Source organism: Indicator indicator, chromosome 10 (genome assembly GCF_027791375.1).
Source record: "Indicator indicator isolate 239-I01 chromosome 10, UM_Iind_1.1, whole genome shotgun sequence".
NCBI classification, from domain to species: Eukaryota; Metazoa; Chordata; class Aves; order Piciformes; family Indicatoridae; genus Indicator; species Indicator indicator.
This window is the reverse complement of record NC_072019.1, coordinates 1,852,727-1,914,707: the sequence shown is the minus strand read 5'-3', so window position 1 is coordinate 1,914,707 and position 61,981 is coordinate 1,852,727. Positions and strand designations below refer to the sequence as shown.

General features: G+C 39.6%; 2 protein-coding genes across 3 annotated transcripts; one reads left to right on the top strand and one right to left on the bottom strand.

Moving 5' to 3' along the window:
• Positions 1-1,322: 1,322 nt before the first annotated feature.
• On the bottom strand, positions 1,323-7,991 carry RO60 (Ro60, Y RNA binding protein). The gene is made up of 8 exons (XM_054384204.1): positions 7,397-7,991; positions 6,663-6,883; positions 6,256-6,402; positions 4,818-4,955; positions 4,380-4,496; positions 3,535-3,648; positions 2,720-2,866; positions 1,323-1,475 (listed from the first exon to the last, which is right to left on the bottom strand). Exons 1-8 carry the CDS (start codon positions 7,974-7,976, stop codon positions 1,323-1,325), a joined length of 1,617 nt encoding a protein of 538 aa, XP_054240179.1. The 5' UTR covers positions 7,977-7,991.
• Positions 7,992-11,660: 3,669 nt separating this feature from the next.
• UCHL5 (ubiquitin C-terminal hydrolase L5) lies at positions 11,661-31,159 on the top strand. Of its 2 annotated transcripts, none has more exons than XM_054383938.1 (11): positions 11,661-11,742; positions 13,158-13,221; positions 15,482-15,587; positions 23,331-23,456; positions 23,539-23,600; positions 23,678-23,808; positions 25,431-25,494; positions 26,907-27,009; positions 27,464-27,574; positions 28,650-28,748; positions 30,691-31,159. In XM_054383938.1, the coding sequence occupies exons 1-11, from the start codon at positions 11,661-11,663 to the stop codon at positions 30,733-30,735; spliced, it is 993 nt and encodes a 330-aa protein (XP_054239913.1). In that variant the 3' UTR covers positions 30,736-31,159. The 2 variants fall into 2 exon arrangements, with proteins under 2 accessions (XP_054239913.1, XP_054239912.1); XM_054383937.1 differs by having other exon boundaries at positions 27,461-27,574.
• The last annotated feature ends 30,822 nt before the right edge of the window (positions 31,160-61,981 follow it).

Below are 61,981 nucleotides of genomic sequence, written 5' to 3'. Positions count from 1 at the left end.
CACACATAAAAACACACAGAATTAAATACATACACACAAGAATTGCTATCAACTCCTGTTCCAAAGTGATGATTCTCACTAGCTTTCTCCTTATTAGCTCAGTCGTACTGCCAGACTAGAAAAGAAATAGAAATTAAAGAAAAAAAAAAATCCAGTTTCAATCACTTCCTAAACAAGATTTGGAAAACATGAAGGAGGCAACTGTACATTTCATAAAAGTTTTTAAGAATTGGTCCCTATAAACTGGAGGTAGTTTGGAAAAAATGTTAGCTTGAATTAATTTACGAAATCAGAAGTAATGTTAATCTACAAAAAGCTTTTAAAAGTGAAATACTCTACTGTTAGGAAAATTGTTTCTGTATCACTCAATACATTCTTTTGAAGAAAACCTAGCTTTTTGTTTCTGGTTGTTAGCACTCAGCTTTCAAGATCAAGCCAAGACACATGCACCTGTCACAGTTCCTTACTGAAAGTGTACTGATGTTTCTTGAAGTTATAACACAGACTGAATGTGGCTTCCCAGACATTTCCAAGATGATCTTCTAGCAGTTTTTAGAATTCCTGTAAAGCAGATGAATTCTAAAATAGTGCTTCTGAAACTGCATTGTACAGAAACTGCCCCTCAGTTTATCTGAAGAGAATTACACCTTACTCCTGGAAAGCCTTGATGATCATCTAGATAGGAAAAAGATTATCATGAGCACTTCCACTTTCAGTTTTATCAGTATAAAATTCACTATTTTGCTATCATTTTATACTGCATCACAGTCACATGGTCTCAATATGTGCCAGAAAATAATTCTTTTGTGGATTTGAAGTGTAAAAAGGGAAATTGTTGAACATTAGTAATGTTTGTAAAATACAAAGGAAAAAGAAAAAGAAAAAGCCCAAAGAAAAATCTTTTAAAGTTGCTGTTTAACTTACATTATTAAAAATACCAAACTCACTTTTTTCCTGCCCCATCCTAAGAGTCATTTATAAATTTATTTTTGCAAACAAGCATTCCACAGCAACAGAGGGGGAGGGGAGAATTAAAAATCTCTCAGTATTTATAGTCTACTATAAATGAAATTAAATTATGTATTGTGTAACCCTGTAGCTACTTTTAGCAAACTTCCCACTGTTATTTTAACTTGTGTGCAACAGGAAAAAAGAGAAAAGAGATGTCTCATCTGCTTTTCTTGTTTTCCCTTCACAAAAACGTAACATTCTGATATGTATATAATGTGCCATATTCTCATAAAGTACATTTGGCTGGGAGTTCCCAGGGTGAAGTCTGTCGCCAGCAATGGACCCACTGGGAAGAGCAGATGCCTCGGAAATTAAATCAAATCCAAAGTGAAGTTTCGAATAACATCCAAAGCTCCTGCATCAAAGCCACATATATCCAACATGCCTCTGTCATCTGGATCTGCGATCGTAAAACCATTTGAAGTCATTCCACAAACAATCAGTTTAGCAGGAATACCCATTTTCTAGAGGAAAGACAAAAAAAAAAAAAAACTTAAATCAGAACACACATATACAGTAATTTGCAAGAGGGCAGAATCTTGCTATCTTGCTTCCACACACCACTGTCTGAACAGAAACCGGAATACACCGTAAGCAGAACTACAGACTGCCTACAAACTTTGTACTTGGGCTGCAGCAGATGTATTTAAATTAATGGAAATAATTACAGTGAGGTAAACAAGCACAGCTTTCCCACAACACTAAGATTTATAGATTATTTTAAAACCAAACAGTGCATTTGCTGTTCTGCAGTTCATTATGAGAGAAAACTTTTAACAATAATTATCAAATCAAATGTATTTTTGTCTAAGGCAAGGATTTCCAAATGTTGGTGGAACAACTACACCAACTGTAACCTGGACAATTCTGCTGAATGATCTGAATTTGCAGATTAGTCACCGGTAAAGTAAAGCAAAGCAAGGAACATGAAAGCCAGAGCACAGGAACTCTTTGTTTAAAGAACAAATTTAGGAATGGGACTTCATCTAAACAGTGGGCAAGTTGAAGATTTTTGGTACTAATTTTAACTGGGGGGACTCAAATATGAAGATCAATGTCCATCCATACAAGTTTGCCAGAAAGTGTGTAAAAAAACAGTTCCTTCCAAGCATGAAAGATCATTTGCTGATTAAAACGAAGAGTTTCTAACAGCAATGATCTTAGAAATAATATCTTTCTTCCTTCTTCTTACTACTTATTACTTCTGTGTTAAAATTATGAAGCTGCACTGCTTAGAATAGTCCCTTGGAAACATAATGAGCTTTCTCCACAAGATATCATTACCTCATCCTTTTCACACCTTTCCAACAGGCTTATCTTCACTACTTCATTTAAACCTTGTGGTATCTATCGCAGACATCAAAGTTAAAACTGAATTCTATGAGCTCGATTTCATTTTGTAAGAACTATAAAAAGCTTATTCAATCAATTATATAAAGAATGCAGAAATTCATACATTCCAAGTACCAAACCAATTTCTATTGATATTGCAATGCACTGAGCAGGGTAGGATAATTATAAGTCCTTTTAGCAATTCGGTGGTTTTAAATATGCACAATTAGTGCAATATGTGCACTAACTCTGCCTAACTACAGAATATATGGAATTTTAACAGTATCTAATCATTTTCTGAAAAAAGCCACACCGAGTTCACTCTCTAAAAGATATTTGTGTTGTATTTACCAATCATAGTCAGAAATGTATTTACCTCTCTGTACTCTCTAAGAGCTGCTGCAGGTTGAATATTTCCAGCAAAGGTCTCGTTATCAGTAAACACAATGAAGACATCAGCAGCTGTCTGAGTTTTCTGAGCCCATATCATAGGAAGGGAACAATCAGTGGTACCCATTGGAATCTTAAAAGGAAAATAAAGAAAAAGTAGATAGAATCATTTAGTCTGAAAAAGACCTCTAAGATCATTGAGTGTAGCCATTACCTAGCTCTGCCAAGTCTGGTGCTAAACCAGGTACCGCAGCACCACATCTCTGTCTTTTCAACACCCGCAGGGATAGGGATTCAACCACCTCACTTGGGAGCCTGTTCTAGTATTTGAGAACCCTTTCAGTGAAGAAGTTTCTTCTAACATCCAATCTAAACCTCCCCTGGTACATGGAGCACATTAATATAGAAATTAGGAAACCAGGGAAAAAAATTTTTCTAAGCTTCATGTTCTATCATACACAGAGGCTTCTTCGTTAAACAACAGTTTGCTTATTTCATTTCAGTTTTGTCCAGGGATGTTTTAATTTCTTTTTCTATTATTTTCAAACCAGTTCATTGTGACATAACACTGCCATTCTAAACTCTAGGGTTTAATATCTGGCAGTTGAAATAATGACATTTGATGGACCTTTTCTAAATAAAAAGGAGATTTAAAAAAATCCAGTGTTTTACAATACAGACTAAATACAGTACTAGAAGTGATTACAAAGAAAATATAATTGCTGAGACTACTGAAGTCTGACAGTAGCAACTGCTATTTCCTAAGTATATTTTTATTATTCTTTGGTTTTGTTTACATACTTCATACATTTTCACTAATATTTGAGGTAATGTCATATCAGCTGTCACAGGGCAAGGAACCATTTCATGTGAAAAGGCAACAATATGGGAATCCTTCTCAGTGCGTGCCACAACCTGAGGAAGACAAAAATAAATTAGTTGCACTATTCCTTATTTTTAATGTCTGATCAAGGCATTCCCTACCAAAACCACAACATGACATACCCTTTTGTATTTGTTGCCATGTCTCCTCATACACACTAGCACTCAATTCTAGAATTTAACTATTCTGTAATATTACTACAAATAAACATTGCAGAAATCAGAGCTAAAAAACTGCTTTTACTACTGTAACTAAAGACACACTCTTATTTCTTCTCTCCCCTCTGACATAAAACACTAAGCATTTCTAAACCAAAGGTCTGACTTTTCTGCAATATCGATAAACAAGAAGCTGTAAAATATCAAACTGAGGGTAACATGATTGTGATAAAGGCCACATTGGTAACTCAGATGCACGAAAGAATTATCCCAAAGTTTCTTAATCTCATCTATATTATTCTATGAATGCTTCTGAAAAAAAATTAACACGTGTTTTCAGCTAAGTGGGAAAGAAAAAAAAAAAAGGCAGCCTTGACCACTTTGATTTACAACAGAAATCAACTTCTTCAAATGGATCTTTTCCAATTTGGTTGCCGATAACTTTAGGCATCTGGTCTACCAGTGAGGCACAAGGTCACATTCTCTGTGCCCATAGATATTTCGTATTAAATCTCCTTCCCATTTCTAACCAGCTTTAGAGCACCTTTGTATCAGAAAAGCAGCTCAAGATGCTAGTAGTTGTAAATAAAAGCTTAATGCCTCACCATACACATTGCTGCCGCAACTGTGCTAGCACTGAGCACGCTGCCCAGAACCTTTTGTGTCATTGATGCACTGACATCAACTGCAATGAAGAAGCGTTTTCCCATTGGTTCAACTGTCTAAAGGGAAAAATAAATAAATAAATAAAATAGGTACACAAAGCTAATATATTAAATTCTTCTTCCTAGAATTAGAATCCCCTACAAGTGGGGATTTTTCTTTTTATTCTTTCCAGGCTAGTAGTAGGACAAGAATGTTGCTAAAAGCTGAAAATACCACAAAGTTTTGATATTTTTGTTTAATAAAATCCTAACTCCTGAGAGTTTTTAATAAATGTGCAATAGCATCACCCACCCAAACTTTTCTTGATCATTTTATAAGCTTTTGGAAGTTTTAAGTTTTCTTAAAAAGCTTTGTAACAAAATGAAGAACTATATTACCTTGAAAGTTTTGTAAAACGAAGCATCTAAAGCTTCTAAAATGTTTTCATCAGGACGCCACCAAAGTTTCCCTCTGCTTCCATGTCCAGCTTTATATGTTTCTAATGCAACCAAAATATGGAATGGATGTATTCTACCCTGCAGGTAGGGGAAATAAAAGAATGCCCTCATTGCCTTTTCCAGAATCCTCCAAGCAATTCCAAATGTTATCTTAGGCCACCACCAGAATTCTGGTGAAATTTCACAGCTCTTTGTTTTTCTATCAGAGGCTTACAGGAAGAGAAAGTTCCTGTCCTGATGACAGGAAAAGAAGTTGAGCTAGGAACAAAGCAAACTTTAAATCAGTTTTGTATCAAAGACAGTAAAACTGAGCAAAGAAACTACTTGCAGAACACAGCACTCATTTTCCTCTAAGACAGCAATGCAAACAGTTTCTTCTTTTTTTAATTTCCCTACCTAAACCACATCAGTGGCTGCCACATGCCAAGTTTTCTAAACCACATCTTTCCTTTACTGATTTGTCAACATTTTGTTATCTTTTTCCTCTAGGGGTGTTTCAGTGATTAGTAACTACAGAGCGGCAAACCCTAGCCAATCTGAATGCCTGTCTATTTTCTTTCTTCCATCAAGGTATCGTGCCATCCATCATCTTTGCTGTGCCTTCTCCAATACCTCAGATAAGTATCCACAATGTAAAGAAGAAATCAGGGAAAGGGAAGAGCAATGGGATGAGAAAGGAAGGACCTGCTGCTGTTTTTCTCAGTTCAGCTATGGTCTTGAACAAGTTAAGTGTCCTGATTTTAATCTTCCCAAACCCATAAAACTATTAGAAAGAAAACAAACAAACCAACCGACCCAAACCAAACACTCCCATTAAATTCCTGACATTTTTGTTCTGTCTTTGGGAAACCCTCTTTTGCCTCTCATTCTCTTACTTCCTTGATGGATAGCAAAGTTACCTGAAAGGAGAAAGTGTCCTTGTTCTGTCTTCCTCTCAGCTGTTAAACTAGTTTCCTCATTCACTTCCTAGAACCCTAAACAAGTGACTTCTATTCACTTTTTAAGCACACATTGCTGATTCTTAATTACAAGGCTAAGAAGCAATGGACAAAGTCCACATTCAAAACTTGTCACGGTGCTAACTTAAGAAAAGATCCTAGCTGCCAATATACTTAATTTGTAGAAAAGTTTCAGAAATGGGGGTGGAAGGGTATTGTAAAAAAAAAAAAAGAAAAAAGAAAAAAAAGAAAGAAAGAAATGTTAAGTTTTAAAATAAAGATGCAGGTATTCCACTGCTGATTTTGAAAACATTAGAACCACACAGTTCCCTCAAAGAACATCTTTTTATATTTTGTCAGGACGCTGCCTGTAGAAATTCAACGTAGGAAAAGATTAGAGAAGCCACAAAAGTTAGCATTGCTTCTGAAAAAGTTCTTACCTTTTTTAGCAGTTTCTCATTTCTCAGTCTTTCACATACTATTGCCACTTCTGAACCTCGTGGTTCAAGCACTGAATTTGCTGTCAGCTTTCCTAAATTTCTCAACAATACGGAAATGGACATGTCCTTCAGCAATGCCTTCCAAACCTATGATCAGAAAGAGAAGAGGGAAGGAAAAAAAAAAAAAAAAAAGAGAGAGATGAAATACCTGAACTGCAAGAACGGATATCTGTACATTAAATATGTGAATATAATTTGTACATTTACTTTTAAATAAAGATCCTAATTATTTTAGATTAGTAACTTGGGTAAGTAACTTGAAAAACAACACAAAGGCTATTTTTTAATGGAAATCTGACTCTGCAAAGTGTTACTCTAAAGAGAGTTCACAGTTAATGTTTACCTACCTCTTTAGATTTCAGATGGTTTGTCAGGAGATGCTCCCTAACCAGACCATATTCCTCTATTAAATGAGTAACTTCCAATTCATCTTTTGAACGTTTTACTTTCTCCACAGCCTCCAGATACTTCAAGAGTTTTTCAGTCTCAGGGGAAACTGCTTTGTCTTTATAAGCCTCTTGAACATCTTTCCACCCTTTGGTAACATATTTAGTGACTATAGCAATTCCTATTGAAAAGAAAAAAAAATTCCAAGCAGGATTACCCTCTTTATGCTGGCATTTATCATTCTAGCAAGCAAATGAGTTAGTAAGTTTCATTCTGACCTGCCAACCAGTATGAAAAAGGTTGACCACACACAACTTACAGCAGTAGGTTTAATTACTGTATTATTATTCCTTAGAAGTACAGAGCCCAACATATTTGAAACCAACAGATTTTCCCATATAACAGAAAAAGTGTTGTTTCATAATATGTAAGCAAATAGGTAAAAATTAAGGGAAATGTATTATTTTATCTTTTCTTCACATAAGGAAGAAAAAGATGGAACAAGCTGTTTACCTTGAAGATAAACAGGTCAATTTCTGATACAACCACTCAAGACTTTTAAGATGTAATTTACAGGATAAATCATCAGTAGGAAATCATCAATCTACAATGGTACTTGGGTTTTCAGACTAGTTCCACAGTAAATATAAAAGGTTTAAAGCACAGTATTTTCAGGTAAATAAAAATTTATTACCTTCACTGGCAGGTTTTAGGTGGGACAACCTCAGAAGATCTTTATGAGACCAACCACTTCTTTGTTTATATTTTGTAACTGCTAAAGCAACAGCCATGCCATTCTTTCCATTGTACCAATCTGCAACAGCTTTCCTCAGTGCACGGCCCCACATGCCACATTTCATGCCCTCCTTCAGATCTTTTTTAAATTGGATGAAAGTAAAGAGATGGGTTGGTATGCAACACACCTCAGGAACAGCTTTAAATGCCGCTTGTTTCGTTTTTGCATCAGAACACTGTGAGCAAACTGCAAGAGCGAAAAGCAGAGGCTCCTGTTTTGCAGCTCTGCCTTCTTGGCTAAATGTCTTTATTTCTTGAACAACTTCACAACCTCTACCCTCTTCAATCAGTCTTATTAAAGCTTCTGCATTTTCAAAGCCCAGCTTCTGCTCCTTGATGGAATAAGTACCACCTTCTGAACCAAAACACAAGAAACGCTGCAGTCGATTCATATCGGTGACATGCCACACATAATCAGTTTCAGAGTTGGGCACCTGCTTTTCATTCAGGAGCTGCACTTGGTTTTCCTCGTCCTCCATTGTTTATCCTTCCAAGAGTTCTGTTGAAAGAACAACAAAGCTTATTGGGAACTACTGTGAAAACCTGGTGACTCCACTCTCTTCTCACTTCTTGGCAAAGTAAACACAGCTTATCTATATACTTGCAATTTGTACCTCACAAATTTAATGAGTGTATTCTAAGTGTGCAATAACATGTATTGATTAGGGGGAAAGAAAGAAAAGAACAATCTCAGAGTTACATCAGTGACAAATTCACTTTCTCAATTAACTCCAATAAGTGGCACACAAAAAATCGTGTCTGTTGTAATGTCCTTTTGCAGCTTTCTTGGGAAAAGATCTTGGAGAACATCATAGTAAAATTCAAACTATATCATTTGAACTGAAATAAATGCAGAGTAAACTGAAAGCAGCAGAGTAAGAAAAAGAAAATTCATAATCTTCACTATCCCTAAACTATTAAGGCAACAAGAAATTCAATTTTCTCAGTTCTCAGCAAACAATAAAAAGATACTGAATAGCATCAAGAAGTCGAATTAAAAACAAACCCCAAGAAAGCCTACATAGAGATCTTAAAATACACACACGTTAAAATCCGAGCACGCACAAATAACATTTCAAAGACATCCAATTAACTGTTTTTAAGTATCACAGATAACCATTTTCAACATGCATGTTGGGATACTGAAGAGAAAAGCCATGGTGTTTCATTTATCAAGATAAGCTAGTACAAATAAATGTCACTCATGTAGACAGCTTATTTTCTCTTGGTTTAGGTAAGTAACACATTGACTTACAAACCAATTCCCTATTTCCTCTTCAATACAGAATTTTCCTTTCTCTGCAAGCAATTAGAAATGTGCCCTTCCTCCATTCTTGCCTATCTGTAGTGATGTGCTATCTGCACTCAATTAAATAATAAACAATCATCAGGGCTCCCATTATATTCTGTATGCTGATAAAAACCAAAAAATAGAAGCCATATACTGATACATGTTTTTAAAAAATGCGGGTTTCAGATAAAAAATAGCTAAGAAATATCTTCCATTGTATTACGCAGCATGTATTATGAGCACCACTGCTCAGCTATTTCTTAGTGCTTAAATATTCTAACCATGTTTCCTGCCAAACCAATTTAAACACACATCAGGGTTGAGCTGACTTTTTTCCACCTACATCTGAAGCATGCAAATATACTGAAAATAACAAGGGTGGAATTCACAATGCAGCATACCATATCATTACATTTTAATGTCTAAATACATTTTGTTTCAATACATCTCCATTAACCAGTTTCATTAAACAGGAGGCAATGTTTCACAACAAACATTAAAAAAAAAAAAATCCCCAAATCAGTCAGCATCCATTAGTTTATTTCTAAGAGGAAAAAAAAAAAAAAGCCCAACCAGAAAGGGTATTTAGAAAGATACTGCAAAACACCATTTACCTTGAAGCAAAAGTAAGGACAGGAAGCACAAAGGATCACACATGAGTAATGAGATCTCCCCATATATACAAAACCCTGCGAAAAATCGGATACCCCTCCATAATAAATATTACTACATTAAAATGAAACTAATGGGTAAACTCTTTTCAGTCGCCTACAGATTACCAACACTTAAACTGAACTTGAAAGACCATACGTTTGGTTAACAAAACATTTTTAATATAACCAGCAGAGTGAGATCATAAGAGACTCTGAATATTTTATAATTTTTTTCCTACGTTTTTCCATTTGCACAGGTTCCATCTGGTTTGTCCATTTTATTTTAATTCTCACTCAGAGAGTCTCACTTGTCCTGATGCTTGGTTTTGTAGTCACTAATTCAAATTAGCTACCATTCTCATCTCTACCCTGAAACCTTTACAAAGTTATTAATGCCTTCTGATAAGCAACCTAGGATACAAACCAGTCTTACCTCAAACAGCTAAATCTCAGGGATTTAGAAAGAGCTTCAAGCCAACAAAATCCTTTGGATCCTAATACAGATTGTAAATTCTTTAAAATAAATTTATACTTTAAAGATTACCCCTGAAATCTGCAGTAGCTGATGTAAACCACTAAATTCACTAGTAAGCAGCCACACTTGGAGAAGCACCTATTCAGTATCCAACTATTCAAATCATGTTGGCCACTTCTACTACTTTACATTTCAAGCTCTCAAATTTTCTATTCCCTCCCTCTAATCAGTGCCTCTCCTCTGCCCTGACCTGAAGCTTATTTTTTCCTTTAACAAATGTACAACGCAGATAACTTGCACCCTCACGGATGGATAAACGCAAATATGCACTATGACTCTACTATTCACCTGCTGAGCTGCAGCAGTGAACTCAAATTGAAAACACTTGTGGAAGATTTATCAATTAAATTCTGTCTCCAGAAGCAATTCCAATTTCTGAGCTACATGAATGCCAATAGCAGTAAGAAAAAGCTTTTGAAAGCCACTTTATAACAAAACTGCCAAACTAAAATTCATGGTTGCTATTACTAAAGAAAAAGTCAAAAAGATTTTTAAAAATACATTCCAAATATGATACAGGTTAATCCATATGTAAAACACGACTTTGGTGGTCTGAAGCAGCTTATACAGCACTGGGTTGACAAGTATCTTTATGTGGCCGTACCATAACGTGGCTTTTAAAAACTACCTCTTATCTGTAACTTTCACTATTTACGCCTCGTTTCCATAAGAAACAAAATGTCTTTAAAAGTCTATTTGTTTTCAAAAATCGACTGGAGAGAAAAGGCATCCTAGCTAACACAGAATAAAACTACGAGGAAAAAGCATCCAAAGTTGTCTCGAAAAGCTACGAGCCCGTTTCTATAAAGATGATAAACACGATGACGCGTCCATTAATCCCCTCACGGGTTTTCCAACGCCCAGGTGCCAAGCGGGAGGTGCCCATTTACAGTGACGGCCTCTCCAAATACCTTCTACATCCATGTCAATCCCACTGGAGAGTTCGCCCGCTCCCCATCGGGGCTGACACCGAGCGGGACCCACACCCGCGCCGCGGGCTACCTGGTCGAAGCCAGCCCGCTGCCCCGGCCCTCAGTGACCCTCCCGGGAGGCGCGACTTGCCTGCGAGGCCGCGGCCTGGGAGGGGCCGCAGGGCACGGCCTACCCGGCCCAGCACAGCCTCCGATGCCGAGTAATGGAGCAGCCCCAGGGAGCTGCGGCGGCCACCGGACTGCAGGGCAATAGGGAGGGGCGGGCCGGTGGGCGGTGGTGGAGCCGTCTCCGGGCGCGGGAGGCAAGCAGTGCAGCTCCCACTCAGACCGCCGAGGGCTCGATGTCTCCCGCAGTCCCGCCCCGCCCAGCCGGCGCCCTGACAGCATCCCCGGGACCCGGATGGGGCCGCGCCCACCGCACCCCAGTGCCCGGATGGAGCTACGCCGCGGAGCCAGAACCGCTCTCTGCATGGCACGGGGGCTTTCCTCCATCTGCCGCTTTTCTGTTCTGCAGGAGTAGAGCTACAGTGCAGAGGCAGTCCTTCTGCAGCCGGGACGGTGCTACCGCCGGGAGCGGGCAGCTGCCCCGGATACAATCCTTGCCGCAGTTTCCTGCTCCCGCCCCGCCTCACCATAGAGATGACAGGCACGGCGTGGGCCGCGGGGCCTGCCGGGAAGGGAGCGGCGTGCGGCGACCTCGCAGCTTAACCGGCCGGCGGCGGCGAACCTGAGAGGGTGTGCAGGCCGCCGCCATGTCGGGAGGGAGCAGCGCCGGCGAGTGGTGCCTTATGGAGAGCGACCCGGGTGTCTTCACGGAACTCATCAAGGGCTTCGGTGAGGGAGAAGCAGCGACGGAGCCGGGCCTGGGGTCGCGCCGCTGGGCGGGCAGTGGGACTCTGAGGCCGCATTCCCGCCGATGGTTGCGGTTCTTCCCGCGCTGGTGTAAGACAAGTCTGCCTGCCACGTGTGGTGGGGCGCCGACTGTTTCCTGGCGAAAGGCGTGGGGCCCTGACAGGCTGAGCCCGGCCGCGATTTTGCGACCGCACGGCTTGTGCAGGGAAAGGAACGTGGGGCATGGTAGAGGGGAGGCTCAAGCCGAGGTCCGATGCTCCCCGCCAGCTCTCCGGTGACCTCGGTGCCGCTATTCCGGGCTTGGGCCGTGCTCGCCGCACCTAGCGGGTCGCCGTACCTGGCGCTTTCACGGCAGCCTGCACCTATCCACGGAGGACAGCGGCCAACCCTTCGGCTGCGGGGAGCGGCGCGGCCCCTCTGTGGCCTAGGGGTTCTCAGTTTCAGGGCGGTGGTTGCCCAGTCTAGGGCGGGCTGCGTGGCGGAGCCCGTCCCGTCGCCCAGGGCACATGGACACTGGGGAGACGTTGGAGAGCTCGATAGGCACATGGCGCGTAGGGGAGAATAGCGGTGTTTGCAGAGAGTTAGATACTGTTTGGGTGGTGTGCCAGCTGACGAGGTTACACAGCTGAAAAGGAGACTTCGCGGGAGAGGCCTCTGACCACGCTGAGCTGTGATGTTTGGCAGATCTGCCAGGGTCTGCTTTGGCTTTGGAACATTAAATTTTATGTTGAATTGCGTTTAGTGTCTTTGGAAATACCATAATTGGGTGATTATGACGGCAGATAAGCCTGCACGGGATTTTGATAAAAGAAGCAAAGTGATTCTGTGTAAGGTTACGTTGATTTTTAGTTTCTATGGTCTTTTTCTCCTAAGCGAAGTCCAGGCATGTATCTATTACTGGGTTTCTATTTAACTAATAGATTAATCTTCCACATACTAAGTATTTGAACTTTTGGGGCTCTGTCTTGTTTGAGTGTATCGTTTGCAGTATTTTCTATCAACTACCTGGCATCTTTCTCTGGAATTGGATGTTTTAAGATGTTCTTAAATATCTGGATGTTCTGGAGATAGGCGTTCTGCTTTGGACTAGGTGGGAAGGTCTTCAAAACCAGCATTATTTTCAGCTGACATCAGGTGACCCAAGATACGTTAATCTCTTCTGCTTCTTTTTTAAATGCAGCCGTACAAAATAGAAATTGCCCAAATATTTTTTTTCTAACCTGTCTTGTTTGATTTTTTTTTAAAGAGAGGTTCATTAAAGCCTGTAAATAGACTTTGCCATAACCTGGACATACAAGTTGTAATTGCCACCACAGATCCTTCATATGTCTGTTTTCACTGGCTGCATCTGTTTTGAATGGAGTAGTTGAAGAAACCTATGTCTTTCCTTGTTTCAGGTTGTAGAGGAGCACAAGTTGAAGAAATATGGAGCTTAGAACCAGAGAACTTTGAAAAATTGAAGTAAGGCACTTTTATCATCTACATGGTTTTCATTTACACTTGTCTAAAGTGACTGAAAGAATATGTACTAAACTCAGGTGGTATTTTGGTGATGTTTTTTTCTTCAGTTTCCAAAGAATTTCCTTAGGATTTTGATTTAATTAAATACTTGGCAATTAAATTAGTTTTTATTAATGCCTCAGTACTTAATCTAGCTTTGCTGGTGTTGGAAAGAGATGTCAATAGCAGCTAGAATGTGAAAATACATCTCTACTTGTTTCATATTCACTTGCATTATATCAACATGAGGAGAAACCTCTCTACAGTGAGTATGATGGAGCACTGGAACAGGCTGCCTAGAGAGGTTGTGGAGTCGTCTCCTGTGGAGACTTTCAAAACCTGCCTAGATGCATTCCTGTGCAGACTGTCCTAGGTGATTCTGCTTTGGCAGGGAGGTTGGGCTTGATGATCTCTGGAGGTCCCTTCCAACCTCTAGCGTTCTATGATTTGACAAATTCCTTGACAAACTTCTGTTCCTTGCTTTATCTCTCTTCTTCATGTAACATGAGATTGCATCTGTTGCCTTCAATAGATGAATTTACTGTCCTTATATACTTTCGTAACTTGTTTTTCCTGCAGAACCACTTCCACACATATGCGAAGGCAGACAGTCTTGTCATAACTGACAGGGACTGATTCCGTATGGAGCAGTTCTGCCCTCATTAGGCAATATTCACTTACCATTTAGTCTGTGATGCATTGTGTTACCAGTGTTAATGTACAAGGTTTTAAGAGAAAAGTGTCATCTAAGCCAGTCCACATCCTACTGCTGTGCAGATATCCTACACTCATAATTAATCTTTCAGAAGATGTAGCAGTTAGCATGAAAGATGTAGCTTTAGAATCTTTCTGTGACTGAAGGTACTTGACCCCTGAATGGCAAAAATGTAACTTGGAGGGGTTTATTTGCTGCCTGCAACTACATGCTTCCTAGGATACTTCATCAGAACATTTACTTTGTTAACAAAACAGGTACAGCTTTGCTTGTTTGTACTGTATAATGTATATCTTTCCAGTCCTAAGTGATGGCCAGTTTCCTTCCTTCCCTCCCCTGCACATGTAGAATATTGTAACTTAAATACTAAGAGTTAAAGATAGGAGCTGGGGGTGTTTAGCCTGAAGAAGAGGAGGCTCAGGGCAGACCTTATTGCTGTCTACAACTGCCTGAAGGGAGGTTGCAGCCAGGTGGGGGTTGGTCTCTTCTCCCAGGCAACCAGCAACAGAACAAGAGGACACAGTCTCAAGCTATGCAGGGGGAAGTTTGGGCTGGAGGTTGGGAAGAAATGCTTCACAGAAAGAGAGATTGACCGTTGGAATGTTCTGCCCAGAGAGGTGGTGGAACACGTCCCTGGAGGTGTTTAAAATAAGCCTGGGTGAGGCACTCAGTGTCTCAGTTGATTAGAAGGTGTTGGGTGATAGGTTGGACTTGATCATCTCTGAGGTCTTTTCCAACCTGTTTGATTCTGTGATAATAACACATAGCATTTTTCAAATTCCCTCAGACTTCTCAGCTGGTGAGAAATGACTTGGGAAGCTTATTATGCCTTTTGTAGATAAACCTTTTGTGGTGATGCTCTTAAATACCAGTTGATATAATGAATAAGTTTGTGTTTTAATGTAGCTGTAGATTTTGTAAGAATTGTTTCCTTGACTGATAAACATTCGGTTTATGGGAGTGCTAAATACAGTGCAACATGCATTAAAAGCTGTTCACTATGCAAGACATGCTGTCTGAAAAAAACATGTCACAATTTTGGTATAAGAGAAAATTTTCTTCTCAGAGATAACTCAAAGCATGACAGTGCACTAGAGCTCATCTTTGAATATTTCATTTATGCATAAAAGGATTAGTAAAACTTCTGTTCCACACCTTGTATATGATTGACAAATGTTTTGGTAGTTATTTATCACTAATAAATTCAAATGGATGTTGTGTAACCATAATAGCTGCAATAACCAGGAAAACTGGTCCTGATTTATGGAAATTACTGATTGTCAATTCTTTAGCATATGCAGAAAGAAGCCTAGGACATGTTCTGCCGAACTAAAAGACCACAGCTGAAAATTTCAGTGCAAGTTTCCTATGTTTAGAGAGAAATAATCAACAAAATTACTCTACCAGCATACAGTTAAATTATAATAGAGATTTCTGGCTTTGATATTTTTCATCAGTAAAAGTGATATTTTTAATTTTTTGTTTTCTGTCAATTGTATTTTTCAGACCAGTACATGGGCTCATTTTCCTCTTCAAGTGGCAGCCCGGAGAGGAACCAGCAGGTTCTGTTGTTCAGGATTCCAGACTGGATACAATATTTTTTGCTAAACAGGTACGGCAAGTTCACTATTTTTCTTAGACATGTTATGAAACACAGCTTTTAATGCTGAAGAATAAACTTTTTATCGCTGTGTACACCCAAAAATAACATTTTGCAAGGTGAAGTAACAAATTCTGTGAAGGCACCAATAGTGTATTAAAAGATGTTTAACAAAGTAGATAAGATCAGACAAAAATATCACCAGGTATGGGAAGAATAAAGCTCTTATTTGTCAGCCCTCTTCTAAAAGAGTAAATAATTCTTCTATGCAATAAAGTGTTTTTAGGTAAATGTTCTCAGCAGAATGAACAATTGTTTGTTTGGGTTTTGGGGAGGTTTTTTTGAAACCACTTTCAACAAATTCTAGGAAGAAATACTTATTTTGCTTCAGTTTTCATTTCTGATGTTTCTCAAATGCTCTGCAACTAGGGCAATATAACTGTAGGATAATACTTTGAGAGTTTGCCGACTGTTTTGGCATGCAAGTTTAGAGTATTTAAATCAGACAGGTGAGTTTAAATTAGAAATTACAGGAAATACTGGTTTTTCTAATGTAATTAAATACTGAGTTGTGCTTCAGTTTCGTTAGCTCTGACAGCCTGCTGTGTATTGTTTGCAAGCAAGTGAAAGTACGCAGAGTGAAGGTAAGGGTAGTTAATAAAAGTTTTTAGCTTTTTTTTCAAGACTTGCTTCTCAAACAGTGATAAGTGTTAACAGTCCAAACAAGAAGTGTAGCCCTACATGTGTTAACTGCAGAGCATTCATATCAAAGGAGAAATTATTAGGCTTTCTGTGAAGACTGACACATAGACTGGCTTTGATTTATTTTTGTTGGTTGGGGGTTTTTGTTGTTTATTTAGGGGCACTTGTTTGGGTTTGGTTGGTTTTTGTTTTGTTTTTCTCTGTTTGGTTGGGTTTTGGTGGTTGTCTGTTTTCACAAATGCAAAAATGTTTTGCATCTCGGTTTGGGGATATAAAGAAATCTCCAAACACTTCTAGCTAAAAGTAAAGAAATACGGAATGCAACGGAAATATTAGGTGTAACTGTAGACCTGGCTACTCTGTCCACGTGCTTCTGTTGTGCAGGTATCATCTTTAAGGTGATTATAAGAGAAACTACTGTTTCATGCTGTTGTGGATTACTTTATTCGTTGATCTTTTAAAATACTATTTTCTTCACTCTTCCTTGCTGCAGCTCTTGAGTCCTGCCAAGCAGTGTCCACCAGTCTACAATATGGTTACCATCAGTAGTTTGCCAAATGTCTTTATAGGTTTAGGTTGTGATTTCTACCTAATCAACTGGACTGTTAGTGATGAGTAGGCTAGGGCTACAGAATAGCCTTACTGCAGAGAACCTCAGGGAATATCCTTGTTGTAACTCTCAAAAGAGTAGTTATATGGCAGGAGGAAATCATTCTGATACATATCTAGAGAGGTTCTTTTAAGATTAAGGCAGATTTACCCTCATTAAAGTGTTCCCTAAAGTGAGTAGATGAAATTTCCCCAGAATTGCTGTTCTTGTGGATGCTGGGAAGTTTCAAAGTATTTGTCTGCTTGTTCCACTGCTTTTGCTGTCGTTTGTTTTTTTTTTTTTTTTTTTCCCTCTCCACTTCCATTTTGAAGCATGAGACTGATGAGTTTAAGTTGGGATTGCAGAATGTACATCAGAAAATCTGGTTAGCATTAGATGTGCTAAGAAAACCAGAAAATTAGAGGCTAACATTGAAAAGTCTTTATTTTGTAGCTTCCTTTGAACTATTCATATTTTACTGTTTTCTTCAGCCTGAAACCTCTTTGTGAAGGTACAGGAACTTTATCATCTTCCCTCTCCTTTACCTGCTGCCTTTAAGGAGGGTGTGCTGGAGTGACTCTTATGAATTCACTCATTTCAGCACAGAAAACAATTCTTAGAAGTGTGAATTATTGAAAAATAGTAGTACCTAGTTATGCCACCTGATGGCATAGAATGTATGTTTCAAGAGGTTAGAATTAACATAGGTTTTTCATGTTTTAGTAGTGTCTGTTAGTCAAATGCAGTTGCTTAGCAAAATCAAAACCTTTCTTGTAGACACGTTATATATGCTTGTGTTTCATGTGAGTTTACTTTTGCCCAGACTCGGATATTGGGACTGAACAATTAGTGAAATAGTCACAAAGAAATTAAAACTAAAAGTCAACAGATAAATGGAACTGGTTTTGGTATTTTGGGAGGGATTTGTAATACTAGTTTAGTTGTGATGACTTCCATATTGAAGGAAGTTAGCCATGGTTGGAGATGCAGTTTGACATGCTATGTTTTGAGGACAAATAGTGTTTTCTTAAGCAAACAGCTGATCTGATGATGAGAGCAGGATGTCTTGGTCCTGCCAACCTGTTTCCTTTCAGCTTCACAGTTCTGTGCCTTGCTTGCAGTGGCTCAGCTGCTCTTTGAACTTCCATGAGCCCAAGCAGCTCATCAGCCAGCAGTTTTCTGTAGATTCTCTGTGCATATGTTCTGGGCTGGTCTCCTGCCACATTGTGAGATATGTTTTCAGTGAGACTGTACAGGCAAAAGCTGGTAAAAGGTAAGTGAGAGAGAACAGGAGTTGCTTTATAGTAGTACTGAGGTTATTGCATTTCTTAAAGCTTCAGTGTGTGAAGCCTGAGTCACCCAGGAGCACAAGACAAAACAAGCATGAATATTAAATATTTCTATTGTGAAATAGCTGCTCACAGTTACTGTGCAGCTGGGCTCACGTGCCTTCGTTTTCTCTATGCTTGTTTTAAGTCACATTTTATGCTGACTTTGAGGGTGGGGTTTTGTTTATCAAGACTTTCCCTCCCTCCCCCCTTAATTATGAAAGCGATAATTAAACAGCCATACATTTGTTTGTAGAGTGGAGCCCCAGATCAAATAGATTTGTTTTCCAGGTTAGCAAAATTTTTAGGACGTTTGAGATTATTGGTCTGTTGATCTTTATCTTCAAAACTTACATGGCACTGGAGCCCTAAAAATCTCAAGAACTCTGCCTGTTTTTACTTTCCCACACATTTTTTTCTTTTAAATGATACCATCTCAAGAGCTCTAATACAATCAATTTTACTGCAGAGTTTTAAAGTGTCATGCTGAATCATGTATGAGCAAGACTATATAACTGTTAATAATGTAGCAACGATTCAGTATATGAAATAGATGATGCTATTACAGCATGGCTCCATTTCTGTTCAGTTTTAATTAAATATTCTATCTTTAAAATAGTTTCATTGTTGGGGGGGAACTGTAGTAAAAGACTCAGCTTTCAGACTGTCTAACAAAAAAAAAATCTTTTAAATTGCCTTAGGAAGCACAATTTTAATATGAAGTTTGTTCATGTTGTAGTTGAATTCCAGATGGCAACTAGATCTTGTTCAAAGTCAAATCACAAGTATGTGGGGGGGTGTTGAATTTTCAAGTCTGTCTAATATGCATGCATACTAAAGGATTTTTTTTTTTAATTAAATGGTCAGTTTTATGTGCGCTCATGTTAAATTTGGCCTCCCTGTTATGCCTAGGTATGATTTGGTCCTCTATTTGAGGCCACAGAACTCTGGATGATCTTTCATACCCTTTGAGCTAGGAAACCTAGGCACAATGAGGTGAGTTAAGGATACAATTCCAGCCTTAACTCTTAATTTCCTGATTTGTGTGTTGCTTATATAGGCCCTTGCTGTTACTTTTACACATAGTGGCTACACAGTTGTACCACTCGATGTATCCAGCTATCTTCAGCACTGTTTTGAATAGCTGTACTCTGTGCTGATCACTGCAAAAGTGGCAATGCCTCTTGACAAAAAAGAATAGCATTGTTGCAGGCTTATGTACTAATTTCTTATTAGTTTAATAACCTCTTCAAGTTTTATTACTAAAGTGTTTGCATCACACCTTTGTTTTGTGCCATGTATTTATTTTGTGCTGCATTGTGATGATAGAGCAGTTATGATAATAAAACATGAACTTCATTAATTGGAAATAAAATTTATGTACCTTCAGAAGAAGGCTCTTCTAAATGATACTGTGAATAGCAAATCAGTGGTCTTTAGTTATCTTTGTGTCACTGATGGAAGCATATGATATGTATTTTTTTTAACATTTCAAATACTTGCATGGCTTTCAAACTCAATTTGTGACACTGTCAGGTTTGGTAACATTAAGATAGACCCGATAGCTGTGTTAAAGCTAAAAAAACTTGGGATAACTTATAGGAAGTAAAATGAACTTGGAACATATCTAATCCAAGTCAGTAAGGGATTGTCAGTAATTAAATGTACTGTGGGAAGATTACATCTTTATTCCAAAGGAATAAAAATAAAGTAAATTGGAGTCTTTAAACAACAATCAGTTTCAGAAGTATGTCCTAATGCTGAATTTTTCTCATTGAACTTTGTGAAGCCAACTGTTTTGCAACATTGGAATGCTTGGTAAAAACCTCAAAGACTTGCTGATTATACTACCAACTGCAGCACAGGGTTTGAAAACCAGAATATGTAATCTATCAGATAAAGGATGTGAGTCAAGAACAGGTGCTTCAGCCTGAAATTCAGAAAATTGGATTGGATCCCTAGGAACTACATATCTTAATAAAGGAGTGTGCCAGAGCAGCTTATTGAAGTGGTTCCTTTGTTTATTTCATGGTGATATGGCAGTCTTCTCTTTTTTTTGTTTTTGTTTTTTTTTTTTTTTTTCTCTTTTTTGAGATCATCTCACCAATGTGCAGATTTTATTGGGGGTGTGTGTGTGTGTATATATATATATATGTATATATAAAGTTATTTTCTTTCAAATATTATTAAATATACCTTGTGGCATTGCTAGCAAAAATGTTCAAATAAACTATCTGCTTTAAAAGCCTGAATATTGTCAATTAAGTAGCCCATTGACTTCCTGGGCAAATGTTGGGATTTCTGGACAAATACAGAAAATCTTCTGAAGTTTCCCCAAGTCAACATAAAACTCTTTCCAGGGTAACCTGTATTTATTGTCATGCTATCTAAATGCAGAAAATGTTTTCTGCCAGTGCTGAGACACTTTAAGTAAGGGATATGTTGGGAATTAGGGTAGATTTATATCCTGGCCAGTTTTTTCCCTTGAAGGGACTCACTAGCTTGTCTGTATAGCAGTGCTGGACTGGCTGTGCACATTGACAGAATGCTGTGGCTGTGTGACAAACCTTGCACTTGTCTGTGTTTGGTACTGCATCATCTTCTCACTCTCTACTCTTCAACCTACCCACGAACTACCACTAGCTAGGTACCACCATCTTCCATTTTGCTAGTTCTTTCATGTCATCTAGATTCAGGACTACACTTTTTTATGCACTTTACCTGCAGCTGCTTCTCTTCTGGTACTACAGGACCAATCTTGCTACCATTTCCACTCACTTTCTTGAAGAGTAATTGTAATTCTGTAATTTTTGTTTCAACAGCTGGGAAATGCTGGTCTAAGATTGGCATCTGTTGCATATTATTTTCTTGCAGTAAGATGAGGTTGTTGGCTTGGTCTTTATATCCTTAAACAGACTTTTCTCATACTATAGTTAGAAGACAAGAATATATTTATCCTGAAAGGTTATGTTTGATGACACCACAATTTCCCTACTGTTTTGGGGTTTTTTTTTTTTTGTCCTATTTTTGTGGTTGTTTAAAGATCCTATATCCAGCTGGTCCAATGCAGATTCTCTGTTAATCTTGCCTGTAGGCACAAAATCTCTCTTAATTTACCTTCCCTTTCTTCTGAGCTATTTTTGGGTTAGCAATTTGCTAGAGCAACTAATTGTCCCATCTTAATTTTTCAGTAAAATAGCTACCATCTAGTGCTGTCTCTCTGTATCATGTTCTGCATTAGTTATCATTTAACAAGCGCAGTTCACTGTCGTGAGTCTTCTTTCATTCTAATAGAACTCTTCTAATAGTTCTTCACCATAGGTCTTTCTCTTTTCTCTATTATCTCAAGTACAGTGTTTTAACCACTGTTTCAGCTTAGCTTACTCTAGTCCACTTAGGATCTTCCTATTTTCACTGCTTTTAAAACTCTCTTTGATACCATTCTTTAGTCATATCTCAGAGAATCTTTAGTTCTTGGTTCCTTTTCATATGTTAAAGTATTAATTCTCTTAAATGATGTCATTCTAACAGCTGTGGGGTTTAATTTTTCTGCTGCTGTCCATTGTTTCCTTCTCTGTCCTTAATTTTGTAGTTGTGTGAACACTAGCCTTCAGTTTGTGTACCTGCAGTTTGTTTGAGTTTCAGTAGCTGTCATCTGTCCTCTGCAGGTGCAGTTGACTCCCTAGATTATCATTTAACTAAGCTGTTTTTCTGAAATTGAGAAGTGCTTTGCTCTTTTTTTTTTTTTATCATCTGTACTATGCAGATATAATCTGAACTGAGAATATCCTGAAGTGTAGTAAATGAATATATGGTGTGGCTTATAGTATTAACACAGTCCCTGACAAAGGAAAACATATGTAACTCTAACTTTGATTTGGTGGTTGGTTTTTATTTTTTCTTTTTTTTTTTTATTTTCTCCTTTCTTGTTGGAAGTGGTTTCACATTCACAGCCCTGAGATAATTTTTAATATAAAATCAACATCCTCTCAACCAGTCCTAAGGTTTAAGTAGCATTTTCAGTTGCAAAGCAGTCTCATAGGCTGAAGACAGATTGTTTTTCCAAGCCTGTAGCCTCCTGAGAGAAACTTGGTAATACGAAGTCGTTCTTGTCTATTATGGTCTGAAACCATTTGATCAATGTGCTTTTAATTAAATTTTGGATTGTTTAATAATTCTTGTAGCCTCTTTAAGTACTGGGGGTTAGTTTGGGCATTATCAAGTGACAATGACATGGCTGCAATATGAAAGGGCTTATTTCTGTTTTCTAGAAGCGGTATACATAAGTCTAAGGAATACCGTCACAAGCTAGTAACTTAAATGGTTAGTTGCAAAGGATAGGTGTACTGTCAATTAAGAAACAAGTGGGGAAAAAAAATCTAAAATTCCATATGGCTTATTAGTCAGCAAACAATCTTTGAAAACTTTTTCCATTTTTGGAACACCCCTTATTTTTTATTAGTTTGCATATACGATATTCTTAATTTGTTGTCCAGCACAACCTTTCTATAAAAAATCTATGTTTCATAATGTGTGATTTATTCCTAAAAATGTTGGGTTTATTTTGGGGGGGGTTGAGGGGGGTTGGGGTTTTTTTGTATTTGGGTTTTTTGTGAGGAAGGGTTGTTTTTTTGGTGTTTTGTTGTTGTTGTTGTGGTGGGGTTTGTTTGTTTGTTTTGGTGGGGGAGGTTGGGTGGTTTTTGTTTGTTGGGGGGGGTGGTGTTTGTTGTTGTTGTTTTCCCCAATTATTGTTTATATTTCAGCTCCTGGTAGGAATGTTGATTATTTTAAGGACATTCTCTTGGGAGAGTTAATTTTTTATGTTGTTAGGTTGGGTTTTTTTTCTCCTTTGTCCTTTATTAATTGCTTTAGGGAGGTGGTGAGGCAGTGGAATAATAGTTTCTAGGCAGAGGTGTGAAATACCAACATCATCAGTGAATTGTAAATGACAGCCATCCAGTGTTCATTAGTTTCTTATGGCAAAGGTTTTTCTGTGGCTGCTCAGAGTACATTTGCAGAGTGAAGCTGTAACTTTGAACCAGCATAGAAAATCTGTGTTTGTAATGAATAGTGTTGCCCATCTTACAGGACATGTTTAACACCAGTACTGAACAAATTCTCCATGCTTTTTCCTAGGTAATTAATAATGCTTGTGCTACTCAAGCCATAGTAAGTGTGCTATTAAATTGTGCTCATCAAGACATCCACCTAGGAGAGACTTTGTCAGAATTCAAAGAATTTTCACAAAGTTTTGATGCTGCGGTAAGTGCCTGCTGCTTTCTTTATTTTAGATACTGTAGCATTATATCTGTGTTGGCTTACAATCCAATTTTGTTACCTTCAGATGAAGGGTTTGGCACTAAGCAACTCTGAGGTGATTCGGCAAGTTCACAACAGTTTCGCCAGGTAACACATGTTTTAAATCTAGGTAAAATTTGAACAAATTCTTCTTCAGCTCAATTTTTTTAACATTTTCTTTGCAGACAACAGATGTTTGAATTTGATGCAAAGTCTTCAGCAAAAGAAGAAGATGCATTTCACTTTGTTAGCTATGTTCCTGTTAATGGAAGGCTATATGAACTGGATGGCTTAAGAGAAGGCCCAATCGATTTAGGTAATATCTTACTTTGTTTTCTGATCATCATTTTAACAATAGCTTATTGCAACAAATTGGTTGTATGTTACAGGATCTAACCACAGCGTTTAGTAAAATAAAACATATCTTTAAAGTTCTTTTTAATGTGCTGTTCAGACTTCTTTGCAATCATTTATATTGTTGGGTTGGGGTTTTTTTTTGTTGGTCTGAAAATGCAACTTTCTCCCTGCTTCCTCTGCATTTCAGTTTATCTCTCCTTTCATTCAGTAGTCAAGTGAACAGACCATGCAATCCAGTGGACTTCTAATAATAATATTAGGCTAATGTAATACTAATTAATACTTTTGTTGCAAGAGAGGAGGTTACATAACCCACTTCTATGGATTCTTGCTCTCCTTGCCTGAGGAAATATGTTGTTGTTCTGAGCTGTTTCTAAGAAAACCTGGTAAAACTGTAATCATTTTAGGTTTCCTTACTGCTGGCATTCAATTCCTTTTGCTAACATTTTCCTCTCATATGTTTTCAGTGTTATGTTTCTTTGGTTTGGTGGGGTTTTTTAAAGTGTTTGTTTCTTGTTTTGTTTTTTTTTTCCCTAGGTTGATTATAAAGTATCCACTAATTTTATTGCTCCTCCTGTGGAAGCATATACACAGCTGACTAGATTTCATGCATTGTGTGGCTGGTGTATACACACTGCTCTCTTGCTTTTTAATTAGCAAATATTCTCTTTAAAAAGGACAGCTACTTTAGTCTCTGTAAGACTTGTTCCTGTTTTGTGTCTTGTAATCTTTCTTCATTTGCAGTATGTGTGCCATCTTGTGTCTTGAAAAGCTCTACAGCGTGTCTGCACTTTTTGAGTCTGATATAATCTTAATATGTTCCGCACTCCATTTCAAGAGTGTTTTCCCCGTTTTCTTGACAGTTGTATTTATTTTTAGGCTGAGTAATGGCTTGCTGCTAAATCTCATCCTTAGTCTGGGTAGAGAGACCATACAGTCGGCAGACCTAGCAGTAACATGACTTTTATGGTCACAAGCTCATGAATCTCTTCATTTGCTTTAAGGCCTTGAAATTTTTAGAGGCATTGTCAACTCATGAAATCACTTTCATTTGCTTTCAAGATAAATGAGGGATTGTTATCTATCATACATCCTTCTCGTTTTTTCCTGTGTCTGACTTTTCAACATGGTATTGCATCTACACATTACTAACTCTTTGTCTAAATGGAACATCTGTAACCATCCATCCCTTTTTTTTCTTTTGCTGTCTGCTTTTATAGTGTCATACCAACTATGGTTTTGTTATCAAACCCTTCTATAGCATACTTCCTTCTCCTCTATTTGTTGTTATCAACAAAATAAATGTTACATGCTTATGCCATTAAAATTTACTTCTGCTCCATTGCTTTGGCCAGTACATTATCTAAATATTGCTATGAAAAAAAAAAGTCTTCCACCTCCTAAAAAGAAAAAATCCCCTGAGTAATTTGACACTGCATTTGCCAAGGAAAACTTCACTACGTACTCTGAAGTTGCTCACTAAGCCTCAATTTATGAAGATCTTGACTTTGCAATAAATTTTGCAAAGATTAATCTCCTGGTTTTATGTTTGTTCATTTTTTGTATTTGTGTTTTTTCTAGGTGCATGCAATCAAGATGACTGGATAAGCGCTGTACGGCCTGTCATAGAGAAACGTATACAAAAGTAAGTGATTATGATGCTTTTAAAATATAGCACCTCACATAGGTTTAAAAATTCCTTCATTTTGTTTAATTAAAAGACTTCAACTGAATTTCTAAGGAGTGACACTTGTGTGCGTATCACTATGTGATTTCAGAATGTGAACCAAATGTGACCATAGATAAGTCTCAAATACACTGCGTTCCTGTATGATTAATCGAAGTAGTGAGGAGAGATCCTGCTAGTTCTCTGAAAAAAGAAGAGCAAGATCACCGAATGTAAGGGGTTGGAAGAGACCTCTGGAGATCTTCAAGTCCACCCCCCCCCGCCAGAGCAGGACCACAGAATCCAGCACAGGTCACACAGGAACACATCCAGATGGGGCTTGAAAGTCTCCGGAGAAGGAGACTCCACAACCTCTCTGGAGAGCCTTTTCCAGTGCTCCGTGACCCTTACAGTAAAGAAGTTCCTCTTCATGTTGAGGTGGAACCTCCTGTGCTGGAGTTTACATTCATTGTCCCTTGTCCTGTCACCGGGCACAAGTGAGCAGAGGCTGTCCTTTCCTGACCCCCAGCCCTCAGATATTTATAGACATTGATTAGATCGTCTCTCAGTCTTCTCCTTTCCAGACTAAAAGATCATTAATGCTGTTGGTCTTGCAAGTTAAAACTGAGTGCCATTACCATGGATAAAGACTGGTGTGCACTTACAGTTAAAAATACCAGATAATTACTATATCCATGCAGCTGGTATTTACAGGGAGCAAATTTTCCTAGGTATGTTGCTTGGCTTAGAAATTTAACCAATAAAAACATACTATAGAAATTTTCTTACTTCTTAGCTCTGTCCCCAAACTGCAGTCTAAAATATGTTAGAAGTAAAGTTGATTTTATGGCACTTTTAGAAAATAATTTTCCAAGTCTTTTTTACTTGAATACTTTTTTTGATAAGCAAAACATTGCTTCCAAATTGCATTTGGAGAATTCAAATTCTGAAAGGCCAGCTAGTCTAATCATTGAATGTACTTTTCACATTATATGAAGCAATCTCCAGTGGTTATTAACAAGGATCAGTAATGAGAAAGTACAAACTCGTTGTGTACAAAGCTTACTGTGTACAACAGTTTTGTTGTCCCCTGTATCATGTTTTCTTTTCTGGACAAATTCAATATTTACTTTGTGTGATCAGGCAGGAGTTAGTAATATCTCAGGAGAGGATGTTAACTAAGAGTTACATGTTGGATATTGCTCCTCTGGAGTTTGATTTTATTTTGTGACAAGACTGCATCTGTAGCATGATTTAAAAGATCCATTTAGAATTATTTTTTTCCCACCAAATGCATTCCCTTATAATGAAATTGTGGAGGAGGTTTTTGAGTTGTCATGTTAATGACTAAGTTTGAAAGTGATTTGGTTTCTTTTGTTTTCTTCATTTAGGTACAGTGAAGGTGAGATAAGATTTAACTTGATGGCTATTGTATCTGACAGAAAGATGATATATGAGCAGAGGATTGCAGAGTTACAGCAGCAACTTGCAGAGGTAGGCCATGGCATTTAAGTTACTGGGGTAGTTCTCTCATAATAGTTCTGTGTCTTCACTTTATTCACCTCACCCTTTCCTTGCTCCAAATGGAATATCACTAAAAATAAAGCAGGGAAGGATTACTGCCTATCTGTCCAGCTCAGTGTAGTGCTGTGTGGATGCAGCTCTGGTTAGTTCCAAGTGAGTTAATCTGAGCATTCAGTGCAGTATGACCATGTCACTGTGGCTCTGACTTATTTGCTGTGGTAGTGGACCTATTCTTTCATAGTACCTGACCTTATCTGCTATAAGTACAGAAATTCCTTCAATGTTCCTGTAACTGTAAGCCAAACAGAGTCGTTCTGTAATTAGCAATCCTCTTAAAACAGGACTTAGTTTAATTAAAAAAAAAGGTAAAAAAATAAAGCATGTAAGAAGTTAATCCATGTAACTTTCTGTTTTGTGGAAGGAGGAGCCTATGGATACAGATCAAAGTAGTAATATGTTAAGTTCAATACAATCAGAAGTTGCAAAATACCAGATGTTAATTGAAGAGGAGAACCAAAAATTAAAAAGATATAAGGTATGTAGCCTTTGCTTTTATGATTAAGAGTTGTAACAAAAAGTTGGCTTCCATAGCTATGGGAGGCTGTTGCAATTAGTCTAAAGGAACACAAGAGAAACATGGACCTGCTGGAATGAATCCAGAGAAGATGATCCTCTAGAGGGCTGGAGCACCTCTCCTATGAAGACAGGGTGAAAGAGTTGGGGCTGTTCAGCTTGGAGAGGAGAAGGGTCTGGAGAGACCTTAGAACTATATTTCAGTATCTGAAGGGAACCTAGAGGAAGGCTGAGGAAGGACTATTTAGAAGGGCTTGTAGTGGTAGGACAAAGGGCAATAGTTGTAAAGTTGAGCAGGGTAGACATGGGTTAGAGATAAGGAGGAAGTTCTTCACAACAAGATTCCTTAATTTAGAGGTTAATTGCCATTTTCCTTCATGGAAAGGAAGGAAAGGCTTACAAGTCAGCTTGTGATGGTCTCTGTAACATCAGGGTGCAATTCAAGGAAATATTAAATAAAAGCCAAAACCACAAAAGCCCAAAAAAGCAAATCATGTACTTCACTAAGTGCAAGCAAACAAATAAAACTGAGGAACAGAATCTCCTGCTTTCCTGAAGGGTTGAACCGTTGTAGAAGCTGCAAAGTGTTTAGCGTAACAAAGATAGTTAGACTTTTGCATTACAGAAATGTTGAAGTCTTCAGTCCAGGCTGAAGAGTCCCTAGGCTGTAGTCCCTACACAAGGAACTGTAAGAATACCTAGGTCAAACTGCAGTTTAAGTTGACAAAACAAAAAAGAATCGTTCTGATAACAGTACTTGTCAGTTGCTAAATTCTATAACTTAATCATTGAAGGGTTTTCAGCTAGTCTGACAAAAGACTGTAAGGAGAACTTGTACCTTGAGCAGTAAATTCATCTGGCATACACTTCACCACATGCTCAGAGTTTTACTGCTTTGATTTTATATTTTTAGGTGGCTGGTATTTAAGAAAGAACTCCATGTTTTGTGGGTCACTTGCAGGGGACAACGGCAGGCATGGGGAAATTCCATGTTTAGCTGTCTAATAATTCTGTTATTTCTTTTAATATATTTTTAGATTGAAAATATTAGAAGAAAACATAACTACCTGCCTTTCATTATGGAATTATTAAAGACTCTAGCAGAGCACCAACAGTTAATACCATTAGTAGAAAAAGTGAGTATTCCTATCTGACTTATAAAACACTATACTGTTATAATTGCCCGCTCCGGTGCAGGGTCTCCCTGCCCATGGCAGGGGAGTTGAAACTGGATGATCCCTGAGGTCCCTTCCAATCCTAACAATTCCACAATTCTTCATACCTGCTACTCAAAGTTAAAAATGCAGTCAAATCTCGTGGAAGCATAAATGTCATGGGTTCACTTATTTAAAGTGCTACACTCGGATATTGCTGGCTTCCTGGTAATCATCCCTTAACAGTTCTAAAGAGGAGATGGAAACAGCAGGCTGTGGGATCGATCAGCTTTGCACTGGTATGCAAAGGGAAATTCTGTCTCCCCTTTGATAACACAGCCAAATTTTTTTAATGATGGCATAGTAAGAGGCAATTCAGTGTCAGCTAAATGATCACATCACAGATGCTACAATACCAGAGACACGTGATTTGGGCTTTGCCTCACAAGAAATTAAAAGCCCTATTAAAACTATGATGTGTAGCTCCAGTTAGTATGTGGTGGAGTTCCCCAAACTGCCTTGATATCCCTTTTTGAACTGAAGATTATTTGAATGTGTACAAACACAGATGTTTACATACGGGATTGATCCCTTCTGCCATCCTGAACTGTTAATACTCAGTTTTGTTGAGTTCTCCGACTGTCAACACTAGATGGCAACCTTTGCATGGTGGTTCTGCTAAATTGGGTGGCTTGAAATGTGTTCCTTTGCTCTGATCTTGTGCTGATTTACTGGATCATTATTATCTCCTTTTTAAAGTGTCTACCTGTTAACGTTGATTTACTATTAAGATTTCTGTTAAGGCTTGTTTATTAAAATGTTCCCATCACTTTGGCAGGGTTATTAAACTGCATGACTTGTCAAGCACTTGAATTGCCATCAGTGATGGCCTTCATATCTAGTTACATATCATAGACAATATCCTTAGTTTTGAACTCACACTGAAAATGTATCTCTGTATCATTATAATGACCAAAATAAAGCTAAATATTATTTAATTAGCAGTTTGTTTAGCTGAATTTAATTAGGAAGGTAGCCTTGCAGGACAGTGTAAGACAGGAAATTTTGGGTTCAGTTTTTAAGCTTTTCAATCTTTTGAGTAACTTGTAGAGTTTTAATCTAGTTTCATGTCCATAGGAGTTATTTATAACACCATGAAGCTTCTTCTACAAGTAAATTTCCAGTCACCCGAGCAGCTGGTGATAACAGATCTTAATTCTAAATCACTCAGTTAGATCTAGTTCTGGTCACTAGTAAGTGATAACAGGCAGTAGTCTGATTCATAATGAACAAATGTTTTGAGAGAAGAATGCACAGATGCTAGTTTTGCATCTGTGTTGTCCCTTCTTCTTGCCTAATCTTTTTTCCATTACATTCATAAAGACGATGATGCTAGTGCCCTGTTAGTATGAGCTATCATCAACTGAGAAAAGTTATATGCGAATCTGTCTGCAGATAGGTAGGAACCCTTGCAGGATTTTCTCCACTCTGCTCTTATGAAAGGCCTAAAAAACTATGATCTTGGTTGCTTCAGAGTTTGTGCTAATCAGTGTACCTGAACACAGTGTTTTCTTGTGACAAAGTGCTTTCATTAGAAGGAGTTATTTTGGTGTTGAATTAAAAAATAGGCAGGTCTGAAATCCAAAGGTTAAACCATGTTTTTAAAATACTGTTTTTTTCACCTCTCCTTTTCCCCTATGGAAATTACCTAATTATTTATTTCACCTATATGTATTCGTAAAAGACTTTAAAACACCCAGTAAAATAGTAGTAGGAGACTTCAGAAGGGCCTAAATTTACATTTCAAATGCCTTTCTACAGCATATTTTGTTGGATGCTCAAAACTGTAGTGAGTAGTCATTCAAAGCTCCCAAATGAATTTTTTGTTATCAGAGCTTGACATCATCTCCTTTTTGTTTTCTAGGCAAAAGAAAAACAGAATGCCAAGAAAGTTCAGGAGGCCAAGTGAAGATGACTTTGCAAACCACATACAGTTATTTGCTTCTGAAAGTATTTTCATGACAAACAAATAAAACCTTTCATAAACTTTAAATTTTGTCCAGTGCACGTTTGACAGTTGTAACAGTTTGTCTTGTACTGTATGCACGGGTCTCATTTTCTTCCTTCCCCTGCATCTTGTGCATGTAGTACTGCTAAGTAACGTTTAGGTTCTCTTGGTCAAATTCAGTATTTAACAGTCTCTCTGATCTCTGGAAGTGGACCTAAAAAAAAAATTATGCAAAGAAAATGTACCCATTTCACCGCACTTGAATATACAACAATGAATGATACAAATGCAAGAGTTCAAGCATGAGCTTTCTTTGCTCATCCTTACTAACAGCTATAATACTACCCAATTGTTCAGTGACATACCCTGTGTCTTTGTTTATATGAAGTATGTGTCTAATTTTTTTACAAAATTGAAAAGTATCGATTTAGTTGTAGAAACATTTGCAAAAGACCAATGTATAATCTCGGAAGATCTGCATCGCTTTAGTAGAAAAGATAATAAAATATTCCCATTTTTATTTTGGCAAACTTTCTTCTGTGGTATTTTATTATTGGAGAAGGTAACAAGGGTATGGATTGGAGGTCATCAGCCTTGAGACTTTGAGTATATGCATTCTAAATTTGTGTTAAAAAGAAGGCATGTTTGGTTTGGGCAGTTAATATTCTTGGATATAAAGTAGTACTGTTACAGACTCTGTTAGATTTAAATCTTTATAGCAATGCTTGGGACCTTAGGAGGTAATTTAAGGAAAAAAGACAAAAATATGCATGGAAGATTCTTGTTGATAACAACATTGTAATAGAAGATGTTTGAACTGTCTTTCATGGACCAAAGGGAATGGAGCTCCCAGCATGCTAACAATACATAGTATTTAAGTTACTGAAACACTGTTAGTCTGTATAACTCTGTTTAGAAAACCTCCGGTTTCTTCCTAAAAGACTCAAAAAATAGAAAGAAAAACAAGCCAAAGAACACAGATTCTTTGGAAAATATTTGAAACCAGTAAAGATGTTTTTTTCATTTACCTTGCCTGTAAGCAGACTTCAGCACTGAAGTGTGTGAGGTCCTTTGGTTTTGTGGGCTCATATGATGGGAATTACTTATTTAGAGAATGTTTTTAAATCCTGATAGCCAACAAATCCTACTGTCTCTTGCTGCCTTGGATGTATTGCATTTATATTGATAGGATAAAAATATTGGCTGAAAAAGTAAAGCATTCTGCTGCTGAAAGGATCCAGATGAGTCATTGCTGTGGCTGGAAGGGTAAGGTCTGTTTCAGAAAAGAACATGAGATCCATGTCTGTATTTTGTACAAAATTGATCAGGTCATTGAGAACATAACCTCTCTAGGAGAGTTCCCTAATTTAGTAACTCATTGCAGCAGTGCTTTTTTAGGGGAAGGTATAGCCTCTTCCTCCAAGGGGAGTTTCTGGTATTTTAAATTGTACACTAAACTTCATGTCAACATGTTGGAAAGGTTTGTCTCTCTTTAAGTGGTAACCTGATTCCTGGCTCATCCTGACATTCTAGGAGAATTTACTACCTCTTTACAATAAAATGTTGCTGTTCCATAATAGATGTGAAATTCTGCTGGAGTTGTTCCTTTCTCCTTTAATTTGCATGCTTGAGCATGCACAAGAGGAAAAGGAATTTTGCTCAAGCAGCAAATTAATTTTGCAATTGTCAACAAATTTTAACAGTAACTTTTTTTTAATTAAAACAACATTGAGTGCAAACTTTCTGGATTTGTGGAATGAAGCTGGGGGGGGGGGTGAAGAAAAAGGATGGGTGCAAAATTAACAGAATTTGTTAGTCCAAAATGTGATTGCATGTATTTTTTTTAAAGCATTTAATGCAAAAGTTATAAACAAACCTAGTGTACTTTGAGAGATCCTAGGATCTTCTTTTTTTTCTTTTCCCCCAAATCAAAGCAAGCCTATATACTCATTTTTAACCGTTTTACAAAGCTTGTAAAACCATTTTTCATAATGATTATCTTGGTTTTAAAGGCAATTATTTGTATGTTGCCTAATTCAGGACAGTGTCATATGAATATAAAGCTGTATGTGAAGAGAGTGAATACACAAAGGTTCTGAAAAAAATTAAAATAGAGATCTTGGACCTCAGTCCATCTGAGAATTTTAAGATACTGTGTTTTGCTGTATATAGGAAGGGGAAGGGTTTGTGTTCTGATTTATTTCAAGGGTTACTGCTTTCTGCAAGCATAAACATATGGTATGGTATAGCTGTCAGAGCTGAAATTTGAGTATAATGAGAATAACCAGTAAGCTGAGTTTCTGTGAAGAATTCTGCCATACAGCTGCTCTTCCTTGTTGCCCAAAGGAGGTCAGTCTGTCTCCTATTTGCTAGAAGTCTGTTTGCATCAAATCCCAATTTAAAACTTCAGTGTGAGCTCACAGTATTGTTCTCTGGCTGCCAGTGTTAACATAGTACCTAGGAAAATCTAAGAATCCAGCTGCAGCTTGATTTCTTCCTTCACTGTGTAGAATTTTACATTTAGCACAGGAATTACTTTAAAATAGAAATTTGGCATACAGATGCAAATTTAACATACAAGTCTACATGTTCCAAAGTGGTTTGATTTATGAGTGAATAGCTACCCAAATACACATGAAAATGCAATCACTGCATCACAGAATGTTAGAGGTTTGAGAGATCATTAAGTCCAAATTTCCTGCCAGGGCAGGTCATACATGAATGCATCCAGGTGAGTTTGGAAAGTCTCCAGAGAAGGAGGCTCCAAAACCTCTTTGGGCAGCTTGCTGCAGGGCTCTGTCACCCTCACTGTAAAGAAGTTTCTCCTCATGTTGAGGTGAAGCCTTCTATGTTCAAGTTTATTGTTCCTTGTCTTACTACTGTGCACCACCCAAAGGAGTGGTCCCCTCCACTTGACACCCACCCCTCAGGTATTTATATACATTGATTAGAGTCCCTCTCAGTATTCTCCAGACTAAACACCTCCAGGGCTCTCAGTCTCTCTTCACAGGGGAGGTGCTCGATTACCCTAATCATCTTCGTGGCTCTCCGTTGGATGCTCTCCAGCAGGTCTCTGTCTCTCTTGAACCGGTGAGCCCAAAGCTGGACACAATACCCCGGGTCTGGTTTTTTGTCTAAGAAGGTGAGAAGAGGTAAGACATATACCACTGGACTCACTAGGTGTTTGCTTCAGAGAATACTTATTTATTGTTTTTTTTTCCCCTCCCAATTTAAAATACAAAACTCTTTAGGTCACAGAAAAGTCAGATAGAATGAAACTCGCAGCAGAAAAGTTTGTTACCCCTGAGCAGGGCAAATTATTAGAGGAAAGATTAGATCCAGATGGCTCTGGTACTGGTGACACAGTCTTTTGCTCCATCAAAGCAGACAAGGAGGGTTTTTTTTTTTTTTTTTTTTTGGTTGGTTAGTTTTTCCTACATAAAAATTGGCAGGCATATACAAGACCAGTGGGTTTGTATCTTTAGAACAGGTGTTTATACTTATTTACATCTGTTCAGGAAAAGGAACCATCACTGGCAGTTCTTCCATTTGAATTGCAACATGTAAAACTTGTACAGAGAAAAAAAAATATTTGCTGACTGTTTCATTTAATGCTGCAAATGAGCTTGCCTGGGTTTTCTTGAAAGTTCATGACATTGCTTTTAATAAAAGGATATTGCAGGGAAATGTCCATGCTGTCTATATCTGTACATACCAGCTGCTTAAATGTCAGATTAAACAGCAGAGTTATTTATATCCATGATGCTGGAGAGGAAGAAAGTGGAGGATATGAAGTCTATGGGGACTTTTGTACAGCTCATCTGAATGGAATCAATAAAATCAGGCTTACTCCAGAAAGTGAATACTTAGAGACAAAAAGGGAATATGCCTGAAGTTGGCTGCTATGATAGAGAATTTTTGACTTCTCCATGAAAAAAGCGGAGTAAAATTCCACACCCCAAGAGACAAAAATGCTCATTTGTACAAAATTCTTCAGAATGTCTTTTCTGGAATGTTTATTGAAAGGTACTTTCACTTGGAAAATTTCAACAAATCTTTATTTTTGAAATGTGTCAATTTTACTCACAAAATCATATTTTAAAGCTTAGATTAAGATAATGTTCATTAATCCTTTCTGTGATTCCTGAAGAAAAGAACATGGAGGTGCTGGTGGATGAGAAGCTCAACATGAGCCAGCAGTGAGCACTTGCAGCCCAGAGAGCCAAGCAGAGCCTGGGCTGCAGCAAGAGAAGTGTGGCCAGCAGGGCCAGGGAGGTGATTCTCCCCCTCTGCTCCACTCTGCTGAGACCCCACCTGGATCTCTGTGTCCAGCTCTGGAGCCTCTGTTACACGAAAGATCTGGAGGTGCTGGAAGGTGTCCAGAGAAGGGCCACGAGGATGAGCAGAGGGCTGGAGCTGCTCTGCTGTGGAGACAGACTGAGAGAGTTGGGGCTGTTCAGTCTGGAGAAGAGAAGGCTCTGAAGAGACCTTCTTGTGTCCTTCCAGTATCTGAAGGGGGCACAAGAAAGCTGGGGAGGAACTTTTTAGGGTGTCAGGGAAGTGATAGGACTGGGGGGAATGGAGCAAAACTAGAAATAATTAGATTCAGATTAGATGTTAGGAGGAATTTCTTCCCCAAGAGGGTGGTGAGAGACTGGAAGAGGTTGCCCAGGGAGGTGGTGGAAGCCTCATCCCTGGAGGTTTTTAAGGCCAGGCTGGATGTGGCTCTGGGCAACCTGATCTAGTGTGAGGTGTTCCTGCCCATGGCAGGGGGCTTGGAATTGGATGATTCTTGAGATCCCTTCCAACCCTGACAATTCTATGATTCCTCCTCCTCTTCTTCCCACAACTATGCTGCATCTGTATTACCTTTTACTACCTTGCAGAGTAAGTCAGAAAGAAGGTCATTGACTAGATAACAATAGATTTATCCTTGAGATTCCAGGATAGAAGTTCTAAAAGTCCTTATATTTGGAAGACTTTGGTCCAAGTGACTCAGCTCTGTCTGCAGAGTTGGTATACTCTTAAGAGTGAATGAGAAACAGATAAAATAAGGTTTTAATTTATTTCAGTTTCTATAGTGGTGTACATTCCAAAAACAGAGCAGTGAGGTTATGAAAGCTACATAAATGGAGATTAAAAGTAGACAAATACTAAGGAAAGTGTGACTAGACAGCATGTGTTTATTTCACCCATATGGGACTAAGCTAAGTCATTTTTTTATCCCTAAGATTTATAAAAGCATTTTTCTCTTAATATTTTCTGCTGGCTTTGACAGTCTCATCACAGCCCTGCGTAAAATGGATGATCATCAGCAAGTGAAGGGGCTGGTTGAAACCTTATCTTGTATTGTACAACTGGCAATGTGATGATCAACACAAGGCAGTGTTTTACTTCCAGCCAGTAATGAAATCTTTAAGCATAGTTGCATTTGTCATTGTTAAGGAAAGCTGTAAAAGTCTGTTATCTTCTGGGTTTTTACAGCCTAAGGAAAATATGCATGAAAAAATTGTGTTAGCTCACATTATTCATAAGAGTTAGGCTACAAACCTGAGCCTTAAGAGCATTTACCATGGTTGGTGTAGTGCACCCAGAGGAACTGCAAACCTGTTTTTATTTCTAGGTGACTGGCTGAGAAGAAGCAGTTCTCAGCAGCCCTGGTTGTGAACTTTGAGATATTCCCTCTTGTTCCCTGAACAAGTAATTGAATTAGCACAAAAAACTTCAAAATGCCAAATTGCCTGTTGCTTTCAGGTTATATTCACTGCCAGAAAAACTGAAATTCTACCTTTCTGGCCAATTATAAAGGATTTATTTGTGTGATGAATAACAATACTTACCTGTCTAAGATGAAGCATGTGCCAGGATGCGTGCCACCTTTGTCAGACTTCAGGTGTGATCTTACAGCATGAGCTCTTGACGTCCTTTAACTCCACATCATATCAGAAATCCCAAGTGTCATCTCAGCTCTTCTGTGGTTTCAAGAGAAACATAGCCAGCAGGTCAAGAGAGGTGATTCCCCCCCTCTATTCTGCTCTGGTGAGACCCCACCTGGAGTCCTGTGCCCAGTTCTGGAGCCTCTGTTACAAGAAGGATCTGGAGGTGCTGGAAGGTGTCCAGAGAAGGGCCACAAGGATGAGCAGAGGGCTGGAGCTGCTCTGCTCTGGAGACAGACTGAGAGAGTTGGGGCTGTTCAGTCTGGAGAAGAGAAGGCTCCAAAGAGACTTTCTTGTGGTTTTAAGGTATCTGAAGGGGGCTACAAGAAAGCTGGGGAGGGACTTGTTAGGGTGTCAGGGAGTGATAGGACTGAGGGGAATGGAGCAAAAAAAAGAAATAGGTAGATTGAGATTGGATGTTAGGAAGAAATTCTTCCCCATGAGGGTGGTGAGACACTGGAATAGGTTGCCCAGGGAGGTGGTGGAAGCCTCATCCCTGTAGGGTTTTGCAGCCAGGCTGGATGTGGCTGTGAGCAACCTGCTGTAGTGTGAGGTGTCCCTGCCCATGGCAAGGGGACTGGAACTGCATGATCCTCGAGGTCCCTTCCCACCCTGACAATTCTGTGATTCTGTGATTAGACCTGATGAATCCAACGAAATGAATTCATATTCCTGTGGTGCCTGAAGGCTTTTCAGTCGATTATCCTGCAGCTTCCTTAAAATTTGGCTTACTACTGGGTGTGAAGGGAAACAATTCCAGGCATTTCCTTGTGTGGTACCTACCTAACCAGGTAGCTACTAAGTCTTTTGCATTTCATCTTAAACTCAGTCATGTTGTCTATTTCTGTTAAATTATGTTTTGTGTGGTAGTGGTAACATCCCACCTTACTGGATTTGTAAGGTTGGAACATTCTGGCTTCTCATGAGCATCAAACACAATGTTTTAGTTGTCTTCAGAGTGGGAAGTACTTCTGTCTTAAGAAAGCTGAAACTCTTCATTCCATTACTCAATTAAAATAATGCTTGTTTAATTGGCCTGAGTAGCTTGAAGGAAAGAATATTAAGAGTTGATGGTGAAGCACATACTGCCAGACCATTTTTGAATCTTCTACATGAGAAAGCCCCTTCCAAATTAGTAGAAGTGAGTAGGATGGCTAAGCTGCATCAAACTGAAAATGCAGTTACTCCTAGAGGAAAACAAATGTGCCCAAAAAAGAATACTTGTTGGAACCTTGATCAACTTCTTGCTTTGTTTTCAACTTCAAAAGTATAATAGGAAAGTTTGGTGAAGAAGTGTCAAGTTAATAGCCTGGATTCACCTTTGTGAAAGAGTGATGATGTTTCAGCAAAAGCATTTCAGTGTGATTTGCTACTCTAAGGGGCTGTATCCAATGTAAATCCTGACAGGATTTCCTTACAGGAAAGTGTGAGTAATTATAGCAACAAAAGTTTTGATAGTGACATTTGTATGCTACAGATACGAATTAATCATAGAATGTTAGGGGCTGGAAGGGACCTTGAAAGCTCATCTAGCCCAATCCACCTGCCAGAGCAGGATCACCTAGAGCAGATCACACAGGCGCACATCCAGACAGATCTTGAATATCTCCAGAGAGGGAGACTCCACAAGCCCCCTGGGCAGCCTGTTCCAGTGCTCTGTCATCCTCACAAGTAAAAAAGTTTTCCTCCCGTTTCCATGGAGCCTCCTATGCCTCATCTTCCACCACTGCCCCTTGTGCTGTCATTGGGCATCACCCAGCAGAGCCTGGCTCCATCCTCTTGGCATTCACCCTGCACATCTTTATAAACATGAATAAGGTCACCTCTCAGTCTCTTCCAAGCTAAAGAGCCCCAGCTCCCTCAGTGTCTCCTCTTTGAACCTGGAATTTTTGTAGAGTAGGAGCAAAAAAAATAATTATGATTAAAAACCAATCATAATTAGATCATCAGTGATGCATGGGCTTGATGTCTTGGTGCCTTGCTAATGAAACTTCTTTCTCTTAAAGTTTATGCATTTGTGAGATGGGGACTATGGGGGATTATAAAATACAGATTTTCTTTGAGATCCCTGAGCATTCTCATGAAATAAAATAGAAATACAACCTTACAGAAATAGCTACAGAGAAAATAGTTATGCTTAGGTATTACAGTTCTGGTTTTGTTTTGGTTTTGGTTTGTTGTTTTCCTGTGAACATCTGATAGGGATATTTAAATCAGTTGTCTGTATGCAGTGGTTGGGGGGAGTTCACTTCATGTATTTTTACTGCTTAAAATAAAAAATGGCAACATAGCTCATAGTAAGTGCTCCTGGTATGCATAGCTCATAGTAAGTTTTCCTGTTATACTCAATCTTCTGGAGAGGTTTAGGCTGGATGTGAGGAAGAAATTCTTCCCAGAAAGAGAGATTGGCCATTGGAATGGGCTGCCTGGGGTGGAGTCACCGTCCCTGGAAGTGTTTGTAATGAGACTGGATGAGGAACTCAGTGCCATGGTTGAGTTGATTAGATGATGTTGGGTGATAGGTTGGACTTGAAGGCCTTTCTAACCTGGTTAATTCTGTGATTCTGTTCAGGAAATCTCTTACTTAGCCAAAGTGATAAGGCAGAGCTGTCCCCACAGAGCTATAACAAGGTCAGGTGAAAGTGAGGTAGGTTTCTCTGTGTAATAGCCACAAATGTTGCAAAAAACAGTTTAGCCATGGAGCCTTTTTGTCTGATCTTAATGACCTCCCTTCCCTGTATTAATAAGCTTTAATAGAGTTTGTCATATTGAAGGCACTTTGCAAGTCCAGTGAAGTGTTGTGCCATGCTAAGCAAGGATTTTCCATGTTTTGTACAGTTTGTTGATGCTTTAGTTGCATCAGTTGGAGATTATGTTAATATTTGACTTCTTTTTTTTTTTTTTTTTTTTTTAGCTAATTGCTAGGGTTATGTCTCTGACCATAACTAAGAAATCATCTGCAACGTTATCAGGATCTGATGTTTACAGTTCAGTGAATGAAAACTAGTGTGCTGTTAAGCAAATATTTTCATTAATTTCTGCTGATACTGATGTAAGTCTGCTACCGAGATAACTGCTGCATCCCAGTTTAAACAAGAAAACGTGAGATGCCTCTGAGAGATTGCTCATAAAAATCATTTCTGACTTGAACCTTCAGTAGCACCTCTTACTTGAAACACTTTCTGCAAATGTGCACAGAAGTGTCTGTAAATTACCATTTCTTCACAGCAAATGCTGAAAAATGGGGTTTATAGTCACAAGTCAGATGTCCTTGTCCTTAATGGACATTATTGTACTACACAAAACCAAACAGCTTCCAGTTCAATGCTCCCTGTCAAGTCTATCGAGGTATTATTGAGTTATTGTGCTTTTACAGTTGATGGAAAAAGCAAAGAGTAGGTCTTGAGGAAATGAAAAGTGCCTAATTTTGCTGATAGGATTTAAAGCAAACTTTTCAACAGCCTAGGCATGTTTGGCTTGGCTCATCATGGTTACTGTGTGGTGTACTTCAGAGAAGTACACATAGTGGCTGAGGGAGCTGGGCATGGTTAGCCTGGAGAAGAGGAGGCTCAGGGCAGACCTTGTTGATCTCTACAACTACCTGAAGGGAGGTTGCAGCCAGGTGGGGGTTGGTCTCTTCTCCCAGGCACTCAGCAACAGAATGAGAGGACACAGTCTCAAGCTGTGCAGGGGGAAGTTTAGGCTTGATCTTAAAAAGAAGTTCTTCCCAGACAGAGAGGTTGGCCATTGGGATGTGCTGCCCAGGGAGGTGGTGGGGTTGAGGTCCCTGGAGGTGTTTAAGAGCAGCCTGGATGAGGCACTTAGTGCCATGGTCTGGTTGATTAGATAGGGTTGGGTGATTGGTTGGACTTGGTGATCTTGGAGATCTCTTCTAACCTGGCTGATTCTGGGAATAAAGCAGCAGCATAGCTTACGAAGTTAGTTTCTCAATAGAAAAATTGTTTTCTGAGAGTGAAATAGAGTATTATGAGCTTTTTCTTGTATTGCAGCTTTCTCCTTCCACTTTTTGTTTTTTTTTCCAGTAATGCTTTGGTCATTTCTTAGTCGCTTAGACATCTACAGTCTGCTTCAGGAAGCTTTGCTCTCCATATTGACTTTGAAATCTAAGCGTGGTAGCACTGAAAGGTGATCTAAACATGACTACAGATTTCTAGATTGCTGTTGAAAATGCAGTTTGGTTTTAAGGTGAGAACGAGGAGGTTTAAAAGTGACGCTTTCATCTGCTTTCATCTGCTTTCATCTGCTCCATCTTTTAAAGGTCACTCTGAGCTCCAACTCCATATCCCTACTCACATCATGTGAGAGCAGGGGTTTGCTGTCCAAAGTGATGAAGCATCATCAGGAATGTGGTTTTTAGGAACTGTGTGTGTCTGTGTGTGATAGACTTAAGAGAGGCTTAAGTAGCCCCACAGAGTGTGGCTTTAATGCTGGAGTTGTGCTAGTGAAGAAGAGAAGAGAGATGTAGGTGGTTCCAACAGCGCTGGGAATGATGAAATCATTTGTCCTATATCTCATCTTTGAACTTGAAGCTGCAGTGTGGGAAGCAGTGGTATCTTTATAGTGACTCCTGTCTTCCTCCTCTGGGTTCAGAGACTGTTTGTACTCTTGCAAGTTACCAGCATAAGATCATGTATCAGTTTTCCTTTTGACTTTTCCTCATGTAAATTCATTTCCAAACTCTCAGGTAAAAAGTAAAAGGAGAGTGAGGGATACACTGAATTTTCTATCTCTCTCTCACTTACCACCTTGATTACATGAAGGAAAAAACCCATCAGAATTCAATGTTGATACTTGCAAGTGAGATAGACATTACTGTCCCATTTGGCAGGAACTGGGAGAGACTCTTACTTTATGTTGTCAGCATACTAGAAGAAAACTTCTTCTTGCCTGCTTGCCAGATAATAGAGAGCAAGCTGAAGGGAGTTTTCACACTGTGGTGAGAAATGGAGAGATAAGGACAGCAGGATTATGCTGTCCCAGATACCTGAGACTCGTTATCCAGAACTCAACTCTGTCTCTGTACAGTATTACATGTGCCATGGAAAAAACATGGGGGAAAGAGGTCACCCAGCTTAGTAAGCCTGTAAAAGCAAACAATCCTAACAACTGAACACACTGGCTTGCCTTGTCCTGCTTCTTCTCTGTGCAGTCAGTTTCTCTGTGTATTCTGTTTCTCAGAAGAAGGGGGGAAAGTTGGGTGACAGGCACTGCCTTCGGTGATCAGGGGATGATTATTAACTACATGGTGATCCAACTGTCAAGTTCCAAGCAAAGTTGTTAGATGCAGAATATTTAGGTGGAAAGGAGGTTTGCTGCTCTTTAGAGCTCTTGGGTGACCCTTCAGTTCAGCACATGGCATGCTGAAGTAACCATACAGGCTTTTTCACCTGTGTATACAAGATCTCATGTTTGAATTTGCTGATATAATTTGGAGGTTCATAATAAACAGAAGATCTATGCAATGGATTTGACTGATTTGTAATAACATTTACAAATGCTGGTCCCTGTGATAGTAATTTCCCTTTGAATACAGCAATCCTGAGTGTGCCTTTTGGATGTAGTTTGGATGTAGACATTCCTGGAATGTGCCCAAAGAAGGGGCATGAGGATGAGCAGAGGGCTGGAGTACCTCTCCTGTGGAAACAGACTGAGGGAGTTGGGATTGTTCAATCTGGAGAAGAGAAGGCTCTGAGGAGACCTTCTTGTGGCCTTCCAGTATCTGAAGGAGGCTACAAGAAAGTACAAGAAAGCTGGGAGGGACTTTTTAGGGTGTCTGGGAATGATAGGACTGGGGGTGAATGAAGCAAAATTAGAAGTGGGTAGATTCAGACTGGATGTTAGGAAGAATTCTTCCCCATGAGGGTGGTGAGTCACTGGAACAGGTTGCCCAAGGAAGTGGGAGAAGCTTCATCCCTGGAGGTTTTTGCAGCCAGGCTGGATGTGGCTCTGAGCAACCTGCTGTAGTGTGAGGTGTCCCTGCCCATGGCAGGGGGGTTGGAACTGGCTGATCCGTGAGTTCCCCTCCAACCCTGACTATTCTATGATTTGACTCTCATTTCACTGTGCAAGTTTTTTTTTGGGTTGCTTTTCAATGGATAAAGCCTCTTCTTAACACTTCATTTTTGCATTTTTCCCCAGTGCTGAGCATCTTACACCATGGGTTCAAATCTACAGAATGTTGAACCTGGCCTTTAGTTTTGCGACTCTTAAAAATTCATTCTTTAGTTTTACGTCAAACAGTTTCTTATCTGAAGTATGCTGTTACATGAATGACCTGAGGTTTGTTTGAGGAAGTTAGTTCTGCTGGCATTTGCTGCAGTTGCTTCTGTTAAGTTCATGATCTTAGGTAATGAAGAAGCTAAATCTCTTAGTATGACTGAAACGTGAGAGTCAGACACAGCATCAGTGAATCCCATAAGCAGCATGAAATTTAGCCTGAGGAAGTAGCAATAGATAATGCTGTGGTATGTGATTCATGTCCCACTAAACCTGATTCACATCTTGTGACTCATAATAAATCATTGGTTAAACATTAAACGATCTTCTTCCCATTGCAAAAAGCATTGAGATGGCCAATAAAAATAACAAGAAATCTGCTTCTGCCTTGGGAATCTGTTCAGTGGTTACATAAGTGAAGGTATGCTGGTTGTTTGGGAATTAAAGTTCCCATAAGACTTTAATTATAAATTACTGCTCATAATGAATGTTCAGTGTTTCAGGTATCAAAAATGCCATCCGTAACGTTGATCAATTAAAGCAAGGGGAAGTACTGCAGCAAACAATGGAGAGTAGTTTAAAAGAAAGATATAATGAGTGCAACTGAATTCCTATTCACTTGTAGTGTAACAAGATCTTCCTTTTCCCTCTCAAAATTTTTATGATTATAAGAAGCATTCTGGATAAGAAATGTTATACATGTGTAAGCCAGTTAGTTTAAAAGTGGATCTTGCAACTGAGAAGAAACAAAAAAAATCAAAATAACAGAGTTTGAGTGTAGAATTTGTCTTTGCTCTATGCTTTAACTTGAGAGGTATATTTCCACTTCAAGGTTATGTCACTATATACATTTAAATTCGTGCATTTGACCTGCCATTGTTGCAAAACAAGCATAGGAAATAATGTGACAAATGAAGAGAGAAAACACAGTGTCTGTGCTCCATGCCTAAAGGAAATATCCCCCACTTCCTCCCACCCCAGCCCTGTATCTCTCTTTTAATGGTGTAGCCTTGAAATTTTCAAGATTACTGAACCTCTTGCACTTAATAACCCAGAATAAAGCCTCTGTCTGTTTGGACTTGAAAAGACACCTTGCCAGAACCCCAGCTTCCCCCTCCCCCTTCCTCTCCTGTCCCCTTGCTACATTTAAGGTCCCAGCAGTGCAGCCATGAAGATGCCTGGTTGTGTACCCTGTTACTCCAGACCCTGGCTCTGCCCCTGACTTGAGATCTGTTTTGTTGCTGTGGACTTTCCTGGATGATCACTGCTCGTCTCTGATCCTTGTTTCTGTCTGCAGATACAAGCCTGACTTTTGCCTGCTGGTTCAACTTCTTGGCTTGACCTTGGACATTCCTCATATCCAGTCTCAAGACATGGACTGTGCCTGACCCTGGCCCATAAAACTGGACCTGCTCTGCTCACCTCTGCCAGGTATGGTGGGACTGTGCTGCTGCTGGTAAGGACAATTCCCTGCCTGCCTCTCTGTTTGCCCAGCTCACAGATCATCCTCCCAGAGAGGGCAGTCCGGGCACTCTGTCCCAGCTTACTGCTCCCTGACCATGTGCCCCTCTCTACCAAGCACTGATCAGACTCCAACAGCCTACAGCACTGATCTGGAGCAAACTGAAACATACTGAATGCCATCCAAATCACAGCTTTATCCGGGACTAGGTGGGTTTTAAATCAAACTTAAAGAAAATAAAATCTGGCCTTAACCAAATCAGGTCTCAGAGAATCCCCAGTTATATATGGGGGTTATATGCATAACTGTATTAGAATTCCTTTCTCACAGCATTGTCCTCTGCTTCTTACATAAATGTTTTTATTCCTGTTTCTGTGTGAGCTGCTTTTCACAGTAATCACAGTCATTCTGTCACTCTGGAGCTTATTTTACTTCTAGATTTCAATTGTTTTTCTCTCATTCCTTCACTTGGTGCCATACTTCTCCTACTTCATCTCAGACAGATTCAGTGCCCCTAGAGGGACTGTTCAGTACTCACCCTGTACAGCAGATGTTGCTTTTCTAGCTTCTTCCTAGCTAGACAACCCCAAAATCTAGTAACATCCTTAATGTGAAAGCAAGCCCCAGAAACTTCCATAAAAGGCCTGTCCTGATGACAAAACATTCAAGCCAAATTTCTAATAATTTTAGGGTAGTAATATGTAACACACATGTCCCTTCTTTATCTCATTTACATGCTCAAACCCCTTCAATAGGTGGGAAAGTCTCACTCCACGTTTTATTTTCTTTATCAGTTACCAAATGGGATCTGACCTGCCAATGATGCTTTGGGTTTGTAAAATACAAACCTGTAATTCTATAGTAAAATAGGAACACTGATGTCAAAGGCAGAAGAGAATGTTTGGCTGACCACTGCAGAATATTTTTTCACTTATTCACTATAGGACACTGTAATCTATGGTTGGCTTTTAAAGGCCTGGCCCCTGCTGGGTTTGTGTGAGAGAAACGAGAAGTAAAAACAAAACAAAACAAAACAAAACAAAACAATCCTTCTTTGGAAATGATGCAACAGTATCCAAATTTTGTGCAGCTGGAATTTTGGTTCAGTGCTTTGAAGCAGGAGGAGAAACTTCCAGTAGATCATTATCCTTTCAGGTCTCGAATCACTCAAAGCTGCACTCGGTGCCACTGTTAACAGTTTGGAGACACCAAAACTCCATTAACAGCATTGTCTGGGTTACTTAGCTGCCTACACACTGCCTAAGTGTGCCTAGGGCTTGACACAGGCTCAGGATACCAAAAATGGTAGAAGTTGTGACCACCTAAGAGGAAGCCAGGTGTAACTGAAAGGGCTTATTGCTCTGTAGAAACTGGCCACTCTCCCATCTGGAGGAAAAGTTAGCCAGGCTTGTGTACAAGATGAGGCTGGAATTGAAACTACTTGGAAAGTTTATGGAAAACTGAAAACAAAGAGTTGAAAAATAGAGCTCAATCCCAACAAAGCACTCAGACTGGAAAAACAAGGAGAGTGGCCTTTTCTATCACACAGAGAACTGTTTGACATCTTCTGCAGAAGTGGAAGGGACTCCAAAAGAAATAATGAGATAGGCAAAAAGTTGTATAATCCAGAGCTACTTGTTTTTCATGTCAGATGGGGCTGTATTGTAGTAATATTCATGCGGCATTTGCATCAGGACAATTGCATCATACATCCTGCCAAGGCTCTTTCCAAAACAGATGAGTAGAACTAGATATACAGGAGATAAGCAAGTTAGATTGTACCATCAAAGAAAATGTCCTGAGACTTTTTGTTGTCATTGCTGTTCTCAGAAATATGGGTCAGAGACTGGAAAATTTGTTGCGAGGGTGGAAGAAACCCTTGGAAATATGCTTTGGTTGGGAGGGAGAGCAAGAGAAGTGAAGGACCCTGTTGATGTGTGTTGTGAGGAATTGTTCATCATTCTTATAACTCCCCAATTTTTCATTAATACCAGTGCCTCAGAAACGATTTCTTTCCAGTGAGCAGATCTGAGTGTCATCTCTTTTGCTTTGTGACACAGAGCTGTCAAACTTCCTCTGCTGCCTGCACTCAGGCATCACTGCCAGTGGCAGCTGGAGATACACAGGGGCAAGCAGAGCCATTCATGCAGCCTTTCTCTTGATGATATCTTTTTCTCTCACTGCAGAACCAATTCCAGTGACTTCTGACACATGGTTTATTGCATACACAAGCAAATAAAGTTTAGAGTTCTCCACTGCTGTAAAATCTTAATTACTGTGCTCATGGCAGGCACAGGGGGTGGTACATTGTATGCTTCAGGTCCTGCTTTAGGTAGCTTGAATTTACAGCCCTCATAAGCTTGGTATTTATGCTGCATGGCAAAAGGCTAGCCTTAAAGATGGTCATTTCCTTTGTGATGAACCTGAAGTCCAGGTCTTTCTTCTGATACCAAAACCTTGCTTTGGCTATATGAAATCCTTCATTTTGAAATCATGCTTGCTTTGTCTACATAAAATCCTTCATTTCAAAATCATGCATTCATATACATCTTGTCCCTGAAATAAAAATACTTAACAGAGTAATCAGTATGTCAGATGCATCAGCTGCTCCACTGGTGAGAAAAAACTGGTATGAACTAACTTTTTTTTTTTTTTTTTTCCCCCAAAGCTGAACCATGTGAATTGCTTCTGGCTTCTATGTTTCAGTTGGTTTGGGACTCAGATCCCCTACACATGTAATGAAGTTTTTAATTATCATTCTTTCTTGTGGTGATGTCATTATGCACAGCAAGAGACTTGGGGCTTTTCAGTATAGAGAAGAGAAGACTAAGAGGGGATTTAATAAAAGTTTATAAATATCTGAGGGCTGGGGGTCAGGAGGGAGGGGACAGGCTCTGCTCAGTTGCACCCTGGGATAGGACAAGGGGCAAGGGATAGAAACTCCAGCACAGGAGGTTCCACCTCAACATGAGGAGGAACTTCTTCACTGGGAGGCTCCCAGAGCACTGGAACAGGCTGCCCAGAGAGGTTGTGGAGTCTCCTTCTCTGGAGACTTTGTGCACCCATCTGGATGTGTTCCTGTGTGACCTGTGCTGGATTCTATGGTCCTGCTCTGGCAGGGGGGGTTGGACTGGATGATCTCCTGGGGTCCCTTCTAAGCCCTAACATCCTCTGATCTATGTGTGCGTTTAAGAGCTTCATGACTTTTTAAGATGTTGTCACAACCTATTTGAAACCTCTTTTTAATGTCAAAGGAAATTTTTCCCCCAGCATTTGACTCATTCCTAGTTCTGGAAATATTTATGTGCATATGAAGAGTTCTACTCAAGCCAGATTCTTATATAAATAATTCATGCAGACATGTAGGAAGGCTCATGCTTGCATATGTAACTTGTTTGCTTGATTAGTTTGCTGTCTTTAAGTAACTACTTTCTGTAGTTCTAAACAGTTGTCAAATATGAGGTTCTAGTGTCTCAGTGCAGCAGATAAGAAGGCTCCAAGGAGACCTTATTGTGACCTTCCAGCATCCGAAGGGGGCTACAAGAAAGCTGGGGAGGGACTTCTTAGGGTAGTGACAGGACTAGGGGGAATGGCTCTTATATAGAGGAAGGGAGATTGAGATTAGATATTAGGAAGAAGTTCTTCACCCTAACGTTGCTGAGACACTGGAGCGGGTTGCCCAGGAGGTGGTGGAAGCCTCATCCCTGGAGGCTTTTAAAGCCAGGCTGGATGTGGCTCTGGGCAACCTGATCTAGTGTGAGGCATCCCTGCCCATAGCAGGGGAGTTGGAACTGGCTGATCCTTGAGGTCCCTTCCAACCCTGACAATTCTATGATTCTAATTCTATAATTCTATAAATACCTCTGATGTTTTTTTTTTCATGTTGTAAGTTAAATAAGTTCAGAACAGCTGTGAGTGATGAATTAAAAATGAGATGTTTAATTTAGATTGGGCTTTAGTCCATATTGTTCTCAGCCCATTATTTATAAGAGGTTTTATGCTTTACTGTTCTCTTGTGTATTTACAAACTTGGTAAATACTCAGTGTTTGAGGTCACCACTTCCTTCTGCTAAACTCTGTATTGAACAACTACAGTAAAAAAAAAAATCTTCTCTGTATTGCTTCTGTTCTTCACTTGTCCTTAAACTTATCTCTCTTCTTGTTACTCTTGAACTGATTTCCTGACCTTTTTCTTTTGCAACACAGTCAAGCAAAATATATCAGTTTCATGAGGTCATGATAGAAGGAGCTTAAAGAAAAGCAGAAAGTGGGGTAATATTTATAGCTGCAAAGATAACTTAGAAATTACAAAATATTAAACTGTTCTGCTTTTCATGGAATACTAATTAATTAATTCAGTCCTAACGTATGCCTTTGTATTTGTATGTCTGAGGATAAAATGCACAGTAATGGATTTTAAAACTTAAAAGCCTTATTTCTTTGACTACTATGTAGAAGTGAAAGAGAAAGGTTTGTGTTGTTTGTTTTTTTTTTTCTTTTCAGTGATAGTTTAGTGTTTGTCCAGCTTCCTCAATGGAAAATGTTGGAAGCATTAAGGCACATTATTACTTTTAAGTGTTTGACATACTGCATACACAATTAGTACCTAGATGGTTAATAAAGCAGAAACATGTGATAAGACAAGGGACAATGGATAGGAATTACAACACAGGAGATTCCACTTCAATATGAGGATGAACTTCTTCACTGTGAGGGTCACAGAGCCCTGGAACAGGCTTCTCTGGAGACTTTCTGCACCCATCTGGATGTGTTCCTGTGTGACCTGTGCTGGATTCTATGGTCCTGCTCTGGCAGGGGGGTTGGACTCGATGATCTCTTGAGGTCACTTCCAACCCCTAACATCCTCTGATCCTGTGATACACTAATGAGAGCCTGAGGTACAGGTGTCATTGCTGAAATGAAGGTTCTCACCCACTTTAGCCTTAGTGTATCTGCAAAAAAAAAAAAAAAAAAAAAAAGTTCTGATAACTTCTGATTTGTATTTCATTTCGGCAGGAAAAAAAAATTATCTTAGTTATGAATCTATAAAACATTTTGATTTGGAAGCATCATTTATCCCCTTTCTGAAAAGAAGAGTCTAGGAAGATATGTATTTTAAAGTTTAATTGGAATGGGTGCACTCAAAAGGAATCCTTAGACTATAGCTGTTAGTGTAGTGGAGCCTCTGAAAGGGTCCAGTTACAGCATAATAGTTATAGCAAGAAAACATATGGTATAAAGCAAACAAAAAAAGTATTTAATAGAGTGCAAGAATCTCAGGTGGTAGTAGCTAGCTTATCACATCTGCAATCAGTGATCACAGAATCACAGTAACTTAGAGGTTGGAAGGGACCTCAAGAATCACGGAGTCCAACCCCCCTGCCAGAGCAGGATCACCCAGGGTAGTCTGCACAGGAATGCATCCAGGTGGGTTTTGAATGTGTCCAGAGAAGGAAACTCCACAACCCCCTGGGCAGCCTGTTCCAGGGCTCTGTCACCCTCACTGTAGAGAAGTTTCTCCTCATGTTGAGGTGAAACCTTCCATGTTCAAGCTCGAACTCCTTGTTTCTTGTCTTATTCCTGTGCACCACCAAAAATAGCTTGGCCCCCTCCACTTGTCACCCACCTCTCAGATATTGATAGACATGGATCAGATCCACTCTCAGCTTGCTCTTCTCCAGATTAAAGAGCCCCAGGGCTCTCAGTCTCTCTTCATAGGGGAGAGCTCAAGTCCCCTAAGCATCCTCGTATGCAAAATCAGTTTGCAGCAACACTAGTTGCCATGTATTTATGTAATTGTGGGAATAAAAGCTAATGGAGCTCCTGAAAACAAAATATTTTGGCATTTGTTGTTAGGTTTTATTTTCACCCCTGCCATTTTGGATCAACAAAATCAGACAGAAGAGCAAAAGCAGTTGTGGTACAAATATGGCTATTGTGTATTCCTACATGGATCTGTAGGTGTGAGTGATTGACTTGTTTATTTATTTAAACCCATTGTGGCTCTTATATGTGCTTGTGCATCATTGTTGAGTTGCATGAATTAAACCTCAGGTTCTTAAAGACAATGACAGCTACTGCAAAGAGATGCTTCCCTCCCTTTTTCTAGTCTTATTTCCAATCTTAAAAAAAAAAAAATAAAAAATTTAAAAAAAAGGAAGCTAAAACTCAAATCTTTCAATTATGAAGATGTCAGAAAGAAAAAAAGATGTACCAAAAAAAAAAAAAAAAAAAAAAGATGAAGAGATCTCCTTGTGTCTATTTCATCCCAAACCTTGTCTAAACCTGACTCACTGCTCATGTTATTGCCTAGTTATCCTACTTCAAAGGGATGCTCAGGATTTATAGTAGCTCCCCAGAGACCTAGACTGTCCGGTGGGTTTTTTTTTAAATTATTATTCTTTATTTTTTTAAATGCTGACTTCTCATACTGAGGATCTTTTCTATGTACACAGCACAGGTGAGATAAATGAACCCAATGCTAATATTAGGCACGCCTCCCATTCTGTAAGGACTTCACTTATCTTCTAAGTACTGCTAAAGTACAACTTCAAAAGCAGTCAATGTCTTATTCCTGTTCTTTTGATGAATTGTTGTTCAAAACTGCATATATAACTCCAAAATACCCATTCTCAGCTGCCCTCCCAGAGCTGTCTGCAAGAGGATATGGTTCTGTCAGTTCCTCATTTTGAAAGGAAATGTCTCCTCTTAAATCTCTTGCGTTGAGATTTACCACACCGTGACCTGAAGCAAATGTTTGTCTCATATTTCATACTAAGGGCTGACTGGGGGGAGAAAGTAAAACTGAACAAAGGGAGAAGAGGCATGTCTTGCAAAAGTAACCTATTTTTATCTGAGTTCAGTCTTTTTCCCTGCTGTCAGAAGGATGTAAACTCATACAAATAGGGCCTGCATCGATTCTGTCATAGGTACATTACTTACAGTGTGGGTATTAGAACTTTTGTCTCTTGCTCCAAAATTTACTCTACTGTATTTCACCAAATGGACAGCCCTGGGAAACGTGGCTCTTGCTGCTGGCAGAGGTGGTGTGTTGGTTGCTCAGCAGCAAACCGGGGGACAGCGAGCCCTGGTGATACAGGGGAAGAAGTTACTGAGCAGTGTTTTGCCCTCAGCATCAGTTTCTGCCTTTCCCTCGTTGCATCAGCCATTCAGGCTTTCAAACACAGACCTCCAGGTTGGGTTTTGCAGCGTGGGGCTCCCACGGCCCCTGCTGACAGCAGGGGGTGAGCTGTTTCTCAGCTTTCTTGGAGAGTCCGGTCAGCTTTTCAGTGTGCTTTCTGACACAGCTCCAATGTAGTGCATTGTGGGTGTCTCTACTTCTGTCCTGAGACATCTCTCAGGAAATAGCTGAGCTAATTTTAGAAGCAAAAACAGTTGAAAGAGGCCCATTTCAAGTGCAGCCAGAGTATCTCCCGTTTAATCACTTACGAAATCTGATTGATGCTGAAGCTTTTTCTTAGCAGCATGTTTATTAATCTTGGGGAAGGAGGGAGAAAAACAGCACAAGAGATCTTTTACAAGGCAGACATAAATGAACAGAAGCTCTTTTTAAAATGAACTTGTGGGAACTGGGAGATTGATGCAATACATCACAGGGACAGAAAAGCCAGACGACAGCTTTTCGAGTACACGCTGGCATAAAATCAGCTAGAGAGAAAAGAAACTGGTACTTTTTGCCTGATGTGACCTGAGGAAAAATACTGGCTGTTGTGCAGCTCTTGCATGCTTATCTTGGGCAGATCACATTCTGGAGTGATTAAAATACAACTTCTGGTGACAGCAGGGACCCAAATGCCCTTCTGAATTGTGTGCAAAGTGCGACAGTTGTTCCTTCATCCCAGGTCATGTTTCAGCCCGTGTTTTAGCAACAGCTTTTTATCATGTTTGATTCCTCATCACTGCTCTGAACGAAAGCATAGAAACTACACCATCTTACAGCAATCTTCTGTTCATAGGGGGAAAGATAATCTGTCACCAGGGGCTGTGAATGTTGTATGAATTCACACTGTGTCAGGAAGACAGAAGGCAAAAATGATTACTCCCAGGCAACCACCAACAGAACAAGAGGACAGAGTCTCAAGCTGTGCAGGGGGAAATTTAGGCTTGACCTCAGGAAGAAGTTCTTCTCAGACAGAGAGACTGGTCATTGGAATGGGCTGCCCAGGGAGGTGGTGGGGTCGAGGTCCCTGGAGGTGTTTAAGAAAAGCCTGGAGGAGGCACTTAGTGCCATGGTTTGGTTGATTAGATAGGGTTGGGTGATCAGTTGGACTTGATGATCTTGGAGATCTCTTCCAACCTGCCTGATTCTGTGTGATTCTGTAATTCTGTGATTCATATTTTTAAATCTTTTATCTGAACTCTTACTACTTTTTTTTTACTTTTTTTTTTTTTTCAGTTGTGTTGCAGAATGCAGAGCTGCAGGAGAATATTTTTTGCACCACAAGTAGAACCAGTGTTATTTCCCCAGCATGACACTATTGAGGGCTCTCTTTTGCTGTGATTACGAGAGCCTGGCAAATGAGAAAGGTGCCAAAGAGGGTGTAGAAGCTTCTTCACTTCTGTTCTGTCATATCCCTCATCCATTTTCTGGTGTCTGCTCATCCAATACATAGAGGCTGGGATTCTTTTTGCAGAGTGAGGATTTTGTTGTATTTGTCTTACGTAACTGTTGCTAGACTTGAAAATGTTGCAGGGATGCAGGCATGAGAAATAGATTTTAACTTAAATGGAGTAGGTTTGCAACTTAAAAGGTTTGAGCCTGGGTTTCAACACTCACAAATTTGTGTCTGCATCTTAAAGCCCAAGTTACAAGGTGCCCCATTATTTGGAACTGTTTATACATTCCTTCTCTGATTGCTACAAGAGAAACAGCCAATTCCCTCTCCTTTTCAGTGAGATAATGCTTCCTGGCTTTTCTTCAGAAAAGAGGTATCCTGTACACAAAACAACTCTCTGTCATAAACCTAGTGCCATTTTGTAGTAACTAATTGTTCCTCAAATGTCATCTTTGGGCAGACTTTTTAAATCTCTTCAATCTGGGGCAAAATGAACACTGATGAGCTCCTTCTTAGATGAATCAAGTTCTTGGAGCATAACTGGTACCAGCAGTAACAGTCATGTAACATAAAGCTGTAGACAGTTTTACCAACCTCTTGCAACAAATATGAGTAGGAACAGATGAGTCTGTCCTGGTCCTAGGCTGGACTTGATGATCTCAGAGGTCTTTTCCAGCATCCATAATTCTGCAATTCTGTGAAAGCTTTTGACAAATTCTACCCAGAGTATTCTTTGAGAACTGTAGGATCTTTCTGAAGATATATGTAAAGACCTAGTGTGAGGCACAGGAATGAGAGCCCTAAGGCAAGGAAAATGTTCTACTGTTCATGTTCTCAAAATTGCTTTGGTGGTCAATCCACTTCTGAGCCATAAACCAATCAGAAACTAGACCTCAGCAAACTTGTGAATGTCAGACGTATTTGGGGGCAATGAATCCTTCATCACAACAATGTATTTTGCCAAGATATGGTGTGTGGCCCCAACTCAAATAAACTGTAAATACTACAGTTTACCCAAATTATTATTCCCTTGTGATGCCTGAACTTCAAAGAAAAAAACATTTCTTAATACTTTGTATGATGCTATAAATATTTTATTTTTTTTTTATTGCACACTGAGGAAAGAATAGCATTCCATGAGTCATACTTATTGTGGGGTCTGTGGACAGAGGTTTCAAAGCCTGATATTTTCCCACAATGTGCAAAAGTCTTAAGGATCAGCTGTCTTCCTTCCTCCAGCAACAAGAAACCAAAGCCCTATGAGGAGCGGCTGAGGGAGCTGGGGGTGTTTAGCCTGGAGAAGAGGAGGCTCAGGGCAGACCTTATTGCTCTCTACAACTACCTGAAGGGAGGTTGCAGCCAGGTGGGGGTTGGTCTCTTCTCCCAGGCAACCACTGACATAAGGAGAGGACACAGTCTCAAGTTGCACCAGGGGAGGTTTAGGCTGGATGTTAGGAAGAAATTCTTCCAGACAGAGAGATTGGCCATTGGGATGGGCTGCCCAGGGAGGTGGTGGAGTCACCGTCCCTGGAAGTGCTTAAAATAAGCCTGGATGAGGCACTCAGTGCCATGGTTTAGTTGATTAGATGCTGTGGGGTGATAGGTTGGACTTGATGATCTTGGAGGTCTTTTCCAACCTGGTTAATTCTGTGACTCTGTGTAAAGACAGAGCCTTAAAATGTTTTGACATGAATACTTGAACTTACCTCAGGAAACACCTTGGTAACAAAGTTGCTACCAGATCTGAGCAGGGGGAAGGAACTATAAACAAAGCCTCATTACAAGTCAGATAAAGGAAAAACTTAGTCCATAAATTTCTTGGGTTTGCTTGGTGTCATCCCTCAGTGTGTTGAAGGTAATACGTTTATTGAATGCTTTAATGAGTAAACTGCCAGGATTTGGGTTTGGTTTGTTTTAATTATTTACTTGAAATGAAGCCTGCTTAAAAGGAGTGACATTTGGTCAGGATTTACTGCAAGTGGCACAGACCCTGTTTTGTTTTCTTGCACCTCTCTAATCCTGTTGAAGTCTGTGGCAACAAAGAGAAGAATTTCACCCTCATTAGTGTAATTTAAAACTTGAAGCCAAATTGCAATACAAGATGTCTCTATACCATTTTAGTCAAGGATTTTAATGTTTCTCTTGCATGACTGTATGTGGGCATTTCAGTTAGGTTCTTTGCAGAATGACAAAAACAAAACCTGAAAAGGCAGCACATTTCTGGGTGTGCAATTCCTTTCCTATATAAATGTTTTCTTCAAAGAAGCAGGGGAGGGACCTGAAACAGCACTCAATCCTTCCAGTGCTGCAGGTGTTTTGCTGTCCTGGGTAAGCACCAGGAGATGTGAAGTCCAGTGCAAGCATCTAGAAGTTTAGCTTGAAGGTTAGTTGGCAGCATTGCTCATGTTGTCTGAGCAGCAGCTGGAACAATAAACCACACTCCCTGATTTGACACAGTTTTATCTTCAATACCTATCTGACAGCAACGAGAACCATGAGAACTACAATGAGCCAGCCAAGGGCTGCTGGAAGTGATGGGATAAAGTTCCTTGAAGAAATTCACTGCATTTTCCGATATTTCATCCAGAAACTTCCATCCATCTTGCGATGGATCTGAGGAAAGCACACAACACGTTGAACCTCACTGCACCATCTTCTGGCTGCCCAAAACCTCTTCCACAACGTTGTCAGAGAGCCCGGTAAATACATATGGGAATCATTTCCCTTTGTGTGCAAAAGCAAGTAGAACTGATCTCATAATGCATTCCTGCAGACAGTCACGTCTAGGAACTTTGCATCTGCAGAGATTGCCTTCAGATTGCCTCAGATGCTTTGCCCAAAATTGGAAGGCTGACATGAAACTCTATGTTTAACTTTTTTTTTTTTTTTTTCACCCTTTTGAGAATGAGGTTCTCTTGAAAAGCTTGGGTTGGCTGATTTGTCCCTTCCTTTAGAGAAGAAGCCTCTTCTCCCTACCATGCTCCTGTTTTCTGCTTTGCTAACAAGCAATCAATCATCTTTCACTCCTTTCAACGTGGAGACTGGAGAGAACGATGCTCTACTACTGTGGAGTATTAACTGATTTGGGTTTTTGTTATTTATTTTTAATCATATTTTAATGAGATGGGGGGGAAAGTACTGCAAAACTAGTAACTGATTCTATATGAGGAAATCTAAGATTTAAGATTTCAAACAGAGAGCATGGAGATAAGGGATCATGCTGCTAGTAGTTATAGTACTAGTTACTTCTAGTAACTATCAAACCACAGTAAAGAGCATCTGAGAACATTTTTCTGCAAGTGATGGTAACTGCAGTTTTGCAGGTTGCAAATTACATACTGGACATTTTGATTTACCTGAAAATGTGATTTTTTCCCCCCTTTTTTCTTTTTTATTTTGCAAATTCTGCATACATTTGGAGGTCAGAAGCATCTGCATTGATTCAGTTATTGTATAATTTTCCTGCTGAGTTGTCATATTGCATGCTAGGATCAGCCCAGGGTTCAGGAGTTGACAGACAGAAACCAGCCCTAAGGACTCTGATGTCCCCTGTGGTGCCAAGAGGGAGCCCAAAGCAGGCAGAGGGAGCAGCTCATGCACCCTTTTCCCCCTCCTCTCACCTGCTCCCAGGAATTGCAGCCCTTCTGTGGAAGTTCTCAAAGTATCATCTTCCTCTTAAGTTCTTTTTACTGTCTCTGAGGTGTGATTTTGCTTTGCAAGTCGATGTCAAATAAACTCTAGGGTAATACTTAAGTGTGTTGGGAATTTGCTTTTAGAGGATCGTGGCTTTTGTCCTGTCAGTTCCATGAAACAGCAAGATACTCTCCCCTGTTCAGCTTGTTTACAACTGGTAAGTGACTGCTTCCTTGGTGTCTCACCTAACATACAAACGCCAATACTTATCAGGGATTTTCAGTATGTCATGGGGTACTGAGAGCATTTTCACACAAACAACCATGATTTTCCACCATCAAGAAACAAAAAGCTTTTTTACTGTGGTGGGATAGAAGGCACTAGCAGCAACTAAAAATAATGCTAGAACAAGCAAAGTTTGACTTTGTGTATCTTTCATTGCATTCATCCAAACCAAAGCATTTCAGACTCCGCATGAACAAACAGGTTGGAATAGCTGAAGGCAGACACATAGATGCTGCTTAAGGACAAGATATAGTCATGAGTAGGTCAGTTTTCTGTGTCTGCCCTTTCCTAAGAGACCAACCCAGCTCTTTGGGAATCACTGTGAAAATTCAGATTAACCTCAGTAGGAGATGAATGTAAATATTACATTCCTTGAGTAATAGCAACCTGAGCCCTGCAGATCAACTCCTGCTGTATTTTCCCTAGCTCATGCCCCAATGTACCCAGTGCAAATTTAGCTTCAATAAGAGCAGCTGGATAGAGAAAGCTGAGTCTCATGACTGTACCACTGGTCTATGAGTCAAGGATTCTACTCTGTTTGGCTCATTAGGAGCATGGATCTCCACGGTTTGGCAAACCCTGCGTCTCCAATCTTGCCAGCCAAAATTCTTCCTGATAGTCCCAACCAGGCAGGTGCACCTTACAGTTCTTAAGGCAAACAGCTTAAAGCAACCACATTTCATCTTGGAACTTTTTAGGAGTTTCTTTTTGTCCTAACCCTCTCCTTCTTTCAGGATCTCACCACTGTACCAGTCAGGTACTTTTCTCCTAAATCCAAGTGCAGCTTTTCCCCAGACCACAGAAGTTGCTTTGGTCTTAACTTGAAAGCTGTGCAGAAAGTGCTCACTGTTTCTTCACAGTATTGCTTCCAGTGGGTTTTTTAGCACTCATTACTGAAAACATGCATCTCATTTCTAATTTAGATGTACCTCACTTTTGTTTATTCTTTCACTTTTTAGAGTAAACAAGGAAGCCTTTCCATCAAAGGACAATTTTATCCTCTTTATTCATGTCCAATTGGTAAGTTGTCCTCTTGTGTTTTACAACAAAGATTTGTGCAGGAAATCTGAAAAATTTTTTTTTTCTTTGCAGTATCCATGCAGAACAACCTTCTGTGATCCCTAAAGGAAAAATAAGGATATTTTAATTTACATATTAAATTCAACATGTTGTTCATCTATAAAATACATACAGTGGGACACAATGAAATCTTGAATTGTCAAATTCAACACTAGTAGATGTTAAATGCCCAGCAGCTTCTCACTGCTGTCTCCTAAATAAGTCTGAAGGATTAGTGATGATCTCTTTGCTGAAGTTCCCTTCTACATTGTAGGCTATTTATTGATTAACTTGTTTATTGGAGACGATTGGTCAGTGGTTATTTTAAGATGACCTACAAGAATTTCAGCATTTTTGAAGTCATGACTTTAGAAAGGGCAGCTTTCAATTCTTTTAAATACTAATAATTAAAAATCCACACACATTTCAGGGGGACAAAGCAGGGATTGTTTATTTTTCACTGAAACTAACATAAATGTCATGGGTTTGTATGAAATGCAGTGGGTTTGTTTTTCTTGGTCACACAGCATACCAGCTGACGATAAAGAAAGCAGGAAAAAGCCCAGACCTCTGGAGTTTTCAGATCTCCTGCTATTTACATTAAATCAGTGTCAAAGTTTATCCTGTAGCACAGCAGAAAGGATCATATTAGAAAACCTTTACTCAGACAAAACATTGTTAGTGACTGGACTGTATGTGATGAGCTGAAATTGACCTTTCGGTTGGGTGAGATATTTTTATTTCTTGCTTAGAGGAGAGCAGAGGGAGGAGGAAGAAGCAAAGGAGAAATAAGACAGAAATTTGTCAGTGTATTTAAATAGATCAGTCATAGAAATCCTCTGTATCAGATGCATCTGATCCCTGGTTTTGAGTTTGAAGATCAGGATGAAATACTGAACCCCTGGGGTCAGAAGAGAGCAAAGGCAAGAGAAGACAAACCCATTGTCAGCAAGTTTGTTTCCAAATATAGAGTAGTTTAATTGTCTTGCCTTGTTAGGCCTGTTTTCTAGGATTTAAAAATATCTGTGAACCCTGTTTAACCAAGACTTGCAAACTATGATCTGGCAGTGACCTGAGTTGAGCATCCTTCAGGTCTGTGCTGTCTGGGTGGCCACAGTGAGGTCAGATTTATGGCTTTTCCTGAGGGCCTCCTGGGTAGCTGGGAGGCTGCTGTTCTTTTTGGTGCCCAAATGAACACCAGTTGTGGTAGAGACAAAAGTTAAAGTTGGGCCATGCCCTTTGCCTTTGGGCAACTACTTCCAATGGGAAACAATGAGATGGGATTTATCTCATCCCCATTTAGATGCAGAGGTGCTGCTACTGAGCCACTTGCCTAGCACTGCACTTAGTACAGAGAAATAGGTTCAGCTAGGCTGGCATTTGTCTGCTCTATTTTAAACATCTTTCCATTTAAAGCAGAGTAAACAACTTTGAAATGTCTGCTTCTCTTCCCTGATTTTAGAAGAAAGCTAGGCAGTAAGTCCAAACATAGATTTTTTTATTATTATTTATTTAGGAGAAGGAAGTTGGGCAAAACTCCCTCCTACTCAAAAGAGGTCATTGATAGAGCCTCATTTATTCTTATTTTATTGATCAGAGCCCAGGTAGAGATGTTAATTTTGCAGCACTTAGTCAAGGTCCAGAAGATGCCCTTGTGTCCTCTGGGGACCTGCTGGAGAAGCTGCTGTAGTGGCAGGTAAATCAAATTCTTCCACACTGTTTCTTGGGGATCCTGCACTCTGTGGGGACAGAAGGCCAGAATGCACACTGGCACTAGGATGAGAGGAAATGGCCTCAGGTTGCACCAGGGAGGATTCAGATTGGCTATTAGAAGAAACTTCTTCACTGAAGGTTCTCAAACACTGGAATAGGCTCCCCAGGGAAGTGGTGGAATCCCCCTCCCTGGAGGTGTTTAAAAGGGGCAGATATGTGCTACTTAAGGAACATGGTTTATCACCAGACTTGGTAGAATTAGACAATGGTTGGACTTGATGATCCTAAAGGTCTTTTCCAAGCAAAATGATTCCATGACCTCCTCCCTTTACCTCCTCTCTCCCCTCCTGTCTAATACAAGGGGAATCATTACAATATATCTACCCTGGTTTAATAAACATTTTGAATTCATGTTTACCACACTCTTGAATTTTAATTCAGGCTGGTCTAAAAGATATCTGTTCTGTTCTCCACTGCTCTGTGTGTAAAGAGGGGCTTTGGGGAGAAAACTGCCTGGTGATTCACAAGCATCTTGAAGAGTGGCTAGCTGCTCCAAAAGAATCCTTCCTCCCCTTTTAAATTACCATATTCACACATGTGTGCATTTTTCAGTGCTTCTCCTATTTATACTGCTCTTAAACTTCCAAAAATTAAATGAGCTGTTGTTTCTTCAGCTGTCTAAAAGGAAAGAAACAATTTCTTGCTGCAGGCATTAGGCACCTCTCCTATGCAGACAGATTGAGAGAGTTGGGGCTGTTCAGTCTGGAGAAGAGAAGGCTCCCAGGAGAACTTCTTGTGGCTTTCCAGTATCTGAAGGGGGCTACAAGAAAGCTGGGGAGGGACTTGTTAGGGTGTCAGGGAGTGATAGGACTGGGGGGAATGGAGCAAAAGTAGAAATAGGTAGATTCAGATTGGATGCTAGGAAGAAATTCTTCCCCATGAGGTGGTGAGAGACTGGAACAGGTCGCCCAGGGAGAGGGTAGAAGCCTCATCCCAGAAGGATTTTGCAGCCAGGCTGGATGTGGCTGTGAGCAACCTGCTGTAGTGTGAGGTGTCCCTGGCCATGGCAGGGGGGTTGGAACTGGCTGATCCTTGAGGTCCCATCCAACCCAACTATTCTATGATTCTATGATTATGTTGTTTATGTAACTGGGCCAATTCTTGAGTATATATACATTTGACTATTTCAGTGAGAAAGTACTCATTAGAACTGGTAACTAAACTAGAATCATGCTGATTAAAAGCAGTTGATGACCCAAGTACATAGAACTGTCACTGTACATGCCCTTTGAACAGGAATAAAATTCATTGAGAAAGATTCCAAGGAAGGAAAATACTGCATTATCTCTGCATATTGTATTGCTATCTTCAAAAATCAATCTGAAGTGAGAATGACTCATTCTGGAAAACTGAATGTAATGAAATCTCCATGAAAGGTCTGAAAGCCAGATGAGTACAGTGACTGTCATCACGAGCTCTCTATAAGGTAAACAGGGGGGGTTCAGTGAAATATTCAGGTGCTGATTTGAGAAAGTCATTAAATGTGTTGGGAGATGGAGTTGCCCAAGCTTCATCTAGTGGAGTAACTGAGAATTCTTAAATCACAAATGTGACCACGTTGTGGTCCTTACTTTGGTCACCACTGTCCCTCCTGCACCTCTCTTCTTTCTTGTTTGTAACTTTTCCTTGTGCCTTGCATGGTAACAGTAAATGCCTGCAACTATTTTAGCTTGATGTTTGATTAAATTAGATGAGAATGGATTGGAGTGGAGAGGGAGATATCTGTTCACTCTGAGGAATGCTTTTATAATGTGGTAAAATGTTCTCAAGTAATCCCTATGAAATCAGTTCAGTTCCTAAGTGGTCAACAGCTCATTGGGCTCTGGACTGGTTTTTCTCAAAGACAAACTAGTGACAGAGCTCATCAGTCATTTCTAACAACATCAAGGCAACCAGAGATGTGGAAAGTAACATCTGTAGCTATTCCTTCTTCTTTTGCTTGGAATTTAAGTTAAACTTTTTTAAAAAATATTTTATTTTAGTTTCTTCAGATGTTGTTGTATTTGAGATCTCCCTTTGTCATACAATCACTTTGAAAGCTGTCTTAGCTGAGTTAGTTCTTCAGCATCTTTTTCTCATTGGTCTAGAAATGCTCACTTGCAAGTTCTCTGATTTACCCTGTGGATTTGTACCAATAGCCCAAATATTAGCTAAAGTTTCTCTTCATCCCTGTTTGTTTGTTTGTTTGTTTTTTTAACTCTGCCATGCAGTGTGGGGGGACACACTCATAAACACTGATGAGGAAA

Excerpts from the sequence above, each read along its gene's own strand:
- UCHL5 (XM_054383937.1), top strand. The coding sequence starts at position 11,661 with ATGTCGGGAGGGAGCAGCGCCGGCGAGTGGTGCCTTATGGAGAGCGAC. Across the intron at positions 23,457-23,538 it reads CACAAAGTTTTGATGCTGCG|ATGAAGGGTTTGGCACTAAG; the intron begins GTAAGTGCCTGC and ends TGTTACCTTCAG. Across the intron at positions 23,809-25,430 it reads AGAAGGCCCAATCGATTTAG|GTGCATGCAATCAAGATGAC; the intron begins GTAATATCTTAC and ends TGTTTTTTCTAG.
- RO60 (XM_054384204.1), bottom strand. The coding sequence starts at position 7,976 with ATGGAGGACGAGGAAAACCAAGTGCAGCTCCTGAATGAAAAGCAGGTG. Across the intron at positions 6,884-7,396 it reads CCTAAAACCTGCCAGTGAAG|GAATTGCTATAGTCACTAAA; the intron begins GTAATAAATTTT and ends TCTTTTCAATAG. Across the intron at positions 4,956-6,255 it reads ATGAGAAACTGCTAAAAAAG|GGTAGAATACATCCATTCCA; the intron begins GTAAGAACTTTT and ends CCCTACCTGCAG.